Consider the following 72,089-nt stretch of genomic DNA (forward strand, 5'->3'; position numbering starts at 1 on the left):
TAGAGTTTATTTAGAGGCTGACTCCCTTTCTCTTATGTAAAGCTTTTAAAAGCAGTTAGTTGTATGTTTAAGAGTCTTGTGATTTCTTTCTTTTTTCCCTGATTTCAGTGAAAACAACTGGAAATTCGATGCTTTTCTTGTATAGCCTTTAAGATTAGCCATAGCTACCTAAGCTAATGTGGTTTAACCCCAGCTGGCAGCTAAGACCCACCCAGTCACTCGCTCACTGCCCCACAGTGGGACTGGGAAGAAAAGTGGAAGGGTAAAAGTGAGAAAACTTGTGGGTGGAGATAAAGACAGTTTAATAGGTAAAACAAAAGCTGTATATGCAAGCAAAACAAAACAAGGAATTCATTCACCACTTCCAGTCATCTGGCAGGTGTTCAGCCATCCCCAGGAGAGCAGGGTTCCATCACACACAATGGTTACTTTGGAAGACAAACGCCATCACTTGGAACATCTCCACATTCCTCCTTCTTCCTCCAGCTTTATATGCGGACCATGATGTCATATGGTCTGGGGTATCCCTTTGGAAAATTGGGGTCAGCTGTCCTGGCTGTGTCCCCTCCCGACTTCTTGTGTACTCCCAGGCCATTCTCTGGTGGGGTGAGAGGTAGAAAAGGCCTTGACTCTGTGCAAGAACTGCTCAGCAATTACGAAAACAATATTTTCAGCACAAATCCAAAACATAGCCCTGTAGTAGATACTATGAAGAAAATTAACTCTATCCCAGCATATCTAAGCACAGTTTAAGCTCTTTCTGGTCTAAGATACTTTTAATTGTCAAATACTTATTTCACAGAGTGGCTGTGACACACTGCTCTAGAAGTGGTGGGGGGAAAAATGGTGTCCCAAGCAACTGCATCTGCAAGTCTTTCATGCAGTGTCTTCCCCCTTTGGTCTCCTTGGACAGTTTATAGACTACCTGTGGATAGCTTGCTTGAGTGTGCCTGGTGGTATTACCCGGTCAGGAGAGTTGGGATGTATGGGTCTCATGTTGCACAGGGAGCATCCTGGTTGAATTCAGGTGTGAGCTTTCAGGGTCCTCTGGTGATGGTAGCTGAGTCTTGTCTTCATGGAAGCCTTTTAGCAATCACTGAGGATATAACTTGGTTTCAGGTTCTTTTAGTCTCAGTTTGGATGTCTTCACATCTGTGATGTTTGGAAGTGAAACAAGGCCAATCTTGATATGATTAGGAAAAGATTATAAAGTCCTTATTGCAGGAAAATTAAAGAGAAATAAAAAAGGGATGGGTGGGAAGAAAAAGAGAAAAAACCTTTGTAAAGGAACAACACACCAGAAACTGGAGTAGGGTTAAGTATTGCTGAGGGGAAATATTTTTTTGAAGAAAAGGATAATAGCATCTGGGGAATGGGATTTACCACAAAACATAACTCTCTCTGAACACTTCTTAAACTAGCTGTGTGTCTCTTCTGTACTGTCTCCACTTTGAATAGAGACAGGCGAGAGTAGGAGGCTGAGTTATTTCCTTTCAGCACAAGCCCAGAGACTCTGAGTTGTGTTGTCTCAGGCCCTGGAGCGATCTCTGTGCTCTCAGGGAAGGCATGAGGCATTACTTTCAAGAGACAGGGGCCTTATGTCTTGGTGCTGGATTTTTTTTTTTCCTTTATCACAAATCCTGTGGAGAAGTAGTGTTGAAAAGCTTATGTAGGTCCAAAAAGTTGCACAGTATTAATGGCTCAGAGCCTGCAGCAAGGATGCCATTTCAGTGCAGGCACCCGGAACTGGTGCAGTGAATGAGAGTGGAAGAAAAAATTTCTCCAAAGAACAGTTGGTCAGGAGTTCATTTCATTTTCTTCTGTGTTCACTGGACTGATGAGCACAATTAACAGCTGCTTCACTGGAAAGAGTTTTCACTCAGTTATTTCCTTCATCTCAAACTTTGACTTGTTTGATAATTATTTTTACATGTTGATTTTCACATCATCGACCATTCTTCCCAACCTTTCAAAGTAGTGACAAAGGAATTATAGTGAAGTCAAATAATTGATTTTTTTCTCTTTCCTTGCCATATGCCTACTTTTCTTATAAGTGCAGTAATTTCCCCTGCCATGCTGAGATGTGTACTACATTTTTCTTAGGACAATGTATGTATCTGATCAAATACATCAGCCAGGTAAACCAGATGACACATCTACTGCTGTTCAGAAAATAGATTCTTCATTGAATTAATTACTAGAAAGGCAAACCTCCATTGTTTCTGTGTGGTAAGACTGCCCTCAATACTCATTTCCTATTGGTATGGTATAGACAAAGAATTGAAGTGGAAGTCAGAAATCTATCAAGTGACCCACTGATCTTGGACAACTTGGATGGTTTCTTCTTGTTCTTCTTGATTGTGTGTCTACTTCTGTACCATATCAACTCTATGGAGGATAAACCATTTCTGTACCTGTTTGTACAACCTCTGTTTTGCTTGGAGTCTCCAGGTAACTTAAAATGTACCTCATTTAAAAACAAAGCTGTGGACCAGTGTAGCTCCCACCTGTTTCCTTCCAAATTCAACAGGAGTAAATAGCTTTGCCTGATAGCAACTGCAGTCCTGCAGTTTGGATTAAAATGATGTGAAGTTCCAGTAGTTGTATCATGTGGCCTCAGCAGTTATTTCATTGGGAACTACTGCTCTAAGCATCCTAAAGCAAAAAATTCTTCAGTTCAGCCTATGGGCTGAAAGTCGATAAATGTGAACGGGCTAACCAAATGTGGTGATATCGAGGTGGGTAAATAACTGGCACATGGATAAAAATTAATGGAGTAATATTTGTGTGCTGGGCATTCACTTAAATAGTAACCAGAGTAATGAAAACTTAAGCTATTCTTCTCATCATCCCTTCTTCATGTTCAGAAAGCAAAGAGGACAGTGAGCTCTTACATCAGAAATACAGCATCACTGGGGATAACATCCTTCTCTTGAACCATGTCCTTGTTGCGTTGAGTAGCTGAAAGGGACCTGGATGTCATCATCACCAGCTTCAACAAAATCCTAGTCAGACTATGAGACCTGAAGTTCTGATCTCGCTTCCCTGCCCTTATTTTTCCTATTTCCCAGTGTCTTGCCTATTACTTCCCTTCTCTTCCTCTCCTGTTGCTTTTCTTCAAGAGTTGAGCTTTGGCAGCTAGGATTGTTTTGTAGCATGTCAGAGAGCCTGTGATAGTAAAGGCTGCTCAAGCAAAGTTTTAAATAGCCTGACTTGTAGAGGTTTGTCAGATCCAAGCATGACAGGTAAGACCTTGTGCTGGGGACTTGCCACTTTCTGATAGCAAGTGAAAGAGCCTTGGAAACAGAAGTTGCATTTTTTTAATCTCCATAGTTCTTTTTACTTTCTGCTTTTTTCAAGCTTGCTTTGTCTTTGAGGAAAGAGGATCAAGCTACAATAGAAACAGCAGTAGCAACAATAATTCCGGCTCACTTCAGCATCTGTTTTTCTTTGCCATCAAAAGGGCTGTTATTTCCCTTGTTAGCACCCTCTGATAGATTTGCCAAACAGCATGCTTTGTGTGTTAAAACTCTGGTAGTAAAAGAGAAAAAGAGAGGCTGAAAGAAAAAAACAGAGAATTTTATTTAAGTCTGTAACTTCCATATGCTTTCCCTTATTTTCTTTTTTTTTTTTTTTTTGTGCTGCTCTTGTAATAATCAGTTATGAAAATTATTATTCTATGATTGTTTTCCATGTGATTAAGGATGCTAAAGTGTTTGCTCCTGGAACCCCAGATCAATGCAAAAATTTAATGTTGTCCAAAACCAAGATCACGCAAACACCTTTGACTCCCTTGGCCTATTTCTATAGCTGAACATAGCAAAAGAGAGGTTAGATAGATACAGGTCTCATAAAAAAGTTTATCCAACACAGCACTAAACAAATGGTAGAAAATAAGCTTTACAATTAAAACATCTCCATATAATAGGGTTGGTTTTTTTTCTACAGAAACATGGCCCACCTCTCCTCAGCAGGATTGTCATTACAAAGAACACAAAAATTAAAAATATAGCTCTATTTGGCCTTTGTAAAAGAGTTTGAGAAGGAACAGATAATTTGGCCCCCATTCAAATAATGCAGAGCATTTCATAATTTTTTTACTTCATCTCATGGTATGGGTCTAGATCCATCAAGTCTTCTAAATGCATTTGAAAAGAGAAACCTATTGAGATTAAAATGTCTTCTTCTAAGCCTGTGGGAAAGAAATAAAATGGAGACTGGTTTTTATAACCACTGCAAGTGTTATGATGAACCAAGATCCAACTGAGTTTTGATGTTTGTGAGTAAGCCGGTGTCTTTTACTAAAAGATGAAGTGAATTGGCTCAAAAGTATCATTCATTGTATGCTTGAAGAGTCCTGGCACAGTGGAGACCACCTGGCTGTGGCCTTTAGGCGTGACCTGTGACCTGCAGTAGCTAGAGACTGTCCTTAAGGTGCAGTTTCCCATGGAATGGGTTGTTAGCCTATGCCTGTCTTAGCAAATGTAGGAGGAAGCTTTCTTCAGAAGCTGAAAGAGCTTGTTTCCTTATGAACCTTTCAGACAATTTTGGAGTGACAGTGAGTTCATCCTTTCAAAAAGGCACTTTATGCAAGCTATATAGTGAGTCTAATTTATATATAAGGAGTAATTTGTGCAGAATAGCAACTAAATATTTTTAGCATTCCTTGTTCTGAGCACTAGGGCTGAATATGGAGCTGAGCAGAATTTGTTGCATGTCTTTGCAGTACATATTTGAAAATGTCGCTGTTGCTGATTAGCGTAAGAGATGATAAAGGTTTATGGCTTCTTCAGAGATAAAGGATTCCTTTGGGATTTGGGGGAATAAGTGAACTGTCAATATGTACTGAACATATAAATTCATGAGGGATGCTAGCCACATCAGGGAACATACAAATCTAGTGGAAAGTGGGACAGCAAGGTACCCTGAAATAATTTAAGAACCAAATATATCATAACAATGTCATAGGTTTCTTTCTGAATGAAAATGATATAAAACACTAACAAGCAGATGTGTGAAGCTATTTTCTCCTCATCTGCAATGTTTCCAGTGTTACAATACTGGAAACAATTTTAGTACCTATATTTTGAAGAGGCCGTTTGGAAGCCAGAGGGAACATGGAAAAAGCCAACAAAATCAGTTGAAGGCTAGAGAAAATTTTCTTTGTTTAGTTTCCCAAGAAAAGGCAACTGCATTGTGATGCGATTACAGTACCTGAAAGCCATACAAGAGCAAATGCCTGGAAGTGGGAGCTAGAGAATTTCCAGTTAGAAACAAACCATTGCAAGCAGTGTAACAGAGACTCCATCCATTCTGGTAAATTGATGTTTTTTGGGGGGTGTGGATTCAAAACATCTCTTAATGGCAAAACCCAGAGATTTTGAACATAAAAGCTAGAAAACAACATCACTCAAGATCAATGTCATTAGGCATCATGCAGATCAAAATGTTGAACAGTGTGTTCACGGTCCAGAGGCACAATTATCCATTAGCATCAAGTCCACCACCCTGCAAATGCCTTTTTTTTTTTTTTTTTTTAAAGAACCTTTATTAAAGGAATGCCTCCAGATGGCAACCAGGGCTTCTAAATGGGATCAGCATACAAGCTTAAAATTATAATTTTTGAAGTGATGATGAAACCTTCAAGACAATGCACCTTAACTTTAACATTGACTATCCCAGTTTTTGAAAGAATATAATTCTGAGTCTGAATAAAAAAAAAAAAAAAAAAAAAAGCCCTTTTTATGTGGTTTTTTTGGTGTTTATGTCAATACTGGAAATTATGATGACTATTGAGTGACATCTAGTGGATATGACGCTGAATACCAACATCTCAAAGGTAAAAAGCCTTTTGAAGTAAGTCGGAGTTGTAGTGCTGGCAAAATGACCATGTAATTAAAATATTATAAATTGTAGCAATACGTAGGTAACAAGCCAGGGAGACAGACTGCAACTCTTCAAGAAAACTGAAATTTTAGTAAATCTAAATGTGCCAGATTTTTCTTTTATAGAGCCCTCTAATTCTCATGTGCAAAAAAACCCACCCCAAAACCAAACCACAAATCCTCTACCACTTGCCGCAAATTTTGGATCACCTGTCGTACTTTCATGTAATCCGCATTTTAATCTACATACATATACCCTTTACCAGCCCACCCACTGTAAATCACAATCTGTCACACAGTAGCACTCATACAGAGAAGAGGGCCTTCTGATGTGTTTTGGATGCATATTTTTCCTTTTTCATTTCCATGTCATTTTCCACAATCCAATATGAATTTATCCTTGAGGCTTAGTGGCTACAATAAGTATGAAGCTGATATTCCAGGTTGATTTACATTGAGTTGACGACAGAAAAATTGTAGTTTTTCAGAAGAGACTGTTGAAGAAGAATACCTGAAATGCTTGTCTGCCTTAATTCTCTTTTTGGGAAAATGCATTTCTGGGAAGACCACACTTCAGAAGATGAGGTACAAAGACTTCAGTTTTTGAAGCTGAAGGAAAAAAAGGTCAATGGAAAGCTTTTATATCCTAAGGGCATAATTCATCAGGTGCCTTACTTGCTTAACTTCACTGATCATTAAGCATGTAATTGTGAACTCTGGATTTTTCACCTTGGCCACAGAACCCTCAAAGGGCTCTGCAGAAACTTCTAAGCTCCCGCTTATTAGTTTTATTTTACCCAAGTCTGTAAATATAAATTCAATTTTTTTACACATTTATTATTCACAGTTTAAACAAGTCTCTGGATAGGACAAAACATTGCTATTCCATTGACAAGCTAAATCCAAAAGTCACTAATATGGGATTTAAGTGGGAAGTGATAGAGAGTAATATGTTTTGATTACTCCTGAACTATTATAGAGAAATATAAATTATATGTAGTCAGAATATTGAGTTAAATAATTTAATCTATTGTATCTATTCTACAGATAAAATAAATGAAATCTAAATTAGACAGATATGGTCAATAAAGACTACACTACATGTAGAGAATAAAGTGCAGTGAGGTCAGTGATTTTATACTGGTTTTTGTATTTGAGAGGGATTTTTTAATTAATAAGTTAGATTTTAGACACATATGCTGCTTTGGTGTGTCATTTTGAAGACTGGCATGCTATACCCACTCACTGATCTTTTTTTCTTTTTTTTTTTTTTCTTTTCCCCACCCCTCAGTCCAGTAAGATGTCATTTGCAGACTGCAGATTTTCCAAGATATGTCCATCGTGGAGATGCTGCTCCATGTCCTCCACCCTCCCATCTTTATCTGCAATCTCATGCTCTCTTGATGCAGTCAGAAGGGGAAGCTAAAGCGGCAGCAGTTACTGCTCCAGCTCAAACCAGAGCCAGAATGGCTTAGTCTTGTGGCAGGTGGTTTGCAAAGCTGCAGCCATCTGGTAGCAAAATTTCAAATAACTGTTCACAAGTCACTGCACTTTCCTACCAATGAGCATGTCAGAGTGCAGCAGTGCTTCATCCATAATGGTCTATTAAGACTGGGAAATCAATACCAGATACCCACAACATGTGGAGGAGTGGACTGTAGGCTGCAAGGAAGAATTTGGAGGTTGTTCAGATTTAACTCTCTTCCTCCCTCCTCCTCCACTTACCCATTCCCCAGCTGGAATGCAGTGACAGTTCATCTTTAAAAGGGATTTTATTTGATTTTTTCTTGTCTTTCCATGGAACCTGCACTATATTTGCATGCAGATACATCTCTTTATAACTGCTTGTCTTTCTGTGACATCTTGTACTTGCATGTAGACTGGGGCTAAGCTTCTCTTTTACAAGAAATGACATTAAGATAAAAGACTGCTTTCTATTTCATTGTATATTATGTTCAGGTACACTAAATAAATGAACTGGATTGCCTAACCTCTGGAAGAGTTGTGTCTTACAGATAAACTAATTCTATCAATACCAAATTTCCTTTTGGAACACAGGTTCAAAGTTTTCTTTCCACAAGCATTGTCAGTGTCAATCTGTAAGGTCTCAAAAGAGAGCTGCTTCCTCTTTGGGAGATAAATTAGTGACGTGCCCTGTTTTATTCAAAATATGTACCAAAATCATATTCCAGTGCTGCCTACTCTGAAAATTTTATCTTCTGTTTTGTGATGCCTTGTGTTTGTATTCACACCACTTGTAAAAATAACATTTTCTCAGACCTTTTTTTTTTTGGAGAGGAAATTTGTGACCATTCTAGAGTTGAGCTTGAAAAATATGTGAGCCTTCTGATACTCATAAATGAGAAAGCAAGCAAGCAGGACCCAAACATCTGATGCAGCCTGAGGAGAGCTGGGCAGCCAGCCTATGTGTGACTCAGGATTTAGGAAGTGCTTTGCCTGACACCACTGAAAAGCAGCTGTGAGGCGAGACTGCAGCAGGAGCAGCCCCCCACCTCAGGGAGGGCAGGCTGACCATTTTGTGCTCTGGCACTGCTAGTGCTGGATCGCAGAGGAGGCTTTGCAGGAGCTGATGCAAGATGAGGCAAGCTCCTGTCCAGTGATTGCTGTTGCCGTAGCTAAAATAGCACTGCAACTTTATAGTGAAATAAACTTGGGAGAATTAATTTACCTTTTTGACTCAGCTATGCAGTATGTCCCTCTCAGATTACTAAGCATTACATGCAGTTTCTTTCCCTTTCTTTTTTTTTTTTTTTTTTTTCTTTCATCCCAGCCCTCGACACTGATCTGGAAGCTAGCATGTATCTGCAGACGTGCTTGGAGTTTGCCAAGCCCTTCAGGGGAGGTAGGAGGCAATACTCTTTCTGTCTTGCAGAGCTGGAGCCAGCTATGACCTACAGGACTGTTGGCTCGCGGGTTTCAAATCAGTGTTGCTCCCGATTTCAAATCACTGCTCAGCTGCAAGCAGAGGTATTGCACACACACGGGGTGGCCTTCGCATGAACAGTAGGGCTTTACTGGAGAACTGGAGAATAATAATGCTGCTGCCACAAGCCGGGGCAACTGGATACTAACAGCTTCTTTTGGGCCTCACAACCCAAGAACGTGGGAACTTGAAAGATACAAAGTGTGGCTGAAAGGCAAGGTACACCGGCTTAGGGCTTGGAGTCCTGTTAATGTGATTTGTGGACTGGAGCTGATTCACACCTGGAGAACTAGGAGTGTGTAGCACTGTTTAGACCTGCTATTAGTCTGAGGACTTCTTTGTGGCTCTGAACACGGGAATGCTACCAGATCAATGGTATTCTGTTCCTAGGAACAGCCCAGGGAAAAAGATGGGGCTCCAAATCTGAAAGAAGTTTGCTGCAGGAAACTTTTTTTTTTTTTTGGATTTGGGATTTTTTTTTGCTGTTGTTGCTATTTTAATAGCCAGTCTGGACACTGAGTGTATTTATTTTTAACATCTTTGTTTATCAGATTGGTCTGGCCTGGACCACAATGTCCAGGAACCACTCCTGAAGTTGTGCACTTTTCCTCCTGCCACACGCAAATACAGGTATGCTGTTGTTCTCAGAAAGAAAACGTGGGAGAATTCTTGTTTCCTGGCAATTTTATAGAAAGGGATTTTTTTTTTTTTTAATCAGTTTTCTGAATGTGAGGTTGTTAACTTTGCAGATACTTGAAGTTTAAAAGGTTTGGGCATTTGTATTTATTTATTTATTTATTTTAGGGATCAATATCTCATCTACTTCAAATACTGTTAAACTCATACTTGCCAAAAAAAGTTTCCAATCCAAGTCTATTTTTCCTCTACACGTACATAAAGAATTTCTACTTTCAGCTATTTAGCTATTGATGATTCAGAGCAAAAGTGAAAAAAAAAAAAAAAGGATTTTTTTTCTAGTGCTACAAAGCCTGCAATACCTGTGGTTTTAAGTGGTGTCTCAGACACTGTACTTGAAACATTAGTTGGATACTCATTCACAGACTGTAAATTTGTGAAGGTAAAAGACTCCTAATGTCACAAGTTCTTGTTTTCAGAATAGGAATAACTGACATCTTTCTTTTCTTGTTAAGCACAATTTGGAAAGCAAAAACAGGTGAGTTGTAAAATAATTTCCCCAATCCTTTTTTTTTTTTTTTTTTTTTCCCCAGTCAGGAAGCTCTGAACCTGCAAATTAGCCCTTGCAGGAGAATTCCTGTTGCTGTGCCAGATCCTGCTATCATTAAAGACAGATGTTGGTCATCCATTTCTGCTTTCAGCAAACCTACCTTTTGCTGAAAATGTCTTGTTAAAAGGAACCTTGCTAAAGCTCAGAAACACCATGGCATTGCTTTGCAATGCATTGCTATGCTTTGCTTTGCAGTTATCTAGCCGCAAACAAATAGACCCCCATTGAGAAAAATGCTTCACACCAACAGTGCAACAGGGGTAGATGATGCAGTGCTGAGATTCTGTTGCAGTGGTGTTTTCTTTATTAGCATCATCTTGACACACACCTGTGATTCCAACAAATAATTTTGCTGAAGGGGCTGCTCTTGAAATGTAGAAATACTGATTAATCCACTGTTTGGGGGGAATCACAGAAGATCAAACCCCTCCTCCCTTTCACCTCTCCCTCAGTGACTGGGTGAAGTCTTCTCTCATACAAGATTAAGAGATCTTGCAAAAGTTGGATACCAAAAGTCAAGTGAAAGCCATGCTATTTACCAGCACAAGGGAATATTAAAAAGCATAAATATAATTCTACTTGTGAAGGTCAGAAATATTTTTCTTATTAGTTAGTAAATGGTAACTTTTAGAGCATATATATATATATGTTTTATGGTACATTTTGTCTTTCAGCAATTGCCAGAGTGAGATCTTCCACTTTTAGCTAGGTTTTACAACAATATAATGATAATTTTTATTTAGCAAAGGTGCAAGTGAAACAAAACAGGCCTATAGGACCTGAAAATGAGAATGAGATAGAAGTTAGTAATTCTTATTTTATTTTGTACAAAAAACTTAGCAGCAAGCTTCTTTCTTTCATTTCAATATACTTTATAAGGTCAGCATTCCAATACCCCAAAACCAAAGCTGAGGTTTTTTTGTTTGTTCATCATAAGGAACTCTTACTTTCTCTCAAGATTCTACTAGAGCCACAATTCAGGCAGGCTCAGACCCTGAGCTTTACAATTACTAATATAAACAGTTTGGAAGTCTTTAAAAATGTATACCATACAGAAAATAATAGTAAGAGTCTTTCCAGCTGAGCTATACACAAGTGTCACAGACCTGGGTGGTGGTCTTGTGCATGTGAATTACCCCAGTGACTTCACAGGGATTTATTCACATGGGAAGAGCTGCTCACAAAGAAAGAGCATTTGCACTTCTGGAGCCAGTTACTTCTTCCCTACAGAGGAAAATAGAAAAAGGTTGGTAACCTTAGCTGTGACTGTACAATGTGCCAAAAGCAAAAATGTGTTGTTCACAGACTGATCAATGATAATAAATCATAACAAGAAAATCAATTGTTTCTTTGAATCAGGATTAAGAACAGCTAGAATTACTTGCAAAAATGCCACAAGCAAGCAAGAAGTGCCAACAGCATAAGCAGATGAACAAATTAGCATCAAGTGCTATAATGTCCTTCCCACTTTCTGATGGGTGGCAAATAAAAGTACTGAAACAAGATAGCAACTAGTCTTTCTCTGTCAAGTCTCCCCAGTGTTTAAATTAGGTTCATAAATTAAATTAGACATGTTTTTCTATACTAGTTGCTGTTAAAATCGAGTACTGTTTACTGCTGGTATCAATATATTACCCAATTCCATTTGTGGCTTCACCAGTGGTCATTAGTTTGCCTTTGGCATACCCTGCGGGATTTTTATACAAAAGCTATTTAAAACATGTACCTTTCCCTATAAAGTCCAACCATGAAACCAGTGATTTGAAAGCATAACTTGCTAGAATTGCTTTTAAGAATAGTATCTTGAAAATTTACAAGCTGTCAAGGTCAAATTGCAAAATTACAATCAATGAAGACGAGACTAGACTAGACATTATTTTGTGGAGGAAAAATACTTGTACATCTAAATCTTATCAATGCATAGTGTTCTGGTATTCACTACAGCTCTCTGTGTGTCTGCTTTGTCTAGATGGCCACTGGTTCCCACTGTGATCTCCAGAAGACTCTGTAAATTGCAACGGTACAAGATGATAATGTGAAAAATCCCTGAGCAAACCTCTGGCTGCTGTCATAGCTTTCTCCTCCATATGTTGGCCATTTTCAGGATGATTGGAAAAGTATTATTGTTTATTTATGATCAGGATTTTTAAAAGTAAAATAAAATAAGCATTTTGCTTGCTTGGTTGTTTACCTTTTCTTGCTTTCTCTTTCCCTTCCCCTTCCCTTTCCCTTTCTTTTCCCTTTTTCTGTTTTTCCCCTTTTTCTCTCTTTTCCCCTTTTTATCTTTTCCCTTTCCCTTTTTACCTTTCCTTCTTTTTCCTTCCCTTTCCTTTCTTTTTGACTGTTGCTTTTTTTTTATTGCTCTTACCACAGCAAAGGACAAATCAAGTTATGGGGGGGAGGTTGTAGGATCTTTGGCTGTTGTGGCAGTGATCATCATGGAGGCTCAGGGAATGTTTACTCTAAGAACTCACACTGTAATTGATAGTGGTTGTTGAACTATTGAAAAAGACAATCTTTATCTTCAGCATTCATTATTCAGTGAAGTTAAGCATGTTTTAACAGTGTCAAGCAAAAGACTTTGTCTGAGGTTATAAAAAGTGAGCAAGGCATATTAAAGGCAAGGGAGTCCATTTTAGCAAATCCACACCTAACTACAAACACTTCCTTAGTCCAGACTTTTTAAACAGTTTCCTTAGTCCAGACAGTTTTAAACAACCAACGTTTATTTTATTTATTATTTTATTTTATTTTATTTTATTTTATTTTATTTTATTTTATTTTATTTTATTTTATTTTATTTTATTTTATTTTATTTTATTTTATTTTATTTTATTTTATTTTATTTTTTTCTCATGCTTTGTTCAGATTCTTGTAATATCCTCATCAGCATTGTTTTTAGAGTGCATTGTTTCACTGCACATCTATTGCTGTGATTGTTTTTCTCTCATTACTTCCTCAGGGGAAAAAACCCCGAATATTTATTCAAGTACTTTTTTGGAAAGGACTTGGGTTCAATCTGTATTTATTTTAAAACGTACGTGTGATTGTGTATTTATGTGAGAGAAGGCAAGGTCAAAGAAAATTGTGACTTTCATAAGTAGCACTAGATGGTGCTGTGAAGAAAAATATCTAAGCTAGCTCTCAGCAGTCTAACTTGGGTGCTGAGATTTGGATAGCCACATTTGTCAGCTGTATAAAGCAGGTATATATTTCTGTTTAGGATTGCATTAGATTACTTCCTTTAGGGTCGGAAAGTGGTGAGAACCATCATCTGACCAGTACCCAGGAGATGTCATGTCCCCCAGCCAAATGCCAGGAAAATGTAGATGTCATATATGACCTTTACCTGAGTCACCATGGCCGCTGAGGCATGCACTGAGACCAAAAGGTGGGACAGGATTTTAAAATCTATGGAAAATCGCCGTAGAGAGTGGAACAAAGGTCTTATGGGTCTGTTGCAGTCGAAGAGATGCAGAGCACCATTCAGAACTAATTAAGGCGTCAAGGTTTCCCTAGCCTGTTATAGATGCTATGAAAGTGGTACATACAATTGCTGCTGAGGCCTTCACATCAGTAGGAAAAGCACTCCTTTTCCTTGACAGACATGATCATCTGCTCAGATGCATTGAAGAACTCATCCAGCCTCCAGGCTTTGCCTCCTTTTGAGATACTTCCTTTGTTCCAGCTTTCAGCATGGAAATAAGCAGTGGAAAAAGTCTGAAAAAGCAACTGCAGTTTGTACTACTGCACAGGCTGATCTGGCTCTGCAGGCAGTGGTGCTGCATGCGTGCCTTCCAGATTGGAGCAGTGTGGTGACGTGCTGTAACTTAGAGCTTCAAGTCATCTGTTTTCAAAATGGTCCAGTCCAGTGCTCACAATGAGATGTCCATACACCCCATTCAGCCACCCTCAGGTTTGCAACTAGTTGAGTCCTGAATCAACACAAATCAAATAGTTTTCCCCAGAACAAATGGGGAATCACCTGAGACGCAAGATGAGCCCCACAAGGCATCTATGCTCAACCCCTCTGTAATCATGTTAGATGTTTCTGGTGGCATTTTTATCTCCCTTGTCACCATCAATTCATTTAGAACAAGCTCCTTCTACACTTCTTCTCCTCAGCTGCTTGAGTCTACTGCTTGAGTCTGGATCTATGAAAAATGGATTCATGCCATTTTATTTTATGTTGGTGTTATTCCTAAACTTCAAGAGACATGATTGATTTTGCCATCTTTATGGTGTTCCCACTTATTCTTAAAACACTTCTAAACAGAGAAGATATACAGAAAGGCACTTAAATGTCTGGTGAGTGGGGTTTTTAAGTTAAAATTATAGTATTTTAATACTTCACATGCAATGATCTCTTTGTAAAGTTTTCATAATGTCAGAGAAGTTCATAGAGTAAATTAGTTTGACTTCACTCAGAGTGCTAACATTTATAAATCTACAACACTGCCTTTCTGAATATATTTACTGCTGCAGAGAGGAAAGGGGGATCAAAGGGCTCTAACACTTATTTCTGCCATCATTTCTCATCTTCAGCACAGTTTGAATTTTGTATACATAGCAGTTTCCTGCTCCAGAGATCTCAGAAATTATCTGGAGCCTGTTTACAGGACATTAGAATAGAATATGAACAAACCTGCAAAAGAGTAGGTACTGCATATATTAAATATTAATGGCCCACATAAGTCACAAATCTGGATTCACTTGCAGATTTATTGTATGCTGTATTTTGCAGTGTGGGCGTGGGAATAAAACTAGAATCTGTCTTTTCTGAGTGCATTTCTCCCCCACACATTATTTTAGCCTTGACAGTAATAAAAGGAGAGAAATAAACAGTGCAATATTAGTGATCAAAAGCATCAAAACACATGAGGAAAATGTCTAGTTGTAAATGATCACCAAAGTAACAGCAAAAGTAATTTGTGGTTCTGCATGGCTTGATGCCTCGAGATGTTGAATACCCAGAGCCTGGGAGGAGTTTTGAGTTCCTAGTGTATTATGCCCATGAAATGCCCAACCACCTAACAACATACACTTTTTCCCCTCAGCAAGAAGAAGATCTATTTTTTATTTTGTCAGCAGCATTGCCCACTCTGTACTGCTATATGAAAAGCTCCACTAGACTGAGTCATACCGTCTTCATGATTGTGACAAAAAAGTTGATGTGACTTCTAGAAGTTCACCCCACCCCCCCAAACAAACAAATAAAGAGAACCAAAAATTTCTCAAACATTGATTCTTGGAATGGAGTTCATGATTTTCGAGTAGCTGATGATGGCAGTACCATGAAGACTACATCCTGCCCTCATTGTCTCAGTAATTTCACATGGGATTGAATGAAGCACCACCACAGCAATCTGAAGAATCACAGATGCTATGTTTCTAGGTGAGAGGGGGGTGAAGTGAAGAATTTGCCCCCTCATTATGTCTGGTTTTGGGCAATATCAAGTACATCTGTAGTTGAACAATGAAGAAGCAAATGCTGTGATATATTCTGTGACTTTAGAATTGTTGGGGATCATCGCAGCCATCAGACTTGATATTATCTGTAGCACAGGGAAAAAAACTGCCCACTCATCTCTTCGTAGCATAACTGAAGCACAGCATTCCTTCTGAAAGGTATCTGGTGTTAAGTACTTTCAGTGTTTGCAGAAAAAGGACAAGTCTGTCAGTGCAATTATTACTGAATGTTGTTAATGATATTAGAAATCTAACAATGGGAGTGGGACCTCCTGAGGTGACTGACCTCTGGGCCTCGACCTTGACCTACAGCAAGCTTAGCCACACTGCAGACAGCTCTCTCTAACACGTTTTTTAAAGGCTTCAGTGCTGGAGCCTCCAGAGCCTCTCTAGGAAGGTAGCATCTGGGATGGAGCTGCAGCCTGGGGACGTTATTAAGTCCAGTGCTACAAAGCAAACCTTCCATTTCTTTTTTTAAAACATGAGAAGACAGTTTTCACCTGGTGAACTGTGGGAAGTTTTAGACTGCTGCTTTTTCTACAGATGTTGTCCATTCCTACCTTTTACAACCTTGCCACTGTTGAAACTCCCAGGCTCCACCAAATTGTCTGGATGGCCGTAATTTGTGAAGGATTTTTTAGGAAGTACATTCAGTGGCTGCAGGCTGCTGTGTGAATCAGGACTTCCACCATGCAGACTTTGCTGTTCCTTCAAAGCCAGGGAAAGGATGTTCTAAGGGGATTTCAAGGCTCTGTCTTCTTTTGTAGGAGTTATGGAATAGAAATGATGTAATCACCCACTTACCAGCTATAATTCTGTTACTACCAATAGCTGTTAAATAAATGTTATGTGCTTTCTTCTGATCTTCTTCTACCCTTATAGTTCTAAATTGCCAGTTTCGTGCCTTCAGTCAAAAGAGGGTATTTAGAAAGCAAATGAACAGTGGATACTTGTTGTGAAAACCAGTCATGTTTCAGAAAGTCACTGCACATATATTTGGGGAGGTGGGAATTTAATTTTCGAACACAGCTCCCTAGGCAGCTTCCTGCACAATCTGCCATTGTCAGAGAGCAAAAAGAGGTTTTAGGGGCTGTCTCACATAACTGCTACATTTCTTTAGTCATACAAGTATCCACAAATCAACAGACCCATGGCGTTTACAAGCATCCTACCACCTTCTGTAGCGCTGTCAATGTTAGCATAGAAGGCAGAAGTGAACTTGTTAATCCTCATAAAATTGGAAGGAAATGTCTCTGTAACAGAAATTTGCAACAAGTGAGGAAATAAGCAGATACACTTTTAAAACTAGAGCACAGTGGGGTTTTGTTCCTCTTTTTAATTATCCTTTTTATTGTCTGAGTTAAATTTTAACAAGTAATTTAGTAGAGCATTGTGGTATTTTATTCATTACTGAATTATGATCCTATCAACAGTGTTACATTTTTTATTATTGTTATTACTACTATTATTATTCTTATTCTATTCCTTTATCTTCATGACCATGCAACACAGCTTGTGGAAAATAAGTGAATGCTGGCACTGCACCACTAGCAAAATATATACAGTGCGACTGATATTTAAACATATTCACCTTTGTTCCATGCAACACTTTAATATCACCTGCTTTTCTACTTTATGCGATAATTTTATTTCCATACACTGATAATTTAGAATTGCTTTCTACGTACGTCATTAAACTCAGTCTGAATTATGCAACTGGTGTCTGAGACCACCTGCATTCTCACTTTATGGTTTCACTGACTCTTCTTACAACATCAACATATTTCCAAGAAGGGGTGTAAAACATCTACTTGTAAACTCACTTGGCATCTTCTGGGAAAGGAAAGAAAGTAAAAAGACGTGCATGCCCCATAAGAATGTTATCAAGAATATTGCTGGAGCTGGGCAGCAATACAGAGGACAGACTGAAACCACTAAAATGCAAGACTTAGTATCAGAATTGGAACTGAGTTTTGAAAAAGTGTTTTTCAGTCTCCTGGTATCAGAAAATAGTTACCAAGCAACACTATAGATATTGGTAATGCTGGCAGATCTATTAAAATAAAAAGTATTTAAACCATTGTCATTATCAGGAAACCTATGTTGTTGTTGGATTCATAACATTGGGTATCTGGACATTTTCATATTCTACTCCTTGATCAAAAAGCCTGCTTTTCCTGAAGAAGGTACCCTTAATGTTATTTGTGTTAGATTAAGCTTGCGGGGATATGCCACCACCTGCTGTAGTTCCACCTGTGTTTTGCTGGGCTCATATAGTATTAGATGCCAACCCCTGAAAGTCAAATATAAAATGAGTACATATACAGTATGTGTGTGAAGAAGCAAATGAATAGCTTTGTCCTAACAACAGTTTTGCAATGATTGGCATGAGATATCAGCAAGAGCCTTAGTGTTGAATTGTTCAGTTATTCTTCAGGAAAATTGCAAATAAATGGGTTAGATCCAGAATTATTTCCTTGTTACCTAGAATCAGTCTACATTTCAGAAGAAGCAGAGCAGACAGCCAAATTGCTAAGACCGTGTCTTGCAAGATGGCTGCAGTATGGAAGTTATGTTACAGAGAGCCAGGGATTACTATTCCCTTGCCATGTGGTTTTGGGTAGATGCACTTAGGATGTTCTTGCAGATTGGGTCAAACTATTGCGAAAAATCATAGTCCTTCAGGTTAGCTGCAAGAAGTTCTAGAGCTCCTGAAAGCAGATGGCTGAATTAATAGGCATATCTAAACCCGAGAAAAGAGTCCTCTCTGATCCAAAGATGCGTCCAGCTGGAACCCCACTGGTCAGAACAATGGACTTTCATTTCAGTACTGTATTACAGAATCACAGAACCATCTAGGTTAGAAAAGACCTTGAAGATCATCTAGTCCAACCGTTAATGTAACACTAAAATCAAAGTAGACAACATCCACAGCCTTTCCCTCATCCAGTATAAAACAGGTTGCCCTGTTGTAGAAGGAGATCAGGTTTGTCAGGCAGGACCTGCCTTTCATAAACCCATGCTGACTGGGGCTGAGCATCTCGTTGTCCCTCATGTGTTGTGCGATGTATTCAGGATGAGCTTCCCCAGCACCAAAGTCAAGCTGACAGGCCTGTAATTTCTCAGATCCTTCTGTCACTTCTTATATATGGGCATTACATTGGCCAATTTTCAATCTGGAGCGTGCAAGTGACACAAAAACACACATTGTAGGCAGTGATGATTGTTCTAGCACAACCCAAGTATGTAAGGTAAATCTAGCCCAAGGAGAAGTCCTGGGAGGCCCTTTCAGAAAGGAGATTTGATTCTGACAGCAACGGAACAAGTGAACATTTTTCAATCCTCAGTGAAGTGGTAAAAAGGAAGACTTGGCCTGTTCCTGAGAAGGAGCGCAATTATCTACAAGCTATCTGGTGTCATCATCAGGTTCTTCTCCAGGATGAAACAGAGAGTAAGACCTTGCATCTTTTCCTTGACTGCTTGGACCAAGTGGGGAAATGGTCCTGTAAGATAAGGAAGATAAAGGGGCAAGAATTCAGGGAAGACCTATAAAAAAATGGCAGCTGTTTGTAAAGTCTGATTTACAGCAATAATACCCAATCACCTCAGCCTGTGTGTTGAACAAGTTGCTCTAAAGATGCTCTGAGCTACTCTCTGGACCTCAAAGGAGGATCTCTTGTTCTGTGCTTTTTGCTGTATGAAACAGCACAAGGAGAACATTTACTTATGGGGTTTTGGGCATCTCATTTCCAGCTGGCATCTGACTCTATAAAACAGTCAGTATCTGGAGAAAGTTAAAAAATCTTGAGCTTGGACTGAATCAGCAAGTTGTAACTGTCAGCTTCTGGGGCCAGCAGTCATGGAAGGCTGGTGGAGACAGGAGGGGAGTCTGCTTTTGCTGTTATCCTTCTCCCAATTCAAGCAAAGCAAAGCAGCCAGGGCTGCTCTACTCACCTCAGTAGTGCAAAAAGCAGAAAGCAGCTGCAGCCAGCGGGGAAGGGATATTTGCTGTCTAGCTTCTTTCTCCTGTGAGGGCAAAGGAAGCTGAGGAAGCCAGCTACCTGCCTGTTCCCCTTTTAAATTTGGGAGGAAAGAGACGCATCCATTTTAACATGCAGCTCTGAGAACGTCTTTTCAAATGATAGCGACACCTTCCCTTTTTAATGCAAATGCTTGCAACGGTCACAGTTTAGATCCTCAAGGGGTGCATGCTGTGGGCAATTAAAAGGGTCTGTTAGACATAAAGGTGATCCTTTATCACTGTCATCTCTCTTCATAGGCAGTGGTAGGAGTATCCATTTTACAGGATGATAAACATGCTAAGCTGATGATTACAATTTTTAAAGGCAAACCTTGTGACAGAAAGCCACAGTGCTGATCTTATCTTGTAAAGATGCTATATGCTGTATGTGTCTGAACTTCTGTCTATGCCTATCTTCTTATAGTGTAGAGAGAAAATTATTTGTTACAGTATTTGTACCCAATTTGATTTAAGATGAGAAATCAGAGAGTAGGAGGAGACGGTGGAAGAGGGGGGGGGGGCAGGACCTGCTTCATCTACAGCTCTTAAAAATAGCATGTGAAGCCAGAAACTCATTCAAAACTGAACTAGACATCATCCACACGCAATGCATTTCCAAACAGAGGATATCTGGAGTACTTCCCAATTATGTTCAGTTCACTGCAGCAGGTGACCTCAATTTCTTTGAAAAATCTTTATAACAGTTCTTTTCAGAAAACCTACATGGGGTGTTGAGAATAAAAGTCAAGGCCATAGAGTTTCACTTACATGGCCTTCCTTCAAATAAAAGTGTGTGTATTACATGACCAGGGAGAGAGCTGGAGGACAAAGATGTGACACCTGCAAGCGGACATTTAAAGCCAGTGGCAAGACAAGTTGAAGATAATCAAAATGAAAATTTGAGACGTCTGTTGTATTTGCCACCTGGAGGGCCTGTGCCCTGCCTCTATTTCTTTCTCTTATTGCTCCCATATACCCTGTGGCTGCTGTGGCTTGGCCATGCTCTTGGCAGCGTGGTGGGGTCGGCGCTGCCAGGGGGCCCTGGCAGTGGTGATGTTGCCCCGGTGGCTACTGCACATGAGGGTACATCATGGCCCCCAGGCTCGGGGGGACTCAGCAGCCCTGGTTCAGCCGGGAGGCCCATGCTCATCCCAGCAGCCCGCAGCCATGTCCTATGGCTATTCTTCTGAATGCTTTGGCTCCTGCCTGACATGTCCATACAGTGGGCTGCACAGTGTGTAACCCTCTTGGAGTGTGCTTTCACAGGAGCTCTGTGGGGAGGTCTTTAGCGTGGATGGAGTTGTAATGGCAGAGGGGGCCCTTACAAGAATGTCTGTACTTGCCTAAGAACTTGTCTAGCTGTACACCTGTGCTCCTGAACGGGCTCACTTTAGTTTCGTGGGTGTTTTCAGAGCAATGTGATCGAGAACATGACCGGTTTTACTTACCATTTATTTTAGCAGTGTTAGCATGCAAATGATGCAATGTAACACAAAGAGCACAAAGGAAATTTCCTGATGACACCATGAGGAGGCACCAGTGTAAAGAGCATCAGGCTGTCATGGGGAGAGAATTGGGTAACCTCAGGGGAAAAAAGTAATAGAAATTGTATTAAATTTTATAGTACAGAGTGTAAATGGGCTTGGCTTGGGGACTATTATCACTTTTTTGATTTATACTGGGAGTTCATTAGCTAGGGATGACTGATGCTGAGGAGTATCTGGGTGTATTGGCCATGGAACAACTGAGAGCCACCAGTGCTGTGAAAAGGCAGTGGCAATCCAAAAATGCTTCTGACAGGATATTTTCAGTAGAGACGAGGGAGAGTTCATGCCATTTTACAAGCTACTGTTGAGGCCTCATCTGCAATACTGTCTCCAGTTTTAATCAGCCATATCTAAGAAAGATGAATTCAAATAGGAGCAGTTTGCAATGAAAGGCTAGAAGGTGTCTGAAAATGAAGAAAAAAGGTTGAAAATCATCATGCTGGAGGAAAATGTCAAACTGAGTTGGAATTTGTCTTATTCATTACTTCAGCTCTTTTTTTTTTTTTTTTTTTTTGTATTGCTTTAGCACTGGACATTTAAATGCTAGATAAACAAAATACAATTTGTTTTACAACGGAGAATGTCTCCTCTATCAATTTGCAATAAAAAAAAAATGTGTGCAGCTTTGTGCTAAAATGGCCAATTTAAATTGGATTCCAAAGTTATAGTTCAGCCATCAGCTTAAAGTTTGTTGCAACGTGTGCCTGAATATCTAAAATCATTTCCAGTGGTCCATAAATCACTTTATGGAATTTGGAAGTGTGTTCAGGAATGGCTCCCAAGCCAGCAGAACTTAATGAAAATGAAAAAAGAAAAAAAAAAAGAAAAGAAAAAGAAATTGATGTATTTTCATAGCAGCCTTAATTAATTATTATGCCTACTGCAACATATACCATTCTTATGCAACCATGATTGTACTTCATCATCCTTGTTATGCCAACTTTGTGGCTAATTTCTCCTCTCTGCACTGCTTTCCACAGATTCCCTCTGCATGGCATGGCAGGCTTGTGCTCTGTGACCTGAAGCTGGAACAGGATATTCTGATCATAAACTGAAAACAAGCAGGAACCAAAATGTCACAGCTGTGTCCCCTCTTGCCCTTTGCCCTGGATCTCTCTGGAGGCCTGGAGCTGGGGAGTGGAAGGGTGTGGGGGCTGAGTGGTGCTCAAATCTCTCCCCAGCTACCCTGTGGCTGGTGTGGGACCCGGGCAGCTCATGCTAGTGCCATCCATCCTCAGCTTGATTGTTCTCAGCTCCCACAGAGCCAGCCTGGAGACATGTATGAGACATATGCATGACTCACAGCTTCTGCTCTGTTGTATCCAGGGGACTGGAAGGAGTTGAACTGTTGCTGTTGACTGAGCACTATTTCCTGAAATTTCTGTCCATTTCACGTGGACTGGTTGAGGAGGGGAAGTCTCTGAGGATGATCCCACTATTTTTCTTCTCCACCGCTTTTTATGGGAACAGTGAATTTTACTTTTTGCACAGAAAACCTATTCCTAATTCTGAAAACTGGTGCACTCTCTCATTTTTGGGATTGGTTCAGCTGTTTACAATAAGAAAGGTAATAGATGTTAAACTCAGGTAAATTGTAATATTTTCTCAGCAGGTGCTTGGTTTCCCCAGATTTGAGACCACCCTCTCTCCTCACAGGCCTTGAAGATGAGTGATGATTCCTGAGATACATCAGTTACTTGCTCTTTTCACTTACTGTCTGTGTTTAAAGGAATTCCCATGAATGTTGATGGAAAGCTGAAATGAATGAAAGGACTGAAGTACCATAAACAATGGACAAGCAAACATTTTCTTAAAGGCATCTTAGGGCAGGCAGCAGGCTGCAGCCTGCATGAGTAACCCTGTGTCCTGCTCTCCTCTGTCCTTTTCCTGAGGGACCCTCACAGCCTCTCCCTTCTCACATAACCTGATGTGCATCTACTGCTTGACTAAAATTTGGGTATTCCAGTTGTGTGACAGGTGAGAGTGTGGTCATGTTTAAGGAATGTCTGTATACTTTACAGCATGTAACAGCGGGTTCCTTCCCTGTGTTGTCACCTGTTCAGATGCCTTACCCAAAACTACTGAATGCATTTGGGGTGTGAGTACCTGCATTTTGATCAGCTAGCAGCTGATGTCCTGTCCCATAATAGAGGATGAGAATGGTCAGACAACTTTCCCATACCTTCATGAGGGGTGCAAGCCATGTCTCAGTCAAATGGTTGGACTCCGCTGGCCAAACTCAATAGCACTGCTGTTTGTTTAAGACAGAAAAAAAGTTTCAAGGCATTAGCTAGGTAATGCAGGGAAATATTTGCATTGAACATCACTGTGCACAGTCTAGAAACCACCTGCTGCAACATTTTGTAAAATATGTTTTGAGACTGAAATACCAAATGGTATATAGATGCTAATCAGCTAAACCCATCAATATCTGTTTTCTGAGCATGGATCAGAAAACAGTATCTTGGATACAGCACAAACCGACAGAGAATATTATTGTCAAGCAGAGAAACTATCAGGTCATACTTTAATTCTTCTCAGATGTCCAGGGAGTTTATTTAATCTCCGGCGCAAAGGGAGGATTCACAGATATATCTAGCTGAGGCAGAAGGAATGTTGTAAAAGCACATTTAATGGCATGTTGTTAAGATTTTATCATGACCACATGTGAGCTTGGAAATGTGGAAGGTGCAACCGTTCTTTTGCCGTATCAAAGAAGATACTTTTTTAACATAGTTTGTGATCTGCAATACATAATCTTTACTGCAGATAGCATCCTGAAGATTACCGGTTTAATCTATTTCTTGGTCAATTTGAACTCTTATTTTATAGCCTGTGAAAATACCTGTATGTACTTTTGTACATGTCAGCCAAGGGTGTTTATAATGTGGAGTACTCTCTTTTTTGCCCCATTGCTTCAGGATCATCAGGGACTTTTCTGTACTAGAAGATGAGCCTAAATAGTCCTAGTCTGAAGCATCCCTGTATAAAACAAACCTCATAACACCTCCTGATACATGCCTTTCCTCTTCAGAGGTGTCAAGAGCCGATTTGGATTGAGAACAGTTTAGCTGTCTTCACTAGTTCAGACATTATCCTGGAGATGAGCAGCGATATTTTACAAGGTTTGGCCTCAAACTGCAAAATTTGGCTATTGGCATAAAGAAAAGTGAAGGTTCTTTTGAGGGGTAGCACCAACTACTCAAAAGTCAGTTAGATTTTTGCTATCAAGTTTTGTAAAGAGCCCCTGCAGGCATGCCACCTGTTCCTCTTCCTTAAGAATTTGCTCTCAGTATTAAAAATGGACACCTCTTTTGTGCAGATCTGTGGTTTCGCACAGAAAGAGGGTTATCTGGTGCAATTTCAAACCACTTTTTGTTGCTGTTCTGTACTATCCTGGTCCATGACTGAAGTTTATGGGCATTTCTGCACTAAAACTAAGCTAATAAATGTAGAAATATCCTTTGAAAACCTGTTTCTGCAGTGTAGTATGCTGGCTCAACTGTTTCTGCTTCCTCAAATAACTTTCAGTCCTGCTACGATGCTAAAAAGAGGTTGTTGGTTCTCTTTTTAGCTGCAAGCTGTTTCAAGTTCTTCTGTCATATCAGGCATAGAATTTTACCACCTCCTTCACAGTGAAAGTAGTGATAATTTGGCAGGAACAAAAGAGATACCAGGGGCTCTCTATTTGGACAAAATGATGCATCAATCATGCAAGTTGCCAGCATTTTCATTTAGCTATGAGCTGTGAGTGAAACTTGATGTTCAAACATGCATTATAGATCTTCTATGGTTTCCCTTCTGATTAAATGCCAGTCATATCCTACCAGAGCTTGACAAATCCAGTGTGTCTTTGTTGTACTGCTTATTGCTCTTCCTATATGACATCAACTCAGTTAAGACTGAGATGTTCAGTGTTGCACATTCCTGTTCTACTGATCCATTTCTGTATTGCAAAAAACCTCCTCTGATGACGACCAACCAAAATAAAGCCCACTGATGCCATATAGGTGCATTGCATATAATTTTCCTTTTGGATAAGGCAGGCAATGTAGGTATACGCTCTCCTCTGAATGAATGCAATGTATTAGGGCTTGATCTTTCCAGCACCTCTCTGCCTGAGATACTTCCTGCATTGTAAAAAGGCATGTTCAGTTTAATGATACAGCTCGTGTTTGTAGGACTAAGGTCTTGAAGTGCAGGGGTAACTTTCATTGACAGTGATTGCAGTTATTTATCTAAATCATTTGGGCAACTATGGACAAAGGGAACAAAAAACCAGCAGCGCGTTGAAAGCATAATATAGAATGTTTCTGATTAAAGTGACAGCTAATACAATATGAAACAATAAAAAACACATAGAACCCAACAGTTACTTTAAATTCAAATAGGCTCATTTGACCATTAAGTAATATCATTAATATCAATTGAGGTACACCACTGCAGACTTTGTGACCATAACATTTTTTACAGTGAAGAAAGCTTCTGTTGGAAGTGTGGGAAAAGCAAAACAGCAAAAACTCTGCAAAACAAACGTTTCCTTAACACATGGTGCCCAGAACAAATGCAGAACAGGATGGAGATCCAGTGATTTGTGTTGCCGTGGCACTAAGGAGGAATGAAAGCGAGGTGGAGACCATGTGGTCCCGTTCTTCCATTTTTCTCAAGGTACATTTGACATGACTATGCAGATTTATCTCCTGCCCTTCCCTTTCTCTCAAGGACTATTTTGCAGTACTCTGTGGACCTTATCTCTCATTCTTCCTCTTTTCCCACAAGAGCAGCACACACCTTGCACCAAGGAATGTGCTGTGTTGTTACCTAAGAAACATTGGCTTGACCACAGTCTCACCACTCACATATACATACTTAGATGAATACTACCCTGAGTTTGTATCTAACTCGGAGGGATGATAATCTGATACCAGATCGGAGGGACAGATTGACGGGTTTGTGTTACTCGCTCCTCCTCACCCCCCACCCCCCCCCCCCCCCCCCAAGAAGGGATGCCTTTTGGTAAGATTTGGGCCCTTGGCTATGTTGAGTGATTACCTGGGAATTAAATGTGTGTGATTGTAATCGGGGGTTTTGTGTGTAATGCTATATAGTCAACCTGCAGTTTGTTCATTTATCGTAAGCAATCTCAAAGATTCTGTAGATGTTGCATAAGAATAAACCATACTATTCATGAATCTGACTGCTCGTCTTGAATGCAAGCAGACCTACATCATACAGGCTGTTCGTGCATCTGGTGTCAGGCCTATAGTTATGGCCATAACTGGCGTACCTATTAAGAGATAAATCCAGCCACCCCTAGGCCCTCTAATCTATGAGAACTGGCTAGAAGGCAAGGGGATTCATCTCTTACCAAATTAATTCATTACCTTAAATGCAACAGTTTCCATCTAAATTCAGAAACACAAATTTGGGTTTTGAGTTTAAGAGAATTTGGTGGAACAAGAAAGCCAGTTATGTTTTTGCTTAGTTAATTACTTCAGGTACTGCTAATGATACATTTTGAGTGAATGTTTCATTTTCTTGGGGATTTTCCCTTAGAAATCTTCACGTTCACTCACACAAAAAGGGGTAGAATTTTAAAGTGTGGCTTTTCAAATGTCAGCCTGATTTGGACTTCTCACTCCACCACCACTCAAATTATGGCAGGTGTAGCAAAAATCACAGTTTTAAAGGTGATGAGTTACTGCTACTTAACCTTGCAGGTGGCTAGCAAAAATTGCAACTACTAAACCTAGACACATCAAAGAAACAAGTTAGCCCATCTCATATTCAGTTGTCCAAATATCACATTTTCTTCTTGACTAAAATAAAAGACAAAAGAAAAAATCAACCCATATTCACAATGTTTTTATCTATGTCAAGTCACCATTTCAGGCACAAAATTATTTGCTTGCATCTGTGAAAAGTCACAAATCTCAAGAATTAGTATGCTAACTAGGTGAAAATTCAGTACCTGTAGACAGCACTCTTGTGGGGAAGCCAAGTCTAGCAAAAGCCATGGGTATCTAAGGAGTACTCTCAGACTATCAGAACTATCAGCATTTAAGATGGGTGGGACAATACTCTCTCTGGTTCTGCATTTGTTACGATATCTTAACAAATGTGTGGAGAAAAAATAAGACCACAACTGACAGGGCTATCATGCTACCCCATTTCTCAAATCATTGTGTTTGGGGAAAGAAGAAAACACAGAGAATATTGTTGAGAGTTCTGTTGCATAATACTGCAAATGCTGTCCCTAGGTTTTCTGTAATCATTTTTGCCTTTAAACATATGATTTAGCTATAAATTATCACCCTGGCCACAAGCACTCCCTTCATAAACTCACTGAAAAGCAAATTAACCTTTTCTCTCTAGAATGAACTCTCCTATTAATATTAAAATCAATTCAGTGCTTTTTGTTTTGGTTACCCCAGCCTGTTTACACTTCACAAGTTGAATAGTGACTGTCTAGTTAGTCACTTAAACAGAATTAATTTTAAGAACCAATTAAAAAAACCCCACCCAATAATATAGTAAGTGATGTTCTGGAAATCTTTTCATTACTTCATCTGTGGTTTCTAATTGCAAAACAGAATGCCTAATTATTGCCCTGATTCTTCCATCCTGACCTTGGACCATATCCACAGGTGGTGAACACCAAGTGCATTTTAATAGCAGTCCAGGTCACCTACACACTCTTCAGCTGGCTGCAGAGCTAGCCCCAACATGTTCCTGGTTGTGTCTTTAAGGTCATTTTTCCAGTTGATGCCTTTATCAGGTTCCAACTTACCTTTTGAGGTTGTAAACATTATTTAGCACCTGTTCTCAAGAGGCATGCATAAAATCTTACTGTCAGAAACACATGGACTTTTTATCACTCAAGGAAAAACTCATCCAAAGAACAGAAGTCCACCAAGATCAAAGGAACAAAGTTTACGTGCAGCGAAAAAAGAGCTGTAATAGAATTCAAGTGTTGTATAGGTATGGGCATACAGTGTAATGGGAAAGATTATACAGGATTTTCCTTTGTTCTCACTTTCCTGCTGTCATAGCAGATGCTAAGGAGTATTTTCTCCTCTGCTTGTCAGGCTTTGTATCCTTATACAAAGAATTTCATCATCCTACTTTACGCTATCATCTCTCTCACCGACAGGCAAATGTGGTTAGTAGAAAGCCATTTCTTCTTTCTGTGCTCTCACTTCTTTTTCTAGACTAAGTGATATAGCTTTAGTTCTACTACCCCCACTGCAATCAATGACTTCTTTTGTGAGGGAGAATTCAAAGCAAGATGCAGCTATATCCAGTCTCACTACATAACGGACCCTAAAATATTAAAATACATGTAGGCTTTTGATAACAACAAAATAATTAAATCTGCAGTAAAACACTGACTCATGTGGCACCTTAGCAAAATGTCAAATTTCATGGTGGCACAGCATCAGTTCTGTCCCCAGGCTCTCAGGAGTGTTGTTTTAAGCTCTTTGATGACTCAAAGGAGATTGAAGGCATATGTTTTTAGGACACTTTCAGATACATATAAAAGAAAAAAGAAGAAAGCTGAGATTCTGTGGCAAAGGCTGAAGGTTCCTGCAGTGAGAAATGCTGAGAACTGTTGCACAACTTCTCCCTACCTGCAGGCTCAGGGACAGAATCCAAAGCCACATCCAAAACCATCGCTGCAACCCTGGAACACCCCCACTGACTAGCGTCCTAATTTTGGAGTTGTCCAAACACCATGTGCAACTTTCTCATGTCCCTGAAGGTATATGAAGAAGTGCCCCATTTCTCAATGGCTCATAGCAAAGGTCATGTCAGCTGGGACCTAGAAACAAAACCTTCCTCCAAACAAGGGCTGATCTATAGGGTTTTTGGTGGACATGTAAAGGATACAGAGACAACAGCTGTTTCCTTTTAGAACATGGCCAAAGGAGGAGGAGGGCCCACTTTTCACACAGCAGACTTGTCTGGGCAGTGACCCAACAGACAAGGAAATGAGTTGCTCCCAGGACTGTTTCAGCTTTTTATATACTTTGGAATAAGTTGACAAATATCCTTGGAATTGAGGGACCTTCTTTTTCTTTTCTGGCCTGGTGCATCTTGGGTTACTTTTTGCAGTGCATTCACTTTCTCTCTGTGGCCCAGCAGATACTTAACTATTTCTCACAAAGGAAAAAGTGATTGCCCTGAGAAAAATTGCCACATTGCAAACTCTGCAAAATCTTACACACTGCAAAAAAAGGAATTGTGAGACCTCTCCCACTTCCCAGGGAGGGAGGAATTGTACACCATGGAGCACATGTGGCCTCATGCTGACTGCCAGCAAAAGCTTCTGCTGCCAGGGACGTACAACATTTGTAAGGAGAGACAAGTGTACATGTAGGTCTGGATCAATTTACTTAGTGGTTGGGAAAGGAGAAGGAATCTGGGTACAGAATGGAAAGTTACCAAAAGAGGCAGGGGGAGAGAAAAGGTAAGGATGTATCTTCCTCCCATCTCTAGTAATTGGATACCTGCATGCTTCTGAACTTCAGGCACAAATGCTACTAAAAAAGATTCTTTTTATTATAGTTGTTTCCAGAAAAAAACAGCCCATTAATTCACTGCTTAATTCACTACTTTAAAAGAAATCATTACCTTTTTCCCAATGTGTACATTTAGTAAGGAAACACATAATTCTTTCCAGAAGTATAATTTTAGTATCTGTAAATATATCACTGGCCTCTTTATCTTGTTCTACCACTTGTCATGTGCCCCAGGACAATATTGCTCTAACAGACATATTGAGTAGTACAAGCTGAGCAAAAGCTTTGAGGTGTTTTTATATCTGTTCACTTGCTAAACGTGTACTTTGTTATTTTTAATGGTGTTAAACTTAACTCTGTAGATCAAGCAGTTAATATAGGTCAAAATTAGTCCTTCAGGGATGGGCCAGACTCTGCCTGCTGTTCCTGTTACCTACAGAGTTAAGCTGTGGTATTTATCTCCTTGTTTAAAATCTGTGGTGCTCTCAGGTACTTTCCAGTATTTTCAAATACCAGCGATAGTTTTGCTAAAATAATCTCTCTCTAAACATCTTTTTTAATATGCTGCTGCTTCATTTCTTACTTTTTTACACTGATTCAGACCTACATTATTAAGGAATGCCTACACACCGCCTTTGCCCTCATAAATAGAAAGGCCTCCTTAAAGCTTTCAGAGTACTTAGCTGCCCTGCATAGTGTGGTGAAGAGGGTGAAATGGAATATGTTACGAAATGTCATACCCAGTCCAAATTGGATGAGCAATTAGTGAACTAATAATAAGGTTGCAGAACTGTTTCATAAGAAACCTTTAATTTTGACATCAATAGGCATCATATATATCTCAGTTTGAAATAACTTTATAGCTTTGGTTGGTCTTATGATAGCAATGCTTAGAAAACAAAATAAAAGCATCTATGGTACTGTTAATGGAACAATTAAAGCTGCAGATGAAAATGCACAGAAGTCAGGATAAGAAATGTAACATTAGCTAATTTACTTTGTACTTTTACACAGTCTATTATGGGAAACTGCTGAAATCTGGGTCTGGTCACACGAGTACCAAATGACTGCTAGGTTGACATTAGCCCTATTAATCTCACTAGGCTGCCTTTACAGTCAGTGAAGAGGAAGAAGCTTTGTTTTGCCACTCCGAACTGTCCTGTCTCACTAGGCAAAAGTTAGTTTTTGTGAATTAACCCTTCTGCCTCCCCGCAGATTAGTTTACTGGAGAGGTTGAAGTTATTACAACTAATCCTCACTATTTCAATTCCTGATATTTGCACATGGAAATTGAAAAGCCTTGTTTTGCACTAACATGAGCTCTTGCATATAACTTCCTAGTTTTTTTTTTTTTTTTTTTTTTTTTTTTTCTGAAAGAAAAAGAAATAGGACATTGTCGAAGTTTAATGGCAGTTTAGCTTTATAGGCCTCAGTACAGGATCCATCATTAAAATTAAGCTTGTGCTTAATTGCTTTTCTGAATATGGATGGATTTAAGCACATGCTTAAATGCTTTGCTCACTTGAGGCCCTAATGGGCCATGCAAACTTAAAAGTTTATATCTCATTGAGATAAATGGAGTGGATAATCATAAATTTATCAGAACAGAAGCTGTTGCTCCCTGTATATGTAGGCAGCAACTTGTAGTATTGTTCCCTTTCTGGGGCTGGGATATCTAGATCCTACTGAAATTAAAGCAGTAGCAGCAGAATAAGAACTGTTATTTCTCATGCAGATCACTTCAGCAATACAGTATTTGATAGTATGATGTCTGTGCATTTGCCACAGAGGAAAGAAATATTTTTCGATGTAATCTTATAATTTACAAAATTAGTAGAAATTAGGTAGAAGCAAAAACCCCAACCAAACAGAAAGGATCCTTAGAACCAAAGAACCCATCAGCTACTTCGTGGCTGTACACTCTTTCTTACATATGAAATTAAGAGAGGGCTTTTTTATGTTTCAGAGAGACAATTGCTGTCTCATAAGACTTGTACTAAGGGACTTGGAAAAAATGCCATACTTTTGGTAGCAACAGGAAAGCCCTAAAGATAATTCTACTGTAGACTGGTTTCAGGATAATACTAGCATTTTCAGCACTTGTCCTTCGTGTTCTGACCCAATTGTTAAGTGGTGTAAATCTCCATTCCTATTTAAGGTTCTGTTGTTTGCAACTATCTCCATGCTTCTGCTATGTGCTAATGGTAGCAACAAATGGAAAATTAGCAGAAAGCTCCCAGTATGGATACCAGAGTGGACATAGCACTGATGTAGGTGGTTGAGGAGCACTGCACTGCCTCTTCTTTTCTCTCATCCCTGTTACATTTTCTCTGTGACAGTGACAGGAGCAGACTTGTAGCATGAGGCTGCTGACGTGGAAGGGCCCATTCCAGCTGTTCTATCACCAGCTGTTACACAGTGCAACAACTCTTCTGTGCCTCCTGGGTTGATGCATGGGGAATCAGGGAAAAACTGTGGTCTTGTACTGGGAATTCTATGGTAAGAAGATTGAAGATAGAAACTTTTAAGTGTCTTAAAACCCCCTCATCTTATCCTATTTAGTCTCATTTATCTAGCAAACTTCTTTTTTTTTTTTTTTTTTTTTTTCAGCTGGACAAGAGTTGATGCAATGTCTAGCACTGAACAATCTGCCCAGCAAGCTGTTCCATGAGCAGCAGCCCAGAGAAGAGCAGTGAGATGCAGACTTGTGTCTGGGTTGTTTATGGAATTTTCTTGTATTTGATAATGATTGAACTCATGTTTCCCTCAGTAAGAAATCAGTATTTTCTGAGATGACTCACCCCTGTTTCCAATTAGACAAAACGGGAAATAGTACAAAAACATTTTGGAAGGAAGGAGAAACTGACCAAAATAAAATATTCATATAGACACCATGATGTCAAATGTTATTCCTTAGGTAATAAGACTATGAGATCTCATTAAAGCTAATTGTGGTGGACGTGCTGGATAATTCAGTGATAGGGTATGGACATGGGATGCTTTTAAAAATAAAGCATACAGAACAGTCTCAACAGTGCTTGCCTTTGCTTATACGAGGCTCTGCACCTACCAGCTTTTTCTTTTTCTCTATATGTTACAACTTGTAAGTTTGTTTTGAGCCATGTTACATGATAGAATTAAAAATGCTGGAGGCTAAATGAGCATGAAGCACTGTCTGGACAGCTGACAACCAGAAAATTTAACACCTTGTCCTTTATGATGAATTTCAGTCACCTATGCATGTTACATTTTATAACTATTTTATTATTGTTGTCATATAAACATTTTACTGAAGATCACAGAAGAAAGTGAGGTACTTAAAAGTGTCACAAACTGTTCATAAACAAGAAACTGTTTGTAAAGAGGATGTCTCAAACAGCTAGAGTGGGATGCCCTGTGAGGGAGAGGCAGAGTGAGCTCTGCGGAGGTGGGGCGGTGGGTCTTTTCTCTCCGCCTCCCTTCTGTGGTCGCCCAGAGACAGAATTTGCCTAACTGTGCAGGTACAAACCAGAAAAAATGGGAGCCTTCTGGAACAACCTATTGCGCATGTGTAAGAAAGACTAGACAAAGGCAACACCCTACATGTGTCTTTGTTAACCCACCACCTACAGATGAAGCTCGTTACTCTAGGCCAATGTGGGATTTAAGGGTGATTCCCCTTTTCCTATCCCTTCCTCCTCTCTTTTCTCCTTACTCTTTTTGCTCTCTCTTTCTTTCATATATTCATGTATATAAATTTTGTGTGAATTGGACTGCAATTAGTTGATCATTGACCGGTTATTAGGAAAATAGTCTCATCGCTAAAGTTTCTTTATTCATTTGTCAGTTGATTGTCGCCAAATTGTCTCCACTCACTAAAGCTGTCAGTTAATAAAGTTACCTGCACAATTATTCCTCTGAGTCATTGTCGTGACTTGACTCATCCTGCGGCTCTGCTGAGCAGAGATCAGCTATTCCACTGGCACGAAAGTTCTCGTGGAATGCAAAAGATTCACCCCCCTTGTAACCCACCATGTGGGACGAGACAAAAAGAACTACAGAACTACCTTGGGGGGAGTGTGAAATTCATCTTTTACAGTAAAAGCCTGAAGAAGATATATCTGTTTCATGTCTCTAAGAAAGGTGAAAATATACAGGAATCTACTGTGATTATGTTGATATGTAGTACAATATCGCCATGGCTAGTAACATGCCATAAGCTTTTCACTGAGTTTGCAAGGTGTCAGGGCTTGCTCTGTCTGAACTTTTCTTGACCTGCCTGCAGCCTTGTTTTAGTTGGTTTAGTTGTGACAGCAATTTCTCTAACTTTTTAGGTCTTTATGGCTGATTTGCTTTACTTCTGTTTATCTTATTGTGTGGCACCACCGTGGTTTTACCAGCACAGACAAATCCAGGCCAGGCAAGGTATGAGAAACACAGGGTGCAGTGTGGAGGGGTACAGGCTTGGGATGATAAGATATAGGGCATGGACTTGACATTGGATACCCCATGGCTGAAGAAATACAGACCTGGAGCTGGACAAAATGTTTTTTAAGATAAGAAAGTGAACAAAGAAATAGTATCTAACATATGTAAATCCACCATAAAAAAACCTGGCTACAGTGTGGAGGTGCAGATCAGTAAAACAAAAGCTAGGTGTAAAAGTATGTTAGCAGACCTGTAAAAGCAACCCCAAATGAATCCAAAACAGAGAAAGAGGAAAACATTAATGTAAACTTTATGTTCCTCCTGGAAAAGGACTTTGGATGCTGACAATTCACTGTTAACACCACCAACACCAGAATAAATCCCTCCACCTTAGGATTAAGAGAAACACCAGAAGGGTCAGCATAAGATCAGGAAAAGAGGTAGGTAAAAATTCAACTGTATTACTATTATTATTACCAAACATTTTCTGCAAAGATGTATTCTCTCTCTTCCCAGAATAATTATATCTGGACTAATAATGATTCTTGGATCAGACTGTTAGGATTTCAATTGTACTACTAATAAATTTTGAGGTTTTGTATAAGGTACGTTTCTTCTTTGTTTGTAAACAAGATTTTTAACTACCTAGAGAAGAAATTTTGAAAACATGCAGCAATTTTACACCAGTAGAAAAAAGTATCAGATCCAGTGGTCAGAAACTGATGTGGATGAAACAATGAAATTATATTTATTATATGCTGCCAGCAATAATAAATACACATCAAAACAAAAAGCAAACTGTGCAAAACAGGAAAGTGGTCTTAATAGGGAAATGTTAATCAGGGGTGAGCATTTCATCGTAGGAGTTTGTTTTGGCTTTGTCTTTTTGCCAATGGCAAGCTTTAGGCAAGAGGGAAATAATGTGCTACTATAGCTCATGGAAATAGTCTGCCCTCCCTTCTACAGTTGCCAGGGCGTTGTTGTTGCACTGGCTGTTAGCGCTGTCAGGCTCCCTGTTTGTGCTCCCACAAGCTCTTCAAAAGAAGCGGCACTTGTTTAGGCTCATGGAAGCTTTCCATTAGGAGAGCGGAGAGGGAGATCATCTACATGCTTCTTCACTCTCACTTGAGCTTAGAAAAAAAATGCTCTGTGCAACATTCACTGAAAGACCTTGGCTTTTCAGGGGCTGCAAAAGCTGTACATAAAATGAATTTTTACTGCCAAAATGGATCTTATTATTTGGAGTGTTTTAGGCTACATTTGTACAAAGCAGCACGTAACTGTTCTTTGGAGAGCCACAGCGAGGCTTTATAAGAACATGGAATGGAAGCAAAGAGGTCGCATTAATTTATGCTTTCATAATATCGAGACTGTAAGGAAATATATTTTAAATAAGAATTGACATAGGAGACCTCCATGATAACAGCTTATATTGAAGGAAATAATTCTTATACAATGTATTTCTCAAGGCTCATAAAAGATAGCAATAACAAACAACGTTATGCAGTATCTGAGAAATTCTATTTACTTAAAATGCTTTCTGCTTTTATTATTATTCAGGCTCATTCCTTCAGTGGAAGTTCTGATTGCAGCTTGAGCAATGTGTATGATCTCATTATAACAGGGCTGTATTAGAAAATCTGATACTGATAGTTCCAACAATGGCACCTTTCTCTTATTATCTGTCACTTGGCTACAACAAGAGCTGTGCAAATTTCCTGCCATCAAATTCTGGCAGGTGGCTGGAAACCAATCTAATATGCTGTACATATCCCACATATACCCAATTGCACTGGAGAAAAAAGCATGTTCAATATCCTGACTGTGGCTGGTTTGTAGCACAGGCTGCTGCACAGGCAGTGGTGGGTAGTGGACAGGTTTATGCTTTGCTGGGGAGCGTACAAAAGGACTATCATGTAGGCTGTAATACAGATACACATCAACACGAATCTTTTGATCGTACACCCTCAAGTAAGTAACCAGCAGCTTCCAGGGCAGTCATTCACTAATTTCTAGCAACCAATTCCTTGTTGATGATAGAATATTCCTTATTCCATCATCACTTTTCTACGGCATGTTCATGTCCAAGACCAGCTAGAATTTGCCTTTGAAAGGTCCAGAAGGCTGTGTCACTTTAGCTCCAAGGGATCACACATACTCAAGATATGTGCTCCCAGATTTTGGTGATGTAATGAAAGAGGGAAGGAAGAAGAGCTTTGTCCCTGTGCATCTCTCCTATGGCGTTTCAATATTATTCATATCTTCTACTTTTGTAGGGTTTGCCAGCTGCAACTGGTGTAGGGTTACCTCTTCATAAGCTCTGCACCAGAAGGGCCATGAAGTAGAAAGAAAATCCTTCCTCTCAAGCCAAAGTTAATGGGTTTGTAGCCTTTTAAATTAAGATTTATTAGGAAAAGAAAAAGAATTATTTCACACACAGTAAGACAATTTAACCATCTAAGCAGGGAAAATTCAGAATCTACAAGGTGAGAAACAAACATGTGAAAAGATGGAAAACCAGCATTTTCTCTTGAGTAGGTGGGGTCCTTTTCTCCAGACTTTCTTTCATATTTAGCAGCTTTCTGTGTTTCTGTGTTTGAGACAATGTGTCCTCTCCCCTGACTTCTCTTTGGAGTCCTTAAGAAGGTGACTTTCTGTCATCTCTGAGACTTGGTGTAAGTCTGTCCTCCGCTGCGGGTAGCCTCTCACTCCCTTCAGAAGTCCTCTGGTCCCCATTCCTTCAGGCTTTTCCCTGCTTTCCTCCTCTCCCCACCACTTCTCCTGCCCTGCCTTCCAGAGCGATTTCTAGTCTGGCTTGCTTGGATGCTCTTAGGGAAAATGTGATTTCCCCTGCTCCCTTCTTTCTGAGGTGTTCCCCTTCAAACCACAATACAGTCACCAGGAACAGCTTTCCTCACTGCTAGTCCTCTTCACAGTATTCATGTAATGATATAACATGATATAAATACAATACGCCACTGTGTAAGTACCTGCTCAGGATCTACAGTCACATTAACCAGTCTGGCCTGCTCTAAAATCTGATAGTGGCAAGGGTAGCACAAAGCCCTGGCTGAAGAGAGGATGCCGCCAGCTCCCCTGCCTCTTTCTTGCTTTTTTGTGATTCCATATCGTGGGGTTTTTTTGTTGCTCTGTTGTCAATAAGTATTGGTGGAAGCCTCATGTTGGCCATTTTGAAGATATTTTCTGACAATCTGGCAGACAGACTTGCTGAAATAGAAAATTTCCATATCAAGAATGTTACACTTTTTCTGAAAGAATAAAGGTATCAGAGAAAAGTTGCTGAAGAAAAACTAATGCCTTTCCTTTGTTTATGAATGCACATCCTGATGAAATCCTGTGGCTAGTTAGATGCTAAAAACATTTAACATTATGAATTAATAAAACCATTAATTTTGTGTAAGGTGTTTTCTAGAAGGTCTTTCATGTTCCTGATTGCCATCTTTCTTAGTGGAATAAATCCTGCTTGGGGTTGCTTCAGTCTTCAGAGCTGACATCTAAAAGTAGCTCATTTATTCGTGGAGAAAAACAGATTTAATGAACCATGGGAAACACATGATTTTTCAGAAGTGACCATAATGACAATGGTTCATAGATAATAACAGGCTATTTACCTGGGCCTGAATTGCTTCAAATTTATTTCCTTCAGACAATTTTCTAACCTCAGCTACAGTAACAATATGATAGAGCTATAGGTCCACAACCAATTTGTTAATTAAAATTAATGTTGCATATTGAGCTGTTGCATTAAGCACATAGGTCTTCTCAAAGAAAGCATGATCAGCTAACCAGACACATTTCTGGGTCTGACCAGCTTAAGAGATGAAGGATTTATCTCTTCAGCTGCCTACAACCTTCCTGGCAGTTGTATACACTTATAATCGGCATATCTTTAGGATTATTGATTCTCCTCTGTAAAGTGTAAATCCTGTTTCTGTTGACATCTAGGCTATTGGACTGATGTGCTTACCAAAGGGAGAAAGAAACTCTTTTACATTCTTATGTGAGCTAATCAGATTTACATATGATCTGGTCAAATATGATGGATTAGATGGATGGGTGATTACTGGAGACAGAATCAACATTAGAGCTTTTCCTGCATGCCAAATGCTTCTTATCTAGAGTTTACTGAACTCTGCGAGTCAAGAGAAAGTAGAGAGGAATTCAGTCTCACCTGTGTCAAAATTTAAACTGGTACATAATATGGCAGCATTTGCAGGGTTAACATGTATACATATATAAGAAATATGTGTGTGTGTATATATATAAAAGTAACTAGGAAAAAATCTGGGAAACAAAATCAGTTCAGCAGAGGCAGTTAGATAGCCCAGGTAGGTTTTTGGTGAGATGCAGACAGTTGAATCCAAGAATGCCACTCACAAAACCCTTGCTTATCCTCCCTAGCATGCCAAATGCTAAGGATACTCAAGTTTTCACTGGAAGGTTCCCTGGTGCAGGCTGTTGCAGCTGATCCTGCTCAGAAGTGACAAAAACAGGGAAGTGATTATACCCCTGTACTCAGCACTGGTGAGGCCACACCTCGATTCCTGTGTTCAGTTTTGGGCCCCTCACTACAAAAAGGACATAGAATTACTCGAATGTGTCCAGAGAAGGGCAACGAAGCTGGTGAAGGGTCTGGAGCACATGTCGTACGGGGAGCGGCTGAGGGAACTGGTGGTGTTTAGTCTGGAGAAGAGGAGGCTGAGGGGAGGCCTCATCACCCTCTACAGCTACCTGAAAGGAGGTTGCAGAGAGCTGGGGATGAGCCTCTTTAACCAAGGAACAAGCGATAGGACAAGAGGGAATGGCCTCAAGTTGCACCAAGGAAGGTTTAGACTTGATATTAGGAAGCATTTCTTTCCAGAAGGGGTTGTTGGGTGTTGGAATGGGCTTCCCAGGGAGGTGGTGGAGTCCCCATCCCTGGAGGTGTTTAAGAGTCGGGTTGACATAGCGCTGAGGAATATGGTGTAGTTGGGAACTGTCAGTGTTGGCTGTTCGGAAATTAATTGCCGATTTCAACCTGTACGTTTGAAGTGGCATATCTCAGCTCAGAATAAAATTTAGTAAGCAAAATAAAACCCATTATAATCAACACATTTTTGCCAATGAGAAACAAGCATTTTTATTCTGGTTGCATAAAATTTTGGACTTCTGGAGGCGATGAAGTCATCGAAGGCAGTTTCGGCCTCCCCTTGGTTTCTGAAGCGTCTCCCGCAAAGGAAGCTGTCGAGATGCTTGAAGAAGTGCTAGTCGGTGGGCAAGAGGTCTGGTGAGTAGTGTGGATGAGCAGAGTCTTGTAGCCCAGCTCGTTCAACCATTGCAATGTCAAAAGTGCAACATGTGGCAGTGCGTTATCATGGAGAAGGATTGGACCCTTTCTGTTGACCAATGCTGGGCACAGCCGTGGAAGTTTCTGGTGCATTTCATTGATTTGCTGTATGTACTTCTCTGCTGTGGTCGTTTCACCCAGATTCAGGAAGCTGTGATGGATTAAACAAGCAGCAGACCACCAGACACTCAGAATGACCGTCTTTTGGTGCGGATTTGACTTTGGGAAGTGCTGCGGAGCTTCATCGTGGTCCAATGACTGAGCCGATTGTCACCAGTTATCGTAGAGCATCCATTTCTCATTGCACGTCAAAATACGGTCGAGAAAGGGGTCGTTCCGGTTGTGAAAAAGAAGCGCCGCCGACACTTCAAAATTCCTGTGATTCTCATTCAGTTTGTGCAGCACCCATTTGTCAAGCTTCTCCGACTTTTCAATCTTCTTCAGATGCTCAGAAACAGTTGATATGCTTACCCTGAGTTCTTTTGCAAGTTCTCGAACAGTTGTGCGTGTATCTGCTTCCACCAGAGCCTTCAATTCGTCGTCATCAATAGCAGAAGGACGTCTGCAACCTTCTTGATCTTCAAGGTCGAAATCGCCACATTGAAATTTTTGGAACCAAAGTCGCACTGTCCGTTCTTTAACTCTTCCCTGGCCATATACCTCATTGATGTTTTGAGCAGCTTGCGCTGTATTACGTCCAAGTTTGAACTTGTAGAGTAGATTTGTTGAAATTGCTGTTTTGACATCTGAACTTCAAACCTCCAAAATTTGTTAAAAAAGCAGTTTATATTATAATTTAATTATACAGCATGAAAGTTCATAACATGAGCTTTTCAAAAATATGTAACAGTACGCCAGTCAATAAGGTACTATTCCTGAAACATATACAATGAAAATCACATTGCAAAACAGAAATTAATTTCCAAACAGCCTAATACATTAATGGTTGGACTAGATGATGATCTTTTCCAACCTTGATGATTCTGTGAAAAAGCAGCATCTCTCTCCTGATATCCCTTCTGTATAAGGAAGATCCAAGGCTTCTCCTTCTTGCTTTGGGGACTGTTTTACAATTTTCTTTAATGCCCAGAAATTCAAGATATTGTCCTCACTGGGCTACAGGACGGTTCTCCATCTACTGTCCCATCACTTTGGCCCCCAAATGATATGCCTTTATAAAAAAATAGAGAGAAATTGTCCATCTTTAGATGGCCCCAAAATGATATGCCTTTGTAAAAAATAGAGATAAATTGTCCATCTTTAGATGGTAGATTTGGGCACCTAAATCTGTAAGATCACTTTGGTGCTAAGATCCTTTGAGAATCTAAGAGCTGGAAGAGTGCAGAGTCATTGACTTTCATTGGGTAGGCAGGATTTGGTCTTGGGGATCATTCAGTTGAGCTTGGATTTACCTTAGGTTAATATTTTTATGGAGCATAAATATCAAAATACATAATATAGCTTTCACAGACAAGCATGCATTTCAAAATAAACTCCAGGATCTACATGACAGAATATGAATTTTCAACATTTTTAAGATACATTTTTGGCATTTGTGTGAAGAAAAAAGGAGGTAGAAAAAAGAGCTACAGTGATAATTTCCAGTGAGCCAAGTAATCCTGATACCTTTTTCCACATGCATCCCACATCTTTGAAAGGATATGTACTGCATCTTCTATAAATGGAGAGTTTTGAGATGTGCAACATTTCCTGTGTAACAACATATCAGTTTCAGCTTGTGATGAGAAAAAATTGCTTTCAAATATCACGGGTTCAAAAGTGCAGCTGAAATTTTAAAGTATTAGTTTCACATTCTGCTTAAGAAGAACTGCGAAAAGAGAAGCAGTGAGGAGACTGAGGATAAAATTCCAATAAAAATAAGATATCTATATCTAGCCAGACAGTTGGTATTATATATATCTATATAATATTGTGTGCATGACAAATATGGTAACAGAGCATTAAGGCTGCATGGTTAGGCAGTCAAAGGTTTGGAAACAGCCTAGTTAAGGTTGCTCACCGTGCTGCTCTGCTCTCTCACATTGTGAACACATTACGCCTTTTTTTAACTGCAATACTTCTCTGCATACTCTTTCGCAGATAAAATAAATATTTCTTTTATATAACCTCAAAAATCTTGAAATGCTGCTTATTTCTCTAAGCATTTGTGGATTTTCATTATCATAGTGGTGCAGACAGTAACACAGATGCTCAAGCTGGTTTTTAGCTTTTCATACCATTCAGATGGCACAGAAGGGCTATAAACCAGACAACACCAACCCACCTCTCCGCCCTCCTCCCATATTTCCTTCTGCTGTGTCTGATGTGGATGCTTTTCTCCTACCCCCCTCCTTCTGCCATTTTTGCATGGTTAAGTAAAACGAAACACAGCAGTATAGCTTTTCAAATGAGAAAGAAAAGCTGCCAAGACCCTGCCTCCAACACTACTGCTATGCATAACAAAAGGTGCAAGGCAACATCCCCTGAAAGTCTTCATGTGATTTGTCCTTCTCTGTCCCTAAGGCCAAGCCAAAGACCCTCCAAGCCTAGGAGTTCTACATCTAACTTTTATTTTATACAAGTCATGGTCATATTTTAACTCTCCCACCCTCCTCCCACCCACACATGTGTCCACAAGTCCTCTGTTTAGAACTACTGAGCCTGCAGAGACCAGGCTTTTCCTACCTGACTTCTGAGGTGGCCTTCTCCACTCAGTGTTGTCAACAGAAAAGTTCCCCAATTACAGTCTAGCTAAGAGTCAGTCCAGCTACAAACTCAATAGTCTGTTAAATACGCAAGAGTTAACTGCTACTCTGGAGTTTTTTTATTGACACAGAATAGGATCTCTAAATATGATTCCTTTAATTTTCATGCTGGTGACTTCCATGGCTTCTAACCTATCATTGTTGAAACAGTGCACAACATTGCAAATCTGTACCCACCTAAAAGGGAACCAGCCTATTGCCACTTTAGAAAAAAGGTATGTAATTGAAACTACAGCATCTGTTCCAATCTCTTCGACACTCATCCAAACCCACCGATATTGATGGTCTCGCAACAGAGTTGTCCTGATGCACACCTGGACAGTGACTTCTAATGACAGGTCTGAGGGTCCAAACAATTGCTGGAGCATCTTATGGAGAGAGGAAAATATTTGTAATAAATTTAAAGATATCCAGTACATCTGTGTTCTATGTTATCAGAGAGTCTAGAGGGCAAATTCACAGCTGCATGCATATCCCTTCCCATTCGAATTAGGAACTGAGCAAACACCCTGTTTTGGATGTGGTTAATAACTTTACTAGCTCCAGATGATTATCAGCACTTACCTGGTAAAGATCACTGCCCTCATTTCTGAAACTCTTTCATTCATTTTCATGTTAAATCTGCAAGGTTACTTTATGTCATCTTCGTTATCAGATTAAGCTAAACTGGAAGTCTTGGCTCTGAGGCAGATGAGGAGTTCCTACCAGTAACTTTCTATCAGGACTTCTGCATGTGTATAAACCTCAGTGGAGAAGCAGGGACATATGGGGAGGGGTGCATATGCTTGAAAACAAAGGCATTTGAATGCCTTTACTGTATCTGCTGGAAGCTTCTTATTCCCATATTTGTTTTCTCAGTGCTGAGGCTTCAGTATTAGCTTGATTCTTACATGTTTTCCGCAGTGGTGTGCAGGGGATTCAAACCCATGTACCAATAAAAACCACTGAAGTACTGCATGGCTGACTAAGAGGCTAAGATAAAAGGGGCAAAATATAGACGGTTAGTATGAGGTGGAAGTAACATAGAAAAATTTATTGTATAATGTCTTTTCAGCTTTTATTTCATTTTGGAGGATAGCATAAAATTCTTACCTGGAGTGATGGTTTTAAAGCGTAAGGAATGCAACATGATTCTGTTATATGACTTCACAATAATTTTCTTCTTTTATAAACCTGAGTTTAGCTTAATAAATTTCTATTCTAAAGTTATGTTAGGATAAAGAAGGAAACACAGTGTGTTAAAAATTCAGAGCAAGATCAGAAGGCTGTAGTAAAAAAAGAAAAAATATTTAACTGGGAAGGTCAGCAACTCTTTAGCAATTTTATTATAAATAACTCAATTATGTTCTATAATTCCCATGATTGCCAGAGACCTCATTGATTACTCACAATGGTACTGCATTAGGATGCTGATAATGAAATGTTTATTTTAATAACTGTTCTCTATGTACATGTACTAGTTTGCAGAAGCACTAGGTTAAGGATACTTCAGTTAAGTGACTCCTGAATGAATTTAACATAATAAGGAGGACCGATGGGCTTTCAACTCCGTAGCAACAGCAAAGAAAACAAGACATCACTGGAGCACAGATCCTTTCACGCTATTCTTTTTGAAAATACAGTGTAGTGCCTTCAGCACATTAGCTCTTTCTGCTTAGGAGAGTTATATGATACAGAGAACTCAGAATTTGGATCAATAAAGGCTAGACACTTCCGACACTTATGTTAAGCAGCAGCTTACCCTGGGAAGAACAATTTTTCAGGTTTCTTTGACACATACTGTAATAAATGGAATTGCACTGGAAACAAGGTAATGGGTACCTTCAGCAGTGGTTGCAGATCCTGACCTAAAATTAGTGATGAAAATAATGGGGTTTGATTTTTACCAGAACTTCCATGAGAAATTAGATTCTTTCTACCTGTTCTTTTTTCTCATCTCCACTTTGCAGGCAAATCTTGGTTCCCTTTACTGCCCCCATAATACCTCTTCGATGAGCACATTTCAATATGTGAGCTATTATCCAGTGTAGAAAGCTCTCCTGAGAATACAGCTGCAAGTCCATTTCTGTGCTCAAAGCCATTATCACTCTGTCTGGATCCAAAGGCATTCATAACATCTACAAACAATCAAGGAGCAACTAAAGATGCAGTTCCAGCAATTGGAATTTAAAAATCCATTTCAGATACAGAGGTACTGTATTCCGTACAAAATGATTAGATTTCACACAACTACTGAACTGTTTTGACAATTTAGTCCTTAAAAATCTGTACCCATAACTATATTGCAAAACACAGAGGCATCAGCACAGCATGATGCAAGTCTCTGATCTCAAGTTAATCTTTAAAAATAAAATGACCTAGAAAGAATTTATTTTGTTTCTTATGTAGCTGAGGGTTTTGTGTTATACTCTGCAGACAGGAAAGGCCTGGAGAGGATTTCATTTGCTGCTTCTCATTGTCATTGCTGTTGAGTCATCACTTACCCTCATTAATCTTACAACAGACTTTGCCCAGCATCTTCCCATGTAAGCAAGACTCCCCTGTTGGGAAGCCTGAGCAGGATGCTTGGTATAAATTCCAACATTTGGGCCAACACATCATACATGATGTATGAAAATTTTTCTAGACAGCTTTCAGAGCTGTAGCTGCAGCCATGCTCTCCCACTGAGGCTTTGCAAAAGCTCCTGTTATCCATCTTAAGACTGTGTTGATGTTTGAAGAAACCTAAGCCTTTAGTTGCCCAACATTTCAAGCTCTGTTAGCATCAGTGCTGCTCCACAGACCCTCTGCTTTCTGTATTTGATGCAGTGGGGTATGTGTGAACCTGAAGGGAGGCTCTCAAAGGATGAGCCCATGAGTCTCCATCAGTATTAAGCAGTGTCATTCATCACAGCTGCCCTTTAGAAAATACAGCCACCCCATACCTACTCTGGATAGATCTGTTTATAATCCAGATGTAATATTACTTCCCAGCAGCAAAATAAACAAATTCATCGACAAATATACAAAGAAAAAGTTGGACAGGGCCATAGAAAGCTCTTTTTGAAGTAAAATGTATGTACATATACATGCAATATCTGTGGGTGTATGGATATGGATTTAGAGAAAGGAACGAGAGAAGGTGCTGCTTTTGTATACTCTCATGACTGACAAATAAAGGAACTGTCACATGCATGAGTGTCCTTTTAATAGAAAAGGGGTTATAAGGGGTCTCTGCTGATTATTACAATCTGTCATGCTTTCACATTAAAAATTACATCAAACATATAATGAAAATATTTTAGTGGATGCTCAGTCACTTTGAAGCAAGTTATCCATCATGCTTTGCAAATACAAGCTGTGGTAGAGGGAAAATTTCTTGTTTTTCTCCAGAACAGAAAAAGAAGAAACAAACCAGAGTTTGTGGTAGTTCATCTTCTTACACAAAGACAAAGGAATTAAACTGTACAAGGACCAATTCAGGTTCGTGATAACTGTTTTAATAACCATGATCAAGGTTATATTTTCAGTCAGTTTTTTTACTTTGAATCTTAAACTTTAACAGGTTCCCTGGAGACTCCATGTTAATATGCATTGTAGAATACAAAACATATATATAATGCTCAGTTTTATTAATTTTAACTAAAAATGATTGTTTGTGTTTAAAATTTTACCTTCCTATTCAGTTAGATAAAAGTATTAACTGTATAATTATTTTTAATCTCATTTGGTTTTTTACTTTCTAAAATTAAGAATGCTATGGAAAGACTGGAACACTTCTCTGATTTAATCTCATACACAGATTTGTCTTTTACCCTACTCACATCTCTCTTGTTTGCCAGAAGTCATTGTAATGATAATTTTCAGGCAAAGGCACAATCTGAAAAATAAGTCAAGTCTAAAGGACAAGATAACACAATAATAGCTGCTTATATGATTTATTAAAAGAGCAATTCTTCAAAAAGAAGGTGTGAGACCAGACAAAATTAACAACAGCAAAAGATCCATATATAAACCTGGCAGAGAGAGTATTTAAAGAAAACTCATCACTATATTGCTTAATTCCACATTTTCTAATTTGGTGCCTAGACCTTTTACCATGTTTTCACATGAATTTAAGCTGGTTAGATATATCTCTTCACCTTCTCCTTAACAGTGAAATGAGGACCACACTTGTCTGCTTCACCAACCAGTCTGATTTTTAATTACTAAGGTACAGAAAAAGAATTTCTACCTTTATGCTCAGTATAAACCTAATTTTTATAATCTGTAAGCATTTCTTCCCTAAAGTTCCTCTTCACCTGACAGTGCAGTTTATTCCTTGAATGTTTTCCTCAGCCCTTGTGCCCCTTGTCCTCCCATAGCCAGTATTTAAAACACTTTGGCACAGAAAATTAATCCTCTGTGCCAGCAAATATATTATACAAAAAGGTAAATGAAACCTATACTTGTTTCCCATCCTGCTTTCAGCAACAAGTATGTAACATGGATGAATTTTGTGTGCAAGAAGTGTGCAAGGTAGGGCAGAAGGGGAAGCAAAACTGCAAACTAAAAAGGCTCTTGAAAAGCGGGAAAAGATGCTGTTTGGTGTTCACAAAATACCAGAAAGCTGAATGCAAATTTGCCCTTGAAGAAATGAATGGAAAGGAAAAAGACACTGGAAGGAATTCAGGAGGCTGAGTTCAAGTTTTCTTTTAAGTTTCAAGTTTGTCTGAAACAGGCAGAGTTTGACTCTCAGTGCTGCTGACATTGCATAAAGTGAACCCACCAGCGAGGTTTAGATGAAACCTAGGTAAACAGCAGCAGATTTCATGCTGTTCTAATACAGACTCCTATAAAAGCACAACTGTTTGGAAAAGTATGTAATATACTTCAAGTATGTGGGCCTACAAACCTCAAGAGGCACCACTACAATGGTTCTAGCAGAATGACTTCTAATTTGACACTGAAGAGGCAACCTACCAAGTAATAACTATGAAAACTGCACAGGGACATAATTCAGCTTACTATAGCTGTGTTTTAAGCACAACGAGATCTGCTATATCTTAGTACTAACCTTAACACAAAACTTACCTTGTTATCAGATGACCGCTCTGTTTTTCAATGTGTGTGATCCAAACAAAAACCAAATTATAGAACATGTTAACAATACAGACATGCTTCATGTACCTTATTGCATATACTATGAGAAAAAACAGAAGCATTTGTAGCAGAAGAACTAACATGAAAAACAAAATAATTCTCCCTCTGAGATCACTGGCAAACCACCCATGATTTCACTAGACAGGGCAGGTAAAATCTCTCTAAATGTGTCATCTTAGCCAAGGATCATTAGTGAAGCCTTGTTCCATTGCAAACATAAACCTTCCTTCCCATATAGAACTTTCTTATTCAAAGAACTGCTCGAGTAGTAGCTGACTAGCACAACAGCTCCATAGTAAGTGCAAGTATTATGTCCGTTTTCCAGAGGCACAATGGAGTTCAGCATTCAGGCCCGGACAGGAATCAAAAATCATGAGTTCTGGCCTGGCACTAGTAGCTCCTAGTCCCCATGAATCTAAAAGCAAACATTAAGGAGGAGAATAGTCATTTATTGATGCTGTTCTGCACTACTATGCATAAGATGCATGCTTAATTCCCAGCCTCTTGCTCTGCAGAGACCATGAGCACTTAAACCAGAATGTCTCATCACTTCAGTAATGACATCTCCAGGGATCTCCAGTGTAGGGTGGATGGGCTACAAAATCTGAAAAAGTGAGTGGTTCTTTCTTGGTGCAAATGCTGATTCCCTAAAATAAGCGCACAAGAAGCTGCTGAAACATGTGTTATTAAAATTCTTAAATATATGTTTATTAATTAATATGTGAGTTTTATTAATCAGCTAGACCCCTCTGGTTTTGAGAAATCCTTTAAAAAATTGTGACACGGTGTTGACAATTAAGATGCAGAAAAAATTCTGTATGCTCTGTGTAAAGAAAGTGCAAGACATAAAGTACAGAAACACCGCAGAGATACAGCAAAAAAACGTAGATACCTCGCTACATAATCAGTTTACTAATCCAGCCATCAGTCAAAACAAACAGGAGCTGTACATTTTTATTCCGCAGTGCTTCAAAATCTGGGTCAGCCAAAAAAGCGCCCCTGGCCGCTTGCCGGAGCCCCGGCATTTGCCCGGCAGAGGGAAGCATTGCCAATGTCGGCCGCTCTGAGGAGCCAGAAGGCAGCAAACTGCTGCCTAAAAAAATAAAATCCAACGGGCAGAGATGTCCATTTTGTTTATAACACAATCTCTTTGAGCATTATGAAGCCTCAGAAATGCTTAACACCTTCTGGAAGTCAAGCAAGATAGTATTTATCATGTCTCAGCAGTAAAATGTCTGATCTATCCCGAATGCAGGTAGGAAATTATTATGGTATTTAAAGAAGGTTTAAAAAATTATTTGAAACACCAGCAAGCTTTTTGCAAGCTGTAGTGTGAGCACCCCTTACGGGAGTCACACACAGGCAGGGAGCGGTGCGAGGCCAGCGCCCTTGCCCAGCTGTAGCCCAGGACCAGGACCTTGGCTACACCCTCAGCATTAATCGGTTATCACAAAAACACCCAGAAAGGTGGGTGTGCTGCTACCTCTCGGAGCTGAGGACCAAAGAGGTGAGAAGAAAGGAGGGAAAGGCTGACAGACAGAGCAAGTGTTTCAAACAGAAGGCAGCGTGTGGGGGCTGGGAGCAGTGACCAGCTCTGCCACCTCCCTCTGCACTGGGCAACGCCGCCGTGCTTGGGCCGGCTCTTATCCATGTTGCGAGGCCCTGGGTCAGGCAGTCAGACCTTTCAGCCAGAAGATAAATCATATACCTATGTATATATAAGAAACATACACCACCTCTGACTCTAAACCAGAAGCCAGAGGCAGCAATGCCTGCCCTCTGCTTAAGGAAATGAATAGAAAGGGGAAGGGAGAAGATGCAGCTGCGGCCTTGCCCTGGGAGTATCTGCAACCCCTTCAGTGACTCCTGTGTCAAAATCCATGTAGCAGTTGTAGGTTTTCTTGAAGCAGCTTTTTGTCTGAAGAAGTTTTGTCCAGCTCGTGTAGTAGACTGTGAGAGTTTTCCCAGACCTCCGAGACGTTTAGCTGTGCAAAGGCATACCATGTGCCTGGGCCTCTCAGATGCCTTACATCTCTGCTTTGTCTGTGGTCCAGGTGTGCCCTGAGATGCTCCAGGTTTCTGTAGCTGACGTGTAGCAGTGCTCAATGAGGCTGATGCTTCCAGCATGTGCTTGCTGAATCTGCTGAAAAAAAGCTCAGTGTATGATACATCCCTGAAACATTATCTTTACTGCTTGTACACAGAACAAATGTTTGGCACATAGGTACATGCTTCTGCCTGGGAAATTCCTTGTAGATATAGATGTGTGAAGAGGACAAAGTAAGCAGTCTAGCAGATATAGCAGGGAAAAGAAGGCTTTGAAGGCAATTTGCCCCAGAGGAATGACTTAAGTGCAGTAACTTCCTCATGTTTTCACATATACTGTGCTTAAAGACATAAACTTGGGCATTAGAGTGCAAGCCACTCTCCTAAAGACACCTGCATGTCTTTAGCATTGCATAGTTTCTATTACGGGTAACAGTAACACCTTGCTTTTGTGGCAGGTTTGCGAATAAAATCTCATAAAATCAGCCAGTGCTGTGCAGACAGCTTCAGCCCCGTGCAATCAATACTTTATGGATAAGTTGATGCATGTACTCTGAAGAAAATGAAATGAAATGTACCATGTCAGTTTATATAATCCAAGAGCCGATAGCCTTCATTTTCTTAGCCACCAAAACAAAGATATAAAGTAAGAAGATTTGGAGGGTGGAGTTTAATCTATTTTACATTTTTTTTTTCAAAAAATTTCTCAAAACCTTTTAAAGGGGGGGAAGAAGCAACTAAGAATGTCATAGCATTTCAGACATAGGCTGAAAAAATAGTATAAGCTGGGAAAAATGCTGCATAAACACCCTTATTACTGTATTATGCTGGCTGCCTGACACATTAGATAAGTCAGTGAAAGGTGAAAGCTTTCAGTGTCTGTTGTCTGAATTTACCTCAGGACTTCAGTTTTCAACTTTATTTAGGTTCCTGTAGCACCCAAAAAGAACACTAGGGGAATACTCTTCAGACTGTGGACAGCCAGAGCCAAGGCCATGCTGTAAGAGAGTGGTCTCACAGTGCCTCGCTCTCCTTGCTTTTGTGGCTTTAAGGCTATTAGATTTGTGTACATGTGCAACCGTTAAAGGTTGTTTTGATGATGAGAGATCCTCAGGATCCCTTGTTTAAGCATCATGATTTTCAAAGGCAGGTATGGCTTCTGTAAGTCCTGTCAGCTTCAGGTAATGATTATTCATTCAAATATGGACATGGGCACTCTTTTGTGAATGGCTGGATGTGCGCAAAGTTCGTGGCTAGGTTGGAAAATATTGGTTTCTATTAAAGACGGAACCATTCCCTATTCATGTTTGTCTGTTCTCTCATTGTTTGAAATAGGTTACAATAAGGGTCAATTTCTTCCCATAAAATGATTTCAGACAGTTACTCTGATAATATGATTTATCAGATGTATTTATGCAAGAGAGATACTTGGCAGTTACAGGGAAATGGAAAAAAAATAAGTATTTTATATTATTTTTAACAAACATCAGAACATTTTTCATATAAATAATTAAATGTTAAAAAATAAACAGACACAACCTTATGTCTGCCAAATTGGCGGTTAGGTGCCCAAATACCCTTACAAATCTGGAACGCTATAGTGCTACAGCTGGACCCAACTCTCTAAATTACCCTATCTTTATTTTCAGGGGAGAAAAAAAAAACCCCACAAACCAAAACCAAACAGCTAAGGAGTTTGAGAGAGGAAAGAGAAATAGGTTGCTCTTTATCTAGACACTCATGTCTGTGCTGGAGTAGTTACATATATATCTTTACGTTTACAGATTTTTACATTTACATTCTTGCACAGTTCTGTCAATTGACATGATTTACAAAATTAATAAAAGGTTAAAAAGATAAAGATAAAGCAAACACTACCTAATTCTTCAGTTTGGACAATTGATAGATATTATTTGAATCTAGTACTTCTTGGGCAATATTTATGTTCCATTTAATCAGGTCAGGTTTCAAATGAACAAGTGGTTGCCGACTAGTCTCTTGCTAACCTAAGGTGCCAACCAGGTTATCTTAAATCCCCTAGCTTTTCTGCAATGTGCTGTTAGAAACCACTTCATGGTGAGTGTCCAAGACATTTAACAGATAGACCTGACTGTCTAGGGGACCTTGTGGTGAGGTCAGTGGAACTGCCAGGAAAGCAAAGTTAGAGTCTGTGTGGAAGGTACAACTTTCAACTCAGTTGAACCTAGGGCTGAGACAGAAGAAAGTGCTTTAGTGTAAATGGAGATGTCAAAACTGACAAGGAAAAGTCAAAACAAAACCATCCACAGCAATCAATGCAGTACCAATTATTTAAAACCAGAATCTGTTGCTAGGTGCTGGCCAGAAAGAAAATACATGCGCTGTCTTCCTTGTTTTCATCTCCCCTGTCAGCTTGCCCCACTAAGTTATTTCTGTACTACTTTGCCTCCTCAGTTTAGTCTTCCTTCTTGCTTTTTTTCATCACAGTGCCTCCCTAGAGCCTTTTCCTCATCTGGGGCTACTAATCTATGGGATGATAAACCCAGGAGACAAAGTTTTTTCCTGCCGTTGCAGTCAGCTACCTTTTTTTTTTTTTCATTCTTGCTCTGTTCTCTCATTCTTACTGATCTCCTCTGAAACACACAGAGCAGAGGACAGTACAGAAAGAGGGGAGAAGTATAAGTGAAGTTATTGCCCAATGCAGAAGGAGGCTCGAGCTTTAACATCTTTAGATGGAAAAACTATCAGAAGTCAGGTTTTAGAAGAAGAAATGTCTTCCATGCTGACAGCACCGTGAGGGATAGCTTCAGGGCAGAATTTTAAAAACAGAGGTTGTCTTGACCTCTCTCCATCTTTGCATGGTGCTCAGCATGATAGAGCAAGGAAAACAAATTATACTGGGTCAGACAAAAAGATACATCACATTGCAGCAGAGATGCAGTAGCCTTCCTGATTTTTCTGTGCCTCTGGATGGCAAAACTGGGATCCTGCATTCAATATGACCACAAGAAAGATTTGAAAACAGAGAATTCAGAAAGGAGCAACAAAATAATTAAGGGGATGTAGGGATTTACCTATGAGGAAGATTAAAAGAACTAAATAAATATGTATAGTTTGGCTAAGCGATAACTAAGGAGAGGCGTGCTAACCATCTACAAATATTTGACTGCCATACACACTGGGGAAGGAAAGGAATTATTTAGCATGAAACAAGCAGGTATATCAGGGAGCAATGGGATGATATTAAGAAATGTAAAATTGAGGCAGAATCTAAAGCAAATCCTCCTGACAATGAATTCTAATAGTCTGTGTAAAACATACCAGCATATATGCAATAGGGAACAGTCCTGCGTTGATAAGAAGGGGGACTTAAATGACTTGCTGGGCCTTTCCAATCTCAAATATTTATGATTCTATAATTAAGTATTATTAAATTTAATGACATGTGCCATTTTTTTTTTTTTCAGCAAATTCTGACTGTTGCCTCAGGTCAGAAGTGTGCAATTATTTTCTAACTAAAGGTCTTATATTTTAACTCGTGAATTCTCCTAAAATTAACTAGATAGGTCTCCTTTTTTTTTTTTTAACTTAAATTGAATTTATGTTAATGCATTTTCTCTTATTTTCAAATAACAACTATCTGCCCCTACTAGTGACTCCAGAATCCCCTTCATGCAAGGCAAGCACACATAGTTAAGGCTGCATCACTCTGTGCCTGAACCTGGTCAGCCTCAGGTTGAACTCCTGCTGCGTTCAAGGGAAGTGCTCTTCCAAAACCCAGATGAGTACAGAGGCTCTTCTTATGCTGAGGATGAACTGCATACAACAAAGAAAAAAAATGTCACACAGTATTACCAACTGAAAGCTGCTTACAGAGCTTTGAACAGAGACCGTGTTCATATTAAGAGCTTCATGTCACCATTTAACCCTGTGTCACAGCACCATTCACAAAATACAAACAGGTATTTATGTGGTAGTGGCCCAAGCTCCCAGCTGGCACCACAACTGGTGGATAGCAAGTTTCCTCTATTTTACATTGGCAAACTCCTTTGTTTTGGTGCATATGCCTGCTTCTGCCAATATATATTCCAAATTGTGTCCTGAAATGTGTACAAGTCTAGGAAGAGATCAGAGGATTACGGTCTCATGTGGGCAGTCATTTTGGAGATCCAAGTGGTTTGCTCTGATCTGTTGCAGATAGCATGTGCTGCCTGAGGTCATTGTAGAAGACGGTTTTGCTGATGTTCTACCATTGGATGTGTTACATGCACAGGCCTCTGTACTGTCTAATTTTTTGTAAATTATTATATAAATATATCTTTTGTCCAAGTAACAGTGCTGTTCACCTCCCACTGTGTAAAGGCATCTGTGACGCTTAACGTTTTTGCGATACTTTCTTTTGGTTTCCCCGTGTACTAAAGCTGCAGACTGGATAATTTACCTACACTGTATCAACAATTTGTGACATTCGTATTCACTTCATTCTTGACTACTTGCTTAAAGCTCCTTTTTATTATATGTGCTGGACTTCAGCCTCACCCAAGGCAATAAGTGACAGCAGAGTTTCATCTGGAATTAGGCTGTGGTGACAGTAATGCCTACAAACATGCTGGAGTAGCCCAGCTGGCATGGGCTTTGTCATGAAGATGAAACATATCTCTCTCCAGCCCTGTCACTTATCCCCCTCTTCACCACCTGCACAGGAGTGCCTCTGATCCATGAGCATGGTGCACTTGCCTGCTTGCGCATCCAATAGCTGGTCCACTGATCAGACCAGAGAATGTGAGAGGCTGGATGTTTCTTTCTAGTGTGAGTAAATCCTCAGAGAAAGATCCTGGGTGCTAGCATTACAGTCTTCTGAACAGAACCAGAAATTCTGACCCAGAAATCTATTTGCCAAATATTTACACTTTTAAGATAACACTGTAGTAATCAAGTTGAAGTAGGATAATTAAACAAGCACTCTCTCCTCTTCCCCTTTTCCTCAATAACTCTTCAGCCCTGTCTGCCATTTCTCAGCACCAAATTGCTAACATGAGGGTGTCTGATATGAAGGTTCAATTTGCTGTATGCATTTTACAGAAGATATGGCTTCACCACGACTTCCTCAACAAGGAAATAGTCACAAGGAGCCCAGGCTGCTCCTTTGGATAGTTTAGCACTGGACTGTGTCCAGCCAGAAGTAGGTGAAAAAGCTCATTAAGGTGCATCAAGCTTTAGCCATCAGTCTAGTACACAGTTCTCTCTTTGCTTCCACAGCTTCTATTAAAACAGCTTCTGAGACCCTTTATATATTGCAGTTTTGGTCTTAAACCCCTGGGAAGAGGGATTGTCCTTTCAATTCTAGCCACCAAACACAAAGTCCTTCTCCAGTTCTGGATTTTTCAGAAACCTATAGCTTTCCCATTCTGGAAAGTCTTTTAGAGTATGCATTCTGTAACATCATTTTAATCTACGTATTATCAAGTAGGGGGGAGAAAAGTTCTAACATTTATAGATTAAAAAGCATTAAACAATACTCATGGCTTCTGAATATGCGTTGTTCGGGGTTTGTATAGAATCCATCTTAGTTTTGTACGTATTTTTTTACTTCCCTGACAGACTTCACTGTTACAAAATGCCTTCCACTGGGTAGTCCACATTTTTACCTTCTTAATTTTAGGCCATAATTGCTTCTTGTGTGTGCCCAGCCCCTGAGAAAACAAAACAAAGTAAAACAAAACAAACATGCAAACCCCATACTTTTAATATCATTCTGCTTATGACTCACAGAAAAGAAAGAGAAAAAAATTAACAGCTTCCTTGTTGTCTTGTCTGTAGGCTGTTTGCTTAACTTTTTCATCAGTTAGATTTTCCCAAACTTACCCGTGGTGACCGTTGCTGCTTGTCTTTTCAGTGTATTGATTATTTCCACAGGCCTCAGCACAGACACTGCTCAGGAAAAATTACTAATATAAAATGAAGAGGCTTCTTTCTCAGCCTTCTGAACTGTAAGTCAGGCACTCTGTATACTTGCCATACAGAGCTAGAAGTAATTTATATATTCCTTTCACACAGAGTTTTTGTTGAGTGGGAAACAAAATACATACTTCTGGAGATGCACAAAACAAAATAGCACTTTACTCATGCATAGAGAGCAAATTACTTTTGGGTAGAATAAGAATGTTACAGTCCAGAATTGATGTGGTTTTCATGTTATCTTAAAGGATAATGTCAAATCTTTCCTCACTGCATTTTTTTAAAATGAAAATGAGAAATAACTTTGCACCACTGAGGTACTCTTGGATTCAGGACATTTCCACACTCTATGACTCCTAGCAGAGCTCCTGGCTTACTTCTGTGAAGGTAATTTCACTGTGACAGCTGTGAGATAGCATCTATAGATTGTTCTGCAAAATGTAACTTTCCATTAGGAGCTGGGGTGACTATTCTCTGGCAATCAGAACTCTTTGATAAACATTTATTTTTTCCTTCTTCACCTAGACAAGACTCTGCCACAGTGTTTGGAACATCTGCTCAGCTAGATCTTGCTATATTTCTTGTAGCTACTGGAAATCTATATAGTGACAGTTGCTAGCAGTGATAACAGTGGTCAGACAAGGAACACCATTTTTTAAAGTATTGTGTTTACTATATCCCATCTTAAGGAGATAAGATCTTATCTCCTTACCACTCAGGCATAGCTGGGAAGGGCTGGTGAAGGACAAGGGGACACACTGCAATTGCACTGAGAGCTGTGCTTTTCATATGTTCTTGTATATGTCAGAGCAATTCCTATCCTCCATGGCTTTCTGATCTCTCTGACCTAATGGTAGTCGTGGGCTGAAATTTCAAGCTTATGTCCTCTACATTAATCCCTCTCTTGTGATATGCCAAAGAAGCTGACTCTATCATCTCCATCAGTTTCCTCTCAGCAAGCAGCTCACCTTGGGAGGGGGAAATTCTGGAGCAGACATTTGCAACAATTTCAGATCCATACAGCACCACTTGTGCAATGCAGTCAATGGAAGAGTATAACTGTTATTTACTTCTAATAAAATCCTTATTTGACCTGAACGGATTGTGCCTTTTTCATAACCAACTTAACTCTTCTCATTTTGCAAGAAAGAAGGCATCTCATTTCACTAAGTTAGCAGTCAGTTTGGTGTTTTGCACAACTTCCTTATTAATCTTCAGGTTTACTATTGCATCAATACGTTTTTTAAAATCACATATGGCTGTGGGTTTCAAACTCCATAATTTCTATTCTTCCTCTGCTGTTTCTTTTTTCAGAGTAGCTAATTTTCATTCCAGGGATGATATACAGAGCAGACCACTAGTTAACACAAGAGGTGACCATCTGACAAAGACTAGGAAAGGACTTGGTCTTTCTGTTCTAATAATCACAAGTGCCAGTAACAGGACAGGAGGAAAGACTCAAACAGAAATAAATTAATTATCAAGGATGTTATTTATACACTGGGAATTCCTAGTATATGTGGTGTCTGGTCTAATAACCCATGGACAAATCACCTCCCCCTGCTATAACACCTTAGGGAGAGGGCCAGCAGAGAAAGACAACTGTAAGTTCCCATCTAAAGGGAAGAGGATAAGAAGCAGCTTGAAAATCTGCAGGGAAAGACCCTGCATATGCATAAATAGCAGAGTGACCCATATGGACACCTGACCTTCACAACAGCTCCTCTTGCTCCTGGAGCAGACGTGTTACAGAGTGATCTGCAGTTACTATCAACAGGATTGTGCTACATGGTGATTTGAGCACCCCAAGCTTGCTTTTCCTAATGTAGTAAAACACAGGTGAATGTGGAGCTTTAGGAGACAAGGCAGCTTTTCAGGAAGGTCAATAAAAACTCAGAATATCTTCCTTGGTTAGGTATCCTTTGTGAAAACTATCTACATTTCATGCACCATATGATAACGAATGAAAATAAATCTGTGGTAAGGACTTTTTTCCCTTTAGGACCTAACTTATTTGGATCAGATTGTTAACTGTTAAGGGGAACAATGCCAATGTTGTCAGGGGAGCCCAAATTCTTATTTCTGGCTGGTAGTGACTGACCCTTCTTATCGATCAATTTAGCTGGCTACTTTATAAAAGAAGAATGAAAAAGATAAACTCTTTGACTTCTTTGCTATAAGGTCTGTAAATGGTGGATCATAAGATTCTGACCTTTAGCCCTTGATTAAGAAAAATACATAAATAAGGTATCCATTAAACTTTTGTCATTTATGCCATCCTTACCTATGAACCATGTGTCCATCCTGTATTGCTCAGTCAGTCCAGTGTCCAGTACTATTCAGAACTATTCATAATATCATCTAAGCTTTTCTAGGGAGGTTAAATTCATCTCCTAACTGTAAAGAAACAAAAATGCTTTTTTATGCACATTTTTGTTTTCTCTAATTGGCTAGTCAACATCTAGGAGCTGTGTATTTAGTTACATGATGTAATTTGTCACATTTGTTGCTGCAATAGTGATAGCCCAGGATGGTATGAAGCTATGATATTTAAGACAGAAAAAGGTGATGGTATTGAAATGCACAATACTTTAAAGCATCTGAAGTTTAAAAAAGGAAAGAAAAAAAGACAAAGAAAAACTTTCCACAACATTTTTTAAAGACAAACATAACCATATAATTTATGGTACATGGTAATTACTTCTCTGTTTGAGATGTTCACTATTTTCTCCCATTGTAATTTCACATACTGGATAATGAGTATCCTCTGCACAGAAACAACAGTAATGGCTGTGCAGCAGGAGGATGGTTACTTGATTGTTCTACAATAAAATGTTGCACTTCTTCCCAGTGCATGACTCAAATACAGGTGTGCAGAGGAGTAAAACTAAAAGGCCAGAATATTAAGTTGAAAAAAAAAAAAAAAAGAAAAATACTTTGTTTAACAGTGCAGCAGAGCAAAGCAAACTCATATTGTATAAAAATGATATGAACATGAACATTGTTTCATGAACTGATATGAACATGAGCATGAAATTAGCACTTTCAAAAAATCCCCTGCAGATAACCCATAGAATATAGCCATTGACTCCATATAGAGGTAAAAGTCTGCCTCTTTTTATTTCTGAAGGATCGATTACAAAATTTGAAATAACAAATCTATGTGGAGTTTCACTTAAAATACAGATTTTTAAAAACTGTCTAATGATTCAGTGCAAGAATATCACAGTTGTATACCAACTCTTTCAGTTCAATGGGAATGGAGTATGATCTGCTAGGAAATAAACATTCAGTTTCCTTTCTAATATAAATCAATTGATGGAGTATTGTATGGTGGAAATTTTAGACTGTTCAGGGGATATTTAGCTATTAAGTTAGTGTTGTGGTTGGGTTTTTTAAGTATTTGTTCAACTATTCTTCATATTAGGCTTTAAATACATCTCACCAAACTTTGGACTAAAAGCTGTTAAACTTATTTGTTGAAACCATTGTATTTCTTTAGTTTGAAATATGTTTGGTAATGGATAAGGAATTTAAGTTTATTACTATGCCTCTGGATACCTGTGTTACAGAATTTGTATAAATGTATCTGATGTAAACACAGTAAATATTGCCAACACAGGGTAAAACCTAATGCTTTAACAGGGCATGAGCTTACCATGATACAATGATGGATGCCAAGGTATGCTTAGGGGAAAAAAAAAAAAAAAAAAGGTTCCATAACTGCTGAGGGATACAGTTTGCTTATACAGATCTTCACAAAGATCGGAACGATACTTCAATCCTTTGACAAAGATGCCTTTCACTTAGGTTGTTACAGTGCTGTTCTGTGTTTTAAACAGAGACAAATGTTTTTCCTCATGGAGATGACCCATCTGTTGAAAAATGGAGGGGAAAATAAGAAGGAGGAATATAATTCCTAAATTATATTATTGATAGTTAAAACCCCTACTCTTACAGTCAGTTTTCCAAAGGTAAATACACAAACCAGACACAGTGAAGCAACAGCCTAGAACAGTAACTACACCTGATCACAGCCAAACCTGAGAAATAATTTCCTGCATATAGACAAGAGGAAATAAAAATCCCCCAAAGCATATAAGCCAAAAAAGGGTATAACACAGTCTCATATGTTGAAGAATTCAGAGAAAAATATTTCAATGCTGTGCTATCATCCTATTTCTAGGAAAGTATAATTTCTGTAATTCATGAGAAAACATACATTGAAAATAAGTTTGAATTTAAACTACAAACCAATTCTCAATACAAAGATAAAAGAGAGGCAAAACAAATCTTATAGAATCCTCCCAGAATTAATATTGGATTTCTCCAAGTTCAAACTGCAATAATACCATCATCAAGTGAGTCCTCAATTAACCTCGTCTGACATTCCAAGCAGAATATTTTAAGGGTTGTGAAGCATGCAAATAGAAACTCCAATTAAAGACTGACTTCGCACATTGGACAGCCTGTGAGAATAATGTGAAAAATTATGTAACCAGCCCAGTGCTTCAATAAACACCGAGAGATGATGGAGAGAAGACTGATAAAACTGAGGATCAGCATCCTAATTCCTTTCTCAGGTACAGCCTAGAAAGATTAGGAACTTGTTTACACGGGGGAGCAGGGGCTCCCTTCACATTCACTCTGAGCCTGTTTTCTGCATGTTCAGATGGCTTGCATTTGCACGGCACAAATCTTATCATGAATTAATTGCTGAGACAAAATATATTCTGTGCTCCTTTTGAAACTGTAGTAGATTCAGAGTGTATTAACTAGAAGTGTACTAATACTCATGGGGTGCAGCTGGACCACACAGCCTCCTGGAGCTGCCAAGCACGCTTGCAGGAGATAGCCCTGCATGCCCGCTCCTGCCCTTGCTTCTCACCATCAGGTGTTGCTGCCCAGTTAAATGCTGGCATACAGCTGGTGGCAAACACAACCTGGAAGTTGCACAGGCAATATGCCCTAATTAATGTAACCACTCTCTGGCATAAGAGCGTCACCTGCCTCAGGTGGGACAGACATCCTGGAAGGGGAAAGGTGACATTTTGGGCTACTGTGCAATGAAATGTGGCAACAGGGATATTTCTTCAGGTGGCTGATTTGCTGATGGGTCAGAGCTGGATTTTTCTGCTGTTCTGGACTGAAAGGAGGGGTCAGCATGAACCTTTTACCCCCCTGGTGTAAACCCTGTCAGCACTTTGCATAGGCAGCTTAGTACCAGGAAAGTAATCTGGATTTGTGATTATTTTTTATCTTGACTTTTCAGGCTTTTACCTTTTCTTTTGCTTCCATTAGATGAAACCAATATTATATATTTTGATACACCTCCAGGACCTGTTTTTTCCATGTATCTGCTGCAGACTTTTAGCTGAATTTTTAACCTTTCCTCATGTGCTGAATGCAGTGACTGTGGCAGAGAAAAAGCTACTCAAGACTCACTGCTTGTCGTGTACATTTAAAATTCACTGCTCCCAATCTGACTATCAAATAGGTATTTGTATGTATTTTCACAAGCCCTATTTTTCTTCCTGCATGCTGATAACCCTGTCCCTGTTGAACCCCAGAAACACTGGTTAAAAAAAATAGTTGTGAGAATGTAGTAGTTCACTGCGTCTCAGCTATCCATTCCTAACTGTCCTCCCTTTCCCTTCTGCTGTCTGACACATACATTTACTCTTTCCACTCTTCTTTGGCTCCTCCCAGCAGGAAAGCTCCTCTTCCCATAGCACTCTCAAAATGGTGACTGCCAGCTCCTGCCTTCTGATGCAAAAAAACCCCATAAACACTGTCCCCCTACCCACCTAAAAAACCTATTAATAGAAATGTACTTACCATGCACCAGTGCAAACTAAGAATAGTGTTAAGTATTATATCCTAATTAACAGGGTACAGTAATGCTGTAATTTTAATCAATGGGTTTTGAAGTTCCAGCTTTCGTGGTATCTAATGAAGTACGTTTCGAAGTGCTGTATCACAGAGCTCTCTAGCATATTTTATAGGCATTTTCTTCCCCAATTACAAAGGGCAGAATTTCTGTAGCAGAAACACATTTTTGAGGTTTTTTTCCCAGGATAAAACTTAGCAGTGCAGCTGTAAATCAGCTCTGCATAAGAAATGCATAGACTTAGTGAGGTGAAGCAGGAGGCTGTGGATGTTGTTAACCCCTGATGTTCTGGACAGTTGTTTCAAGACACTGTTGCTGCATCTGTGCACTTTCTGCCTATCCTCAAGAGGTGTGACGTGAACTTTATGGTACAGCAAATCCAAGGTGGGAATCATCAGGAAAATAATTTATGGCGACGGGAGGCTTTAAGGCCTCTCTCTTTTCGTGAACTAATTGTTTCAAACTGTTGTGTCCTTACAGCCTTTGCTATTTCTTTCTTACCTTCAACTTGGCTCGTTTACTTCAGAAATGAGGCTTGTACAAGAAAACTTTTAATGTACCTGCTTTCCCACTTCCCTTTCAGTAACTTTTGAACTGACAGGAGCGTTCGTTTCAGCCACATTTGACAAAGAACATTTGACAAAGGTTTCAAATATATGGTGCTCCAAGAAGCTTTGGGGGAATGCAGGGCTGCGTAGAAGACAGAAACGTGGTGAAGGACAGGCAGGAATGGTTGAGCCCCACACCCTTTCTGCTTGGCGATCCCAGCAGCTAATGGCCATGGCTGGCTGGGCAGATTCCTTCATGCATAGCTCTGAATCTATGCTGGTGGCATACAGTGCTTCCTGCATACCATATGTACATAGAGGAGAGAGCTCATTGCAGTCAGGAATACTGGGGACATGGGGACACAGAGGGGAAGTAAGAATATGGTATGTGAGGGATGTAGGGAAGATGGAGGGATATTGCTGTGTTGTGGTGTGTGTGGGAGGGGTAATGGTAGGAGGATGTATGGGTTTATTGCCGATGTGGGGGCTGCGAGGTGAAGGGATGTAGGGCACAGATCTGTGGGAAACCTAGCTTCATTTCTACCCATGGTTATGGAACAACACGTTGGTTGCAACACATGTAATTTCGCACAGTTTCTTGAAGCAGTAGTTAAATAGTTATATCTTCTTACTTGTGTTTTGCAAAAATAAAGATTTTCTTTATTCATCTGAGATATGTTTTTTACGAGGCTCATAATACTAGCTGCATAAAAGAAAAGTACATTTCTCATACTTAAGATTTTTTCATGGTTCAATAGACTAAGTTTAAAATAAAATGGAAAAACAGTGGGAACATAACCACACCACACACACAATGAAAGCAGTGTTTCCCCACTTCAAAAGGTCTTTGTTTAGTACCCCTGCACATTCACAAAACAGTTTGCGATCTCCTTTAGAAATAATATACTAAATGGCCATGAAATACACAAGTAAATGCTACTCAAATAAAGGGGGAAATCATATAGCCCCTAAACTCTGAATTTTAAACCATCACTATTTATTGTACATATAGATCACAAAAGTCTTCTATGATTAAGTGTCCAGGTCAAACGGATTTTGAGGAAGGAGATTCATTTCTCTGCTTGCTTAGCTGTACAAATTGTAGCATGCAATTACATGAGCAGGGCAGGTACTGCCCAGCAGCTGGTGGCCTACTTACAGTGCAGTGTCATCTGCCTTCAGTTTCCAAAAGCTTCTCTCATCCTCCAGTAGCTCAGGCTGTAGTTAAATTGCCCTTTTTTGTAATTTTTTTTATTTAGGAAAAGGCAGGCGAGAGTTACCAGGGTCTCCCAGGATAAAGGTTCTGTCGTGTCTATTAATATGATCAAAGTGGTGGGAACAGCATTATCTGTTTCACTAAAGAAAATACGTATGACTTACTGGCAAGCAGTGCATATTGTGCTTTTGCTAATCATTCTACAGTGGTATGGTAAAGTCGCCATAATGTACAAGGCCAGATGTGTTACAGAAGCCCATCTGACTCCGCTCTGACTTACAGAGCTGAGGCTAGCAGGTGGCAAGATGTCGAATCCATTCCCTCCCCCAAACCTGATAAATATTGGTAAAGACCAGCAATGCAACACTGGGCGCTTTGAATAAAAAGCAGTTTGAAAAGGTACCAGACTGTCAAAAGGGACAGATCTAAGAATGGGTATGGGTGAATTTGGTCCCAGAATTGCAGTTGCAGAGAAGTAAGGTTCACAGCACACCAAAAGAAAAAAATAATTCACAATGCTTATCGCCTACACACACAAAAAATAGAACAGAGTGGGTAGGGAGGAGGAAGCAAACTCACTGAGATGGATACAGTGCAGTACTGAATATGTAGCTGCTAAAAGGGTCATGCTTTTTTACAAACCAAACCAGCCACATAGACAGGTCTGGGAGAAGCTATTTCTGCTGATACTCAAAGCCAACTGTCTATTTCAGAGCGTTGTTCCCTTGCCCTTGCTTACCTGTTTGCAGTGACTCTTCTCCCTGTATTCTGTACTTGTTTGTTGTTTGATATCATCACCTACTCACTAGAAATAATAATAAATAGCATACATAGATTAAAAAAAGCAAGACTCTTAAACCTGCCAATTTAAATTAGCTTAAGAAGTGTTCAAGATAAGTTAAAAGCAAATTAGATTAAAGTTAAGCCCTGCTCAAGAGATTGCCTCTGCACACTAGAGAAAGGAAATCCAAACGAGGAATCAACTCTTATGTAGTGGCCAATATAACTTTTTTTTTTTTTTTTTGTCTACTTGTTAGGAAAATCCTCACCACATCCCACCAGGCACAGATGTAATCAGAGAAATTTTAATCTTTTCTCGTAAGCCAGTCCCCTCAGCAATCACTAGAGTTACGTTGCTTTGAATTCTCTTCCAACTGCTCTGCAACATTATGGTACGAGGTTGTCCAGCCCCGTACACTGTCTTCTAAGGGCCAGCTCCCTTCTACATCAGAAGGACCCAAGGGCATTCATTAGGAAACATAAAAAATTTTATGGGATCAACCAAAATTTTACATTTCACCATTCTCAAACAGAATGGGATCATTGTTCTTTCCTGAATAAAGGTATGATGGTTCTTCATCTGCAGACTGCAAAAATAAAAAGGAAATAAAAGTCAAAAATTACTCTTTTGCTGTGATACTGCATTGCAGATTTGCATGTAGTTTTCTGCCAATATTATCCAGTCAGTCTCTTTCTACATTGCTGTTTTCCAAATTTTTCCTCCCACTGAATCTGTATGTTTGATTAATGTTTTCCCAGATGTCTGAACCTGGGGAAAAAAAGCACTTTCAGTCTCATTTTTTTTAAGTGCTAGGAATCTCTTTGATGATCCATAACTAATTTTACTGTACTTGTCACAAAGCAGATGTGTGGCAATAGTCCCCTAAGCATGCCGCAGTCAATCGTTACAAACTCCAGAGTTCTCCTTTCTTTCCTTCCCCCTCTTGGTGTTGATTTTTCGTTAGTAATTAACCTTCACAGTTTATCATATTCTCTTCCACTGGTTTAATGAACACATTTGACACATGAGTTATACAGTCGGTCCAACCACATTTTATCCCTCTCTTTTTAGTTTCAACCCTTTGTAGAATATCACATTAGGATGCAGTTTCAGGAATATAACAAGTCTTTATTTTGGCTGTTTTGTCTCAATAATTTAGTGCATTAACTCTATTTCTAATTTACCTGAAAGATTTTTGCATTCACATTATGGAGAGTCTTTAAACATTAAAAGAGGAACTGTTAAAATGAAAGACTGTAAATAATTCCTGCTTAAAGAAGGTGTACTCTGTTATATCTAACTCAGTATCCATAATTTACAATAGCTTTAAAGCTCACCTTTGTTTCAGCCCTCTCTCCTGGAAAGGTAGAAATTGTCTCTGAAGTGTCTCTCATTTCTGATAAGCTTCAGCTATTACAAAACAGAGAGATGACTGATGTTATTGAATCTGACAATGGGAGGAATTTGTGGAACTATTTAAAAAGAAACAACCTCTTTGTGACTGTGCAGAGAAAGCGACTATTTAGAATAACAGAGTAGCTGAGGCTGAAAAGCATCTCTGGAAATTGTCTAGTCCAACCCCTCTGTTCAAAGCAGTCACCTACAGGGGGTTACTCTGGGCCATGCCCAGTCAAGAGTTTGAGTATCTCCAATGATGGAGACTTAACAGCCTCTCTTGGCAACCTGTGCCAGTGTTTAATCACTCTGACAGCAAAAAAATAGGTTTTGATTTTTTTCCTTTTGTTTAAAAAGAATTTTTTATATTCCAATTTGTGCCCATTTACAATTTTTGAAAGTCACATCTCATTACGCTGAGAAAACAGGTTTCCTGCTAGGGTATTTTCTGCAGAAAAAATAAATCAGCTACAAATGTGCATCTATTTTTCTGCAGAAGTTGTCAAAGTGCAATTGTAATACCAACTTAGGTATTTGTTCTACTAGACATATCGAAGTCTTTATGAAGCAAAAGTAGTATCTTATTCACTGTAATGCATACGACAAATACACTGGCTATATACGGAAGTAAAGGAATTATTTGCCATTGAATGCTGGAATAGAAGCCATGAAATAATCTTTATCATAGTAATATCAGTAGGTATTAAGTCAGAAATTATAGTATTGTTCTTGTTCCTTCTTCTAAAACTGTAAGAGAATTTTCTTGTTTGGTTTTAACCATTAGATTCTATTTTTGTGTACTTGAGAGATGTGTATGTGCATGGTTGTATGCACATTAGGTCTCTGAAGAAAACATTAAGTGCAAACATAGATTCATTTTGTGTTTGAATCTCAAAACTGTATGTTGGAGAATCCATCAGGAGTCTATGCTATAGAGTTTGAGCAGGAGCATCATGGTGACTATCAAAAATGTTATCTGGGTGACACTCAATTGCAAAACTAAAACTTCATGAACTTCAATGCTGTCACAGCCATTGCTTCCCCTCCCTTCCTCAGAAGTGCCCAGCTGGCCACTTACATAACTTGTATTCACAATGATTTCTATAAAGGGAGGTTCTCCTTCCTTTAAGGGAGATGAAATACAAAATACCGACTATCTGTCTGATGAAATTAATTGAACCTGAATTTTTGTCAAGGGTCATTCTGCTGAACTTCCTCAGATGGATTACACTGGGCAGATCTTTTGCAATAAATGCCCAGAGATCCTACCTGACTAGTACCAGGTAAAGTTGTTTCTCTGTTTAAGGTCCACATGAGCAAACATCTCACTGGCCTCTCTGGGACTGAATACTAATTATATTCGCTTTTGTTGTCTACAAAATTTTTCTTACTATGGCTTGTAAAAACCTGGGGAGCACTGCAGCGTTTCTAGACCTTGGGTCTGACTAGTCATAGCCCGATATCTGGGTAATCCAACAGCCCCTTCATCTACACAGCAATACTTTGTAGGAAGGGAGCCAAGGAATACTGACTGTGTTCCCCATCTGGATGCCAGGGCAGGAACTGGACTTTGAGGTATGCTATCATGTATATGTGTTAGCCCAGATACGGCAAATAGCTGGAACTGAGTGTAACGGGTGCTTTGGCAAATAAAGATGGTGCTCCGACAGGGACCAAGGACCTCAGTTTGGAGGTCTGTCAGGTGCGGGACGAAATTTCTCTTCCAAACAGGAAAGGCAAGCCCACAAAGATGCATGTGTCTATCTAAAAGATGCTACCTTTTGCCAGAAAGAGACTTGAATTTTAGGTCTCTCAAATCACAGATAAGTTCTTTGACTTGGGTATTTGTAGCTGTGTTTATCCTTATTTCTGCCTTGGTTAATACCCTCCTGATATAAAATGAGATTCTTCATGATACCTCAGACATGATATTTCAGAATGAAAAAAAAATGTTTCCTGCACAGATGTGCTCTGAATCTTTTTGACAAAGAAAAATAAAATTGAGAGGACATGTTAGAAAGGGAAAGCATTACTACGCCTTGCTATATTTTTTGTTTTAAACGGGATTTGACAGTGGGTGGAAAGTGGTGACTTAGACATTGTCACGATGTTGAAACTCATCAGGCTGGAAGGGTGCTCTGCTCTGTGCTCTGGGAGAAGGGAATGGCATGAGGGAGGGAAGAGGAGAGAACAAGGTGCTGTTTCTTGGACTGGAGCTTTTGTAAGCTTCCAGAAGAGAGGAAATTCAGATGTTTAGCTGGCAGCAGTTGGTCATGAGGGAAGAGCCCTGGCTCAGTTCCCTGTTGGGCTCAGGGAGCAGTTTCCCTCCATCTGTTAGGAGCTTCTGATTAGATGAGGTAGGTTAAATCTTCTTTCCCTCTGCTCCCCCTTCCCAATGGTTGTGAAATCACTTATTTGTGTTGCTGGGAGCAAAGAGAAGAGAAATGAAACCATAGAGCCAGTTCAGGGCTTTTTATGCTCTTTGCAGGCTTCAGAGGCTGGAAGGAGATGATTAAAGTGATTGAAGATTGATGGAAGTGATAAGATGGGTGAAATGGAAGGGTGAAGGGAGCAAGGAATGATGCATTTACTTAATGGGATATCTTAAGTTTCTCTGTCAGACTGCCTAGTTTGCAATCTGTTTAATACTTGCTCTTACCTTATAAAGAATAACAGTGGCGTATTGTACGTTTTCTAAAATTGCTTTCAGAAAGGACAAATTCATATCTGTGAGTGTGTGAATTGGTACAGGGAAAGAGGAGCTACCACATAGTTTCCATGTGCTAGTATGTCTTGTCTCAAGGCCATACTGAAGTAAAATCAACTGCATCATGTTACAGTGAGGTTTTCCACCTATAGGCATTTCTTAGCTGGCTGCCATAGTGATTAAACTGAGGTTGTACAGGATTGGAGATAGAGGCCTGTACAAGCTCTTCAGGAAGAAACTCACTGACATCAAGCTCTGGCAGGTTTTAGAGAAACAAAACAGACACACAATTACAAAAATTAAAAAAATAAAAATAAAAATAGGCCCTGGGAAAAGCCTTTCAGCAAACCACAAATGTATACAACCACACAGAACAAATGTGAAAGAAAAAAGAAATTCTGAAGGAGAGGTGGAAACTTTCTTCCTTCCTCTTCTAGCCTCTTCTGTCTCTTCACTTTTCACCTTCTGTGACTAATATCCTTGGATTCCTTACCTCTCCCACTGTGTTATTGATCCATCTTCTGTTGAGGGCATTAAATTGCATAACACACCAATACAACAGACTGCTCTATTTGTGTAGCAGACCCCTGTTGATTCTTCAATAGCTGACTGGCTTGGCACAAAATACTAACAAAAGACAATCACAAGCATCCCATAGCCCAGGTCAGCACCATTTCACTGGGTGTTGCCTCACTGCCTCCCTCTGCTTTGCCACCCCTTCAGTTTGCATTGCTGGGTCTGCCTGCTTTATCAAGGCGTTACCACAGGAGCAGAAATGGCAGCAATCTCTTTTCTGAAAGAGCGAAAATTAATTTTGTGGTATGGATTCTACATCAACCATGAAACCAGCAGCTTTCCCCTTGAGGGCTGACCAGAAGATTAGGCTGAGATTATACAAGGCCCAGTTAAAGGTGGCTGCTTTTGCTAAATTCAAATTTGTAAGGTTATTACAAAAAGTCACAAGTTTGCTTAAACAAAAAGCAAAAGGTGCATATTTCCTGTCCTAGTGAGTGGAAAGAGGCACTTCTGCAAAGCCAAACACTGTTTTCATACAATCATAGAATCACAGTTTGGGTTAGAAGGGACCTTAAAGACCATCTAGTTCCAACCCCTCTGCCATGGGCAGGGACACCTTCCACTAGCCCAGGTTGCTCAAAGCCCCGTCCAGCCTGGCCTGGAACACTGCCAGGGAGGGGGCAGCCACAGCTGGGCAACCTCTGCCATTGTCTCACCACTCTCACAGGAAAGAATTTCTTCCTAATATCTAATCTAAACCCATCCTTTTAGTTTAAAACTGTTACCTCACATTCTATCACTACACTCCCTGACAAAGAGTCCCTCTCCACCTTTCCTGTAGGCCCCCTGGAAGTACTGGAAGGCTTTACGTAAGGTTGTCATAGTTAAACACTCCCCTCACCACAGAACTGCAAAAGCAAGATGACCAGAAGAGCTCCCATGAAGCATTTTTCAAACATGCTCATTTATAACCCAAGCTAGCTAATTTACATCTCAATTTACATATATCCCACAGTACTTTATTCCATTGATTAGACATCAGTGCATTTACATTTCCATCACTTCCACATTAACCGCAACTGTAGGTCACAGTGACCTTACAAATATCTTGTCAAAGTCTTTTGTGTCAAAACAGCCCAACCTCAGAGATGCACTATCAAAACATCCCCATCATCCAATGTCAAAACAGCTTCATCACAGAGTCTAAGCACATTCAGATCCAACAAATTAACATATCAAGGCTTTATTGCTTTAATACCCAAGTAAAAAACAAAAACCTAATGCCTTGCCTGTGAAAAGAAAATTGTTCTTACTCCTGTTTCCCATTGCTAATCAACAAAGTTCGTATCTACTGGGGTGTCTCAGGAGTGATTTTTTTTTCTGATAGTGCCACTGCAGTGACCAACATTTTCATTTAGTCAAACTTGCAGAAGTGGCTGGAAGATGTTTCTGGGGTCTTAGCCTTGATGATGGTCAAGTCAGTAAAATTACTGGCTAGATACAAGACTACTCAGCAAACTGAACAGCACAACTGAAAAATGTGAACAAAACCAATACACAGTTGTGAACCATCCCCCATTGAATTTTAATTATCTCATTGTTCAGTTTTCAGGCCAAATCAATCTTAGTGCTTGGCTTTACTGCAAGTGACTAGGAATGGGAAGTGAATGGGAAAGGAGGAAGCACACAGTACACTTTTTGTTTGTTTGTTTTTAAATTAAAGTAAGATAAATAATCCCCAAAGATGAAATCTGTTTTTGAATCACAGTCTCAGTGACTCCTTTGCCCTCCTGCCCATCTGCATACAAGGCAGAAGAAGTACCTGACTCTTATGCATAATTGCACAGTTTCACACCAGTGAAACTGAATTCATGTAAATCCCGTCATTTGAGTTGTAATGCCTCTTCACTTCTGCTTTGTGAATGGGGTATTTATGAGAGAGGTGTTCAGGGACAGATACCATCACAGTATGGTGTACTTGAATGTAAATGTATATGACAGCCAAATATAAAGACAGTCAGGACAGCAATGTTTAGTATATTCTTAAATAGGGACATGCATAAATCATAATCTGAAAATGCAATAATACAGTAAACTAGTCTGGAATGTCAGCACTGCAAATATTCATGTTCAGGCAACAGTCACAGTTTCAGGCAATGACTTTCTTAATAGGTAAAACTTTCAATCATAGAATACATAAATATAAATCAGCCTGTTATATTATTTCTATTTTTTTTTCAGGATATTAGCTAACAACCAAAGCAATTAAATTTACAAGCAAGAAGAAGGTCAGAGGCAACCTGCTCTTAACTGACCTTGTAGTAAAGACCTTGTGTCATACCCATTTGTACTAGGGCAGGATCTGTTGCATTTTTCTGTTTCCCATGAGTCATTTCTGTGGCAGCACAGGGTGATACCATGAATTCAGATTGATTATATCAAGGCAGAACAAATCAGAAGCAGCAGTTGCAAATTTGTAGAAATAGACCTGACTAGTGTATTACTGTTATCCCCAGGAAAAGCAACTGGGGACATGACCACATACCTTGATGTTGTATAAATGCTTTCTATTTAATTTTTCAGATTTGGTTCACTCTGAAAGTCATTCTTTGAAAATTAATGATTTTTTTTCTTTTTAAAGATGAACAGCAGCTCCCATGTAAGCTCTCTCCTTAAAAATGGTGTCTCAGTATAAGAGAGATTCCCTCTATTTTAAATGAGAAGACTGTTGCAGAATTCATGAACTTAAGTGTGACTGATGTGAAGAGATAGAAAAACAATTCATTCTGCTGTAATTGGGGCCTTTAGTTTACACGTAACTATGCTTTAATGGATCAATACTTTTTTTTTTTTTTTTTTTTTCATTTTCTAGAAAGTAAAATACTGATTTCCAATCTGTAGTCTGAGAACTCATCTCAGGTTTCAGTGACCAAGCTTCACAGTACTAAAGTCCCTTAATGTTAGCCCTTCTTATTTTCATCTGTTTCTCCAAGTTCTTCACTGAAAACAAGACATACAAAACCAGTTTAAAGTCAAGGGGGGAAGTACTTTATATCCCTCTGGTAGAAACTGCTGCCTGAGAGATGGAGAGGAAATAGGAGCTGTTTTCATAGGTTGATGTGACCTAGGGGAATTAGACGAAATGACACACCGACATGAAACAAAAATATATGGAGAAAGAAGAGCACCTTGGAGCACCACAATTACAGAAGGGAATAGAAAAAGAGAAGTGAAGTGCTAAGGTGAAGAGTCAGAAGAGAAACATATGTATGAAAGAATAAAAAGACCTCATGAAATGGAAAGTGGGGCCAATTTGTTCCTACATAACTTTGATTCCACTTGATTTCTGCTATTCAGAGCAAGCTGAGGGACCTGAGCAGGCTTCACATGAAGGACAAAAGGGGCTGCTGCTGTCATAGGGCTGTGTTTGTAGAGGGACTTCCAATGAAGGCAGCTGATATGGTTGCTGATGTTGAAATGGTAAAAGCTGCTGAAACTGTGGGATGTCCCAGAGGAGTAATGAGAGAAAGGCTGCCTCAACTAGACAAAAGCTCAATTATAAATAGATCCTAAGGAGGAAGAATATTAGAGATGGTAAAGGAAGAAACCTACTTAAAATTTACTCGATCACCTAAATTCTCCAAAAATTTACAGTAGGAGTGCCAGTAACCCTCTACAGGTGCAGCCCTTGGGCCTAAGGTTTCAGCACTGCAGGAGTCATTCTGTGATAGCTCTGACATTGCTGTAGAAACACCAGCCTCACAGTGATGTGCCAGAGT

This window comes from Athene noctua, chromosome 1, assembly GCF_965140245.1.
Source record: "Athene noctua chromosome 1, bAthNoc1.hap1.1, whole genome shotgun sequence".
NCBI classification, from domain to species: Eukaryota; Metazoa; Chordata; class Aves; order Strigiformes; family Strigidae; genus Athene; species Athene noctua.